The 67306-nt window shown below is 52.1% G+C and overlaps 4 protein-coding genes across 17 annotated transcripts in view; 3 read left to right on the top strand and 1 right to left on the bottom strand.

Annotated features, from left to right (window-relative positions):
* Positions 1-4786, top strand: part of CEP104 (centrosomal protein 104) — a 10075-nt gene extending 5289 nt beyond the window's left edge. For 2 of the 5 annotated variants that reach the window (XM_081341107.1, XM_081341105.1), the window contains exons 12-23: positions 225-392; positions 640-813; positions 1257-1433; positions 1982-2188; positions 2456-2572; positions 2840-2870; positions 3007-3088; positions 3285-3393; positions 3824-3962; positions 4067-4134; positions 4343-4439; positions 4613-4786. In XM_081341107.1, the coding sequence (XP_081197233.1) occupies positions 225-392; positions 640-813; positions 1257-1433; positions 1982-2188; positions 2456-2572; positions 2840-2870; positions 3007-3088; positions 3285-3393; positions 3824-3962; positions 4067-4134; positions 4343-4439; positions 4613-4749 (1506 nt within the window). In that variant the 3' untranslated portion in view covers positions 4750-4786. Of the gene's footprint in view, positions 1-224; positions 393-639; positions 814-1256; positions 1434-1981; positions 2189-2455; positions 2573-2839; positions 2871-3006; positions 3089-3284; positions 3394-3823; positions 3963-4066; positions 4135-4342; positions 4440-4612 lie in introns of those variants that run through there. The other 3 variants (XM_081341106.1, XR_014028174.1, XR_014028175.1) reach the window with 3 other exon arrangements.
* Positions 4787-7963: 3177 nt separating this feature from the next.
* Positions 7964-14110, top strand: LRRC47 (leucine rich repeat containing 47). Of its 2 annotated transcripts, XM_081341569.1 has the most exons (7): positions 7964-8674; positions 9097-9531; positions 10329-10445; positions 10771-10886; positions 11321-11423; positions 11887-11976; positions 12685-14109. In XM_081341569.1, exons 1-7 carry the CDS (start codon positions 7976-7978, stop codon positions 12889-12891), a joined length of 1767 nt encoding a protein of 588 aa, XP_081197695.1. In that variant the 5' UTR covers positions 7964-7975; the 3' UTR covers positions 12892-14109. The 2 variants fall into 2 exon arrangements, with proteins under 2 accessions (XP_081197695.1, XP_081197696.1); XM_081341570.1 differs by lacking the exon at positions 10329-10445 and having other exon boundaries at positions 12685-14110.
* Positions 14111-17275: 3165 nt separating this feature from the next.
* Positions 17276-30272, top strand: ZNF362 (zinc finger protein 362). Of its 4 annotated transcripts, XM_081341545.1 has the most exons (9): positions 21859-21931; positions 23038-23091; positions 23751-23814; positions 24756-25002; positions 25202-25523; positions 25751-25975; positions 26484-26562; positions 26740-26898; positions 27187-30272. In XM_081341545.1, exons 3-9 carry the CDS (start codon positions 23752-23754, stop codon positions 27301-27303), a joined length of 1212 nt encoding a protein of 403 aa, XP_081197671.1. In that variant the 5' UTR covers positions 21859-21931; positions 23038-23091; position 23751; the 3' UTR covers positions 27304-30272. The 4 variants fall into 4 exon arrangements, with proteins under 4 accessions (XP_081197672.1, XP_081197670.1, XP_081197671.1 ...); XM_081341546.1 differs by lacking the exons at positions 21859-21931; positions 23038-23091 and adding an exon at positions 17276-17556; XM_081341544.1 differs by lacking the exon at positions 23038-23091 and having other exon boundaries at positions 21723-21931.
* Positions 29477-53407, bottom strand: PHC2 (polyhomeotic homolog 2). Of its 6 annotated transcripts, none has more exons than XM_081341537.1 (15): positions 53277-53407; positions 51390-51598; positions 48876-49034; positions 48181-48258; positions 47912-48082; positions 47486-47635; positions 46923-47235; positions 46248-46588; positions 45626-45749; positions 35939-36147; positions 35503-35629; positions 34879-34993; positions 33648-33789; positions 32851-33142; positions 29477-32368 (listed from the first exon to the last, which is right to left on the bottom strand). In XM_081341537.1, exons 2-15 carry the CDS (start codon positions 51552-51554, stop codon positions 32214-32216), a joined length of 2541 nt encoding a protein of 846 aa, XP_081197663.1. In that variant the 5' UTR covers positions 51555-51598; positions 53277-53407; the 3' UTR covers positions 29477-32213. The 6 variants fall into 6 exon arrangements, with proteins under 6 accessions (XP_081197663.1, XP_081197664.1, XP_081197665.1 ...); XM_081341538.1 differs by having other exon boundaries at positions 47486-47569; XM_081341539.1 differs by lacking the exon at positions 33648-33789.
* Positions 53408-67306: the final 13899 nt, after the last annotated feature.

The following is a 67306-nucleotide window of genomic DNA, read 5'->3' as shown; positions in this document are numbered from 1 at the left end:
GGACGCTGCAAGTTTTGTAAGTGTGAAATGCGGCCCTAACTCGCTTTTTCCCGGGCCATTGTAACTCTGAGCCGTCACTAAACAAATGGTCGTAAGTGGAGGACTCCCTGTAGAAGCGAGGGAAGGAGCCGTCCTCGGCCAGTGGAAGGGCAGCTATAGACTTTGGCGGAGGTGTCGGTCTCCCGCCAGGCCGCTCTCCTTCCTTCCCGCCTTGCTTTGCCCAGGTGGCCGGCGCCTATTCCAAAACCTGGTCGTATCGCGAGGACTCCTTGCTGGCCATCTACAAGAAAATGAGCGAGGCTCCCACCAGCACCCCCAAGGAGGAGCTCAAGAACATGCTCCGGGGAGCCGTCTTCCTCGTCGTGCGGGCCATCAAAGATATCGTCTCTTCGGTGAGGGAAGGGCGAAAACTGGGAGGCCGAGAGGGTTAGGGTCACCTGGCTAGGGGCTGTTTGTCCCACCCACCCACCCACCCCCGGTTCCCCAAATCTCTGCCCCACCCCCTGGTCTCCTGCCTCCCGCTTCCAGCTGACGCTCAGAAGAAAAGCAGTCAGTTGAGGTTCCTTAAAAACCGAAAACGGCTCACCTGGATGGTTCTGTGTTGCTGCTCTCTTCTCCTCCTCTCTCCAAACGCGGCAGGTTTTCCACGCCTCCTTGAAGCTCCTGAAAATGAGCATCACGCAGTACATCCCCAAGCACAAACTGGGCAGGCAGGAGACCATTTTCTGCCTGGAACGGACCTTCCCCAACCTCCTCTCCCGCACGGGGGACTCCTCGGCCCGCCTTCGGATGGCTGCTGCCAACTTCATCCAGGTAAGTCCACCTGCCGGGAAACTCTGCTGGAGGGCGACTCTGCAGCCGATTAGCTGGCGTTCCATCCGTAATGTGGACAGAGACTGGTCTTTTACTGAAATTTCGATGTGGTTTAAGAATTCACATTTTTTTACTGTCCTTGTCTAGTTTTTTTCTCTGTTAACATTTTTTTCCTTTGGGATTTTGTATTTGGATCTCCTGAATAAAATGAAAAAGTGAAATTAATTCCAATGCAATTTCATACATTTAATTCATATATTTATGGTTTCATTTTAATGTTGTAAGCCGCTTAGAGTCGGCTTGTATGTAATAAACGAAGAAATGAGACCTTTGAGGGTTACCTGCACATCCTAAATAAACCTCCTTATGAGATCAAATCTCTCGTAGTTCAGGAAAACCTGGCTGCCTCCCACCAATCAGTCACCTACCCTGGCTCTTTGCAGGAGATGGCCCTTTGCCATGAGGTGAAGCCTCTGCAGATCATCCCTACCCACCTGGTGCAGCCCCTGAGGCCCAACTGCCCCACACACCTCGCCATGAGCCAGGTGGAGCTGGTGGAACGTTTGTTGAAACACCTGGGCACCGAGAACTCCGGCTTCACGGTCGATAACGTCATGCGAGTAAGAACTCTGGGGTCCTGTAACCTCCTACAGTCTCTTCTCAGATTTGAGCCAGATACAGGATTTTTCCCTGTAAAATGTAACACAGGCTTTCTGTCTTCGTTCTTTGCATCCCACCTCAACCAAGTCTCTCTCTTTTGGGAGACTTACGACCGGTGTTCCTCCACCTTGGCAGCTTGAAGATGTGTGGGCTTCGACTCCCAGAATTCCCCAGCCACCCAGCCAGCATGCTCATTTTTTTTCCTCCCATCCACCGGAGTGGGAAGATCGCAGAGAGAGGGACTACAAGAGAGTAACCGAGCCACAACGAGGATACACATCAAAAGAAATGCGTTAAAATTGGGAGTTGAAGTTGAATATCTTCAAGTTGCCAGGGTTGAGGAACTTTGGTTGCCACGTCACTACGGCATATCTTGAGGTCCTGGGTGCGTGTCTTCCTCCCTCCTCCCCCCCCCCCCCGGCCACCTTTTTCTTGTCGCTCCAGATCCTAAATATGATTGTGCTAGATGCTCGCCTTTGAGCCTGATTGGGAAGCTTTCCGGTCTCAGTTTGCCACAGGAGCTCTGGAGCACCGTGTCTTCGAGGTGCGGGAAACGGCCATCCGGATCATCTTGGACATGTATCGGCAGCACCGAGACAACATCCTGGATTATCTGCCCACCGATGATGCCAACACCCGGAAGAATGTGCTGTACAAGACCCTGTTTGACGGCTTCGCTAAAATTGACGGCCGGCTCAGCGAAGCCGAGCTCAAAGTAAGGGGGGAGCCTCCGTAAGGATTCTGACCTTCATCCCAAGGAGGTTTTGTGCCCATGTGGCTGTTTTGTGGGTCTGCGTGGTCCATTCTGAAAAGCCCCGGGTTGGTGGCTTTCTTGCAGGCGTTTCATGACCCAGCTAGGTGGCCTCATCAGGGCTAGAAGGAAGGGGGGGGGTTGCCGGGAGGAGGGCAGGATCCTCTTTCTCTAGGAGCCTCCCGTGCCGTGCCTGACGCTGGCTCAGGGGCTCCCCGGTTGTCTGAACAGGCCCAGAAGAAGTCGGCGACTGAGGAAGCAGAGAAGGAGAAGAAAGAAGAGCTCAATGCCTTGCAAGGTCAAGTGGCAGCCCTGAAGGAGATGCAGACGGACGCCCAAGCCGACAAGGTATCCAGGGATACCCAAGACAAAGCCCATCATCCCCAGCCAGCATGGGTCTCCCCAGATGTTGCACTCCAGCACATCTGTGGGCTGTCAGCCTGAGGAGGGCAGTTCCTGCTTCCCGCCGTTGCTCAGAGGAGTCCTAAATTGCCAACTGCCTCGCTGGTTTCATGGGTACCCGACGAAACCCCCTTTTCTGCCCTGTTATTTAAGTTGGCTGTCTGCAAAGATCCGGCCTTTCTGTTGCTTTTGACTTTCTTAATTTCTCTTTAGGAAAAAGATTTGCAGAAATCAAAGACTCAAGGTATGGCTTCTTCTTTTTTTAAGGCTTTTGTCCAAAGGACGTTTGTCCTGACTAAATCTGACTCGACTCCAACATAATTCTAATAAAAATAGGGGGACCCTCCTCCCCCCCCTCTCTCTCTCCTTCCTCCTCAAAGCAGAAACATCCAAAAAGGCTGCCCAGCCCGTCCCGGCGGATCCTCTGGATGACCACTCGTCGGTTGCCAACTACCTGGACAAGTAAGTGGCTGGTGGGGCCAGCCCAGCCCTGGGGACGGGATGGCCGGCAGGCAGGCAGGAAGGCCGCCCGTCTCCCTGCCTTTGAGGAGGGCGATTGCTTGGGGGAACGGAAGGATCTTCCCTCCCTCCGGATCCTGACTCCAAAAGGGCCTCAGGGGCTCCTGGGCCTTGATGGGTTGCTCTCCCTCCTCGTCAGCCTCTGCATCTTTTGTGGGGAGAGAGATGAATCCTTCACCGAGGAAGGGCTGGACCTCCATTACTGGAAGCACTGCCCCATGCTGACCAGGTGTGACTTCTGCAAGCAGGTGAGCCCCCCCTGCCCCCCTCCCGGTGCTGTGGGGGGCCCATCGCTGGAGGTGTCCAGGGGAGATTCGGCTGCCCTTTCTCTAGTCCAGCCCCCACTCCTCCAGCAGCGGACCATCCCAGACAAATGGCTGCCCGGCCTCTTCCAAAGAACCTCCAGGGCCGCCGGAGTACCAGCCGCAACTCCCGGAGGGGAAGCCCTTCCGCTCATTCGTTCTTCTGCCGTATTCATTTTGCAAAACAAAAATACTACCAAACCTATTTGCAAAGCGCTCTAGGCCAGTTGCTCACAGAGTCCTGGCTTCTTTGGGGGAGCCGAGGGGTCCTCTTGCCAGCCGAGAGAGAGAGAGAGAGAGAGAGAGAGAGAGAGAGAGAGATTGATCTCGCCATCCTCTCAGGCCAAGGGGCTCTTCTCTCCCCCCCCCGGGGCAGGTGGTGGAGATCGCCAGCCTGACCGAGCACCTGCTGACCGAGTGTGAGAAGAAGGAGAACTTTGCCAAGTGTTCCCGCTGCTGCGAGGCCCTGCCGAAGGAGGAGCTGGCCCGGCACGCCAAGGGGAGAGCCTGCAACCGTCAGTCCTTTTTCCCCCTTCCGTTCTCGTTTGCCCCCTATGGGACCCTTGGGGCCCCTGGGACCCTCCCCCAGCGGCTGACGTCTCCCCTCTCTCCTCTCCAGCGGCCAAGTCCGAGAAAGTGGCCAACCGCTGCCCGTTATGCCACGACAACTTTACCCCGGGCGAGGAGGTGAGAGCCGCGGGCGGGCGTGGAGGGAGGGGTGGCTCCTCAGGATAACGGTGGTGGCGGGAGGACCGGGGAAGGGTCCTGGCACACTGGATCCGCCCTTCTTCCACTCTGGGTTTCCAGCCGGTCCCCCGCTGATCCTGATCCTCCTCCTCTCTTCATCGCGGCTGCCGACCCTCTGAACCGTTTCCTCCCCCCTCTCCCCCCCCAGGCCTGGAAGGTGCACCTGATGGGCCGAGACGGCTGCCGTATGAACCCGAGGCGCACGCATTCCCTGAACAAGAGCTTGCCCACGCAGACCGTCACCGGTAAAAAAACCCTCGGGTTTCTCCCCTCACAAACCGGGATGCCCTCATTTCTCCCCAGAAATCCCCCCCACCCATCGCCGGCAGCAGACTTTGAATGGTGGAGATGGCAGCCCCCCCTCCCCTCCCCATTTCTCCATCTCTTCAAACAGCTTTTTCTTTTCTTTTTTCCCCAGGCCGGGCTGGCGGAACCGTCCTGAACCGGTCAGGGCCCCTGGGAGTGAAGCTGCGGTCGCCCACGGTGGGGAGCAAAATCCCCACCCCTCGAGGAGCATTGAATAAAAACACTGGCAGAACGTATGCAAAGCGATGACGCGGATCTCTCCTTTCCCTTCCCGGCCTGCCTGGGGGCCGCCTGCTCTTTCTTCCGCCGCAGTAGGGCTTGCGGGGGGGGAGCAGTCTGAAAGGGGCTACCCTCTGCCAATCGCACGCCCCCCCCGTCTTATTTAGAACTGCTGCACTCCAGTATCTATATAGGATCACGGGGTTGGGAGGGACCTTAGAGGACTTCTAGACCAACCCCTGCTGAAGCAGGAGACCTTAAACCAACCCAGTCAGATGGTTGTCTAGTCCATTTGTGAAGACACACACACACACGCCCCCAGGGCTGGAGCATCCACAGTGTCTGGGGGCTGGTTCTTCCGTAGGTCTCACAACCAAGAAATTTCTCCCGAGTTCTAGGTTGCGTCTCTCTTTGATAGTCTTCCATCTGATTCAAACGTAGACTCACAAGGGCCCTTGAAGGTCTTCTAGCTCAACCCTCTGTCCATGGCAGGAGACCTTATCGTATCCCAGACAAATGGCTGTCCAGTCTCTTCGTAGAAAACCCCAGTGACGGAGCAGCTACAACTTGGGTGCCCCAAGGTTGCGCCCGTAAGGTGGGCGGCGTATAAATTTAACAAATCAGTAAATATTCCCCGCGTGAGGAATTAAAACCAAGGCAGAAAGTAGATTAGAAGCTACTATCTCTGGCAGGTGGTAGGGTTGTCAGAATTTGTAAGGTCTGTTGTCTAACGGTAGAAACCATTAAAGGGCTTTTCAACACACTCCACACTCTTTCCCGGGAAGGCAGGCCAAAAAAAGTCCTGCAAAGTAAAAATTAAACCTGCGAATGGCCAGTTCCTTTCGGCAATGCCAGCCAACTTCTGACCCTAAGGGTCCAGTTCTCCCCATTGCCCAGACTCGCAAAATCTGAAAACTTTTCCTTGCAGGCTTGATCGCTATGGCTGTGCAGTGAAATCCTCAAAAAAAAGCATGGGTTTTTTTGGCATTATTCTGTCCTTTTATGCCTCAGGGAGCGGAGTTGGGTGGGTTAATTGTGATGTCCCAAAAGTCACCAAAATGGAGTTAACTTTGTTCAGGGGCCCATCCAGAAAAATAATCAGCAGTTCCCTTTTTTAAAGGCAGGAAAGGTTTTATAAACAACTGAGCAAAGGAAGTAGAAATTATGCATAGATTGGTTTGTTTGTTTTACAAAACTTGCACTTTTTTAACAAATTGATTTGTATCTCTTTTTGAGGTGTCTTAACCAAGGGCTTATGCACAGGTTTCTGAAATGCATCAATATATAGAAAAAATATCGTTTTCTGACAGGTATCTAAGTCTCCTTAAACTATCTCCCCATCCTACCTTAATTCGCTCAGCACAGGAAAGAATCTTATTTTAAGAGGGTTATTAAAACAAACCAGGTTGCAGGAAATCAGCATTCCTTTTGTTAAAGGGCAGTTGCACTCCCTGAAGATCAGGGTTTATATGATTTGATTTGGGGGGCTCCGCCGAGCCACTTTCTCTTGGGTTAGGGGTCCACATGTAGGAATTGTTCTGTTACATACGCCGTGAACCCGCTTGCTATTTACTGTCCTCTAAGACAAAGCAGTTGGGGAAGAAAGATTACGGAAAAGTGGAAAATCAAAAACTACCTGCTCCATCATCGGCAGGCCTTGTGTAGAAATCTCTGGCCCCTCTCAAAGTTTGAAAAGCACATTTTTTGGGTGGTGGGGGGAAGAGAATCCTTTTTTTTTTTTGCCAAAGTGGAGTCCTACCTCAAAGGAATCGCTTAAGTCCGTGTGGGATGGGGGCTGTTTTTATTCCGATGGTTTTAAGAGCAAATAAGGAGGTCTGAGTCCAGAATTCTGCTAGCAACCTGCTACGTAGAATCACGTTACGCTCCTGTTTGTATTTAACTGATAATAAAGCTCTGGATTTCAGCTAATGGGTGTCCAGCCTTTTTTATATACGTCTGTTTTCTGCTCGTCCGCTTATTTTTTTATTACTATTTTTGCAGCATCACTCTCGGCTCAAAAGGAAGAGTACAAATTGGGGTCCTTGGTGGTTTGTCTTGCAGGCGTTTCAGGACCCAGCCAGGTAACAGATTCAGTGCTGGTGAAGATGAATCCGTGGAAGCACTGGCAAGGCTCCCCAGTTGGGTCGTGAAACATCTGCAAGAGGACAGCCATGTTCAGAGAGCGCCGAGGACCCTATGGGAGAAGACCCCCTGCAACAAGGCAGGCAGATTCAGTTATAGCAGTGAGGAGGGAGGCGCCATGGGAAGACCTGAAGGACCAGGTTTTAAATTTTTATAAGTTCTAGTTTACGTGAGTGGAAAGCCGATAAGTATGGGAGTAAATATAATGTTCCAAAAATTCTTAAGAGATAACTCCAAAAAATTGGCACAAGTTGACAGCTATAACTGTGTAACCAATTTTTTCTGATGGACATTGCAGCAACGCAGAATTTTGCCAGAGCATGCGTGGTAGAAGGGTTTGAGTCCTGGAGGAAGAAAGCCTACTTAAAAATTGTTTGCCCTCCCTGGCAACCTCTCTCATAGGGGGAGAATATATGCTGACCTGTAGACTCGGTATAACTCGGTATAGCTCACAGTACAATAAAACACGTGAGATATCTTCGTCTTCCTTCGGTCCTTCCACCGTGACCTGAAGACGTGGTTGTTTCAACAAGCGGGTCTGGACTGACTACAATTTTTAATTAGGCTTTTTACTGGGTTAAATTGTAATTTTGTATTTATTGTTTAATTCTTTTAAATTTTTTACTCTATGTTTTTTAATTTTTATTGTTGTGAGCCGCCCTGAGTCCTCAGGGAGGAGGGCGGCATATAAATTTAATAAAATGAATGAAATGACTTCTCCTTTCCCACATACACGTGCCCGTTCTGCTAATGTGAACTCTGGACGGAGGCGCCATGGGGAGACCTAGTTGGGACACGTAACCCAGGAGTAGCTCCGCGGGGGGCTTGGCGCTTCCGGGGTGCCACTAATCCAGGGGTTGCTCCAAACTGGGCAACGTTTAAGACGTGGGGACTTCAACTCCCAGAATTCCCCAGCCAGGAAGACCGCCCATCTTAAAAAACAGCCGCAGTTTGAGAAACGCCGCTCCTAAAATGTCTCGGCGCCTGCGCAAAAGAAGCCGAGCGGTGGGGGGGGGAATCGGCGTGACGTAGCGGGAAAGAGGGCCGGGCCTCTGCGCGTCCCTTAGAGGACGTCATCCCCGCGCGCCGGAAGCGGCCGGCGGAGCGAGCGAAGATGGCGGCGCCCGGGGGAGCCGAGGAGGGCTGGCCCGAGCTGGCGGCGGCAGCGGCGGGCGGGCGGCGGGAGTTGCGGCTGGAGGCCGGCGAGGCGCTGGAGCGGCGGGTCCGCAAGGCCGGCGGTCGCCTCCCGGACGCTCTGGGCGAGCTGGGCGCGGCGCTGCGCTCGCTGGAGATCCGCGGCTGCCCGGAGCTACGCGAGCCCGGTGCGGCGCTGGGCCTCCTCTCGGGCCTGCAGGCGCTGGCGCTGCCCGCCTGCGCGCTGGGGCCGGCGGGGCTCTCCCTAGCCGGGCGGCTGCTCCCGGCCACGCTGCGTTCGCTCGATCTATCGGACAACGGCCTGGAGGCGCTGCCGCCGCAGCTGGGCGGGCTGGACGGTGCCGGGGAGGAGGAGGAGGAGGGGGGCGGGGAGGCGGTGGCGGCCCTGCCCGAGTTGCGGGTGCTGAACCTGCGCCGCAACCGGCTGCGCGGCCTGGGCCCCGGGCTGGCCCGCTCGGCACCCGCGCTGCAGGAGCTGCTGCTGGGCGGGAACTTGCTGCGGGCCCTCCCGGGGACTATGCTGCCCCCGCCGCCCGCCCAGAAGGGTCGCCGTCCTGGCCCGCCGCCCTCGCCCCTGGCGCTTCTGGGCCTGCTGGAGGCGTCCGGAAACGAGCTGGAGGTGCTGGGCGCCGAGGTGGCCCGTTTGGCTGGGCTGAAGGTGAGCCAAGGTGGGAGGGAATGACGGCGCCGGTAGATCCCCATCAAAGCAGAGGCCTGCATATGTGTAGGGTCTCCTGCTCGAGCTGCAGGTTGGACTAGTCTAAAGGAACTTCCAACTCTGTTATACTGTATTCTGAGGTCCATACTCAAAATAACGAGGAATTTCCTGACAGTGGAACAGTTTAACAAACTGTGGATGCTCCATCACTGGAGGCCTTCAAGAAGAGAATAGACAGCCGTTTGTCTGGAATGGCCAGGGGCTGGACTAGAAGACCTCGGAGGTCCCTTCCAACCCAAGGATTCTATGTTCTACCTTAAAAGTCATAAAAGGACCAACTTTGAAGACCCCTGCCCCAGTGATTTACTCTCTTTTGCACTCTTTCCTTTGTTGAAACACTTAGCTCTATTTTCTTTCTCCAGACTTTGGACGTCTCCAATAACAAGCTCTCCGAAATCCCAGCGGAGCTGGCCGACTGCCCCAAACTGAAGGACGTCAACCTGAAAGGCAACGCCCTCAAGGACAAACGGCTGGAGAAGATGGTGAACGGCTGCCAGACCAAATCCATCTTGGAGTATCTGCGCCGAGGGAGAAGCAAACAGGAGGGTGGCCCCGAGAGGGAAGAAAGCCGGAAAAAGAAGCGTGAAAAGAACAAGAAGAAAACGGGCAGCGATGACGAACTGGAAGATGCCCCAAAACTGCTTGTGAAAATTCTTCACATCTCCGACAACCCGGCACCATTGGTGGTGAAAGCTGGCCTCAGTGTGAAAGACGTCCGCCCTTACATTGTGTGCTGTGTGGTGAAAGGCATGGATTTCAGCACTGGCAATGCTCTGAAGAGGTTCCTCTCTGTGCAGGTGGGGCTCCAAAAAGGACACTAAGCTCTTTGGGGCAGGAATAAGCCAGGGAGGGAGGGGCAAAGTTAGGGGGAAAGCCGTACAATTCTGCTTGGTACTCCAAAGCTGATCATATTAGGTAGAACAAAGTTGTGTTATCCCCTTGCTTAACTTAGACTAACGAGGTGGGTGTATTAGTGAATCACCACTTAAGCAAAGATGATTAAAGAGCTGAAGGTTAAACTATGCAAAGAACGGTTGCAGGAATTGGGTACGTCTAGTGAAAAGAAGGATTAGGGGTGACATGACAGCATCTTCCAATATTTGAGGGGCTGGCGTAAAGAAGAGGGGGGTCAACCTATTCTCCAAAGCCCAGAAGGCAAGACAAGAAACCCCAGAGAGAAACTAAACAAGGAGAGAAGCAACCTGGAACTAAATAGAAATTTCCTGACAGAACAATTAACCAGTGGAACAACTTGCCTCCTGGAGTTGTGGATGCTCCAACAGTGGAGATTTTCAAGAAGAGACTGAAATGGTCTAGGTTTTCCTGCTTCAGCACGGGTTAGACTTCAAGACCTCAAGGTCCCTTCCAACCCTCACTTTCTAGGTTCTGTCTCCCCCAGTTTCATCTTTGCTGCTGAGCATTTTTACATTCTGTTCTTCCCATGTAAAAAAACAACAACAACCTGGGGTGTTCTGTTCTGAAGTGGGGGAGTCTGTTTTCCTGATCAGGCAGCAGGATCTAAGCTTGAAATGCGGTAAAGGAATAGTTCAAAATAAATCTAAAGCTGCTGGTTTTTTTTAAATCTCACAAACAGACAAAACTCCACGAGGACATTTGTGAGAAACGAACAGCAGCCACCATTGCGACTCACGACCTGCAGCTGGTGAAAGGTCCGCTTGTTTATGAAGCTCGGGCCCCAGAGGACTTGAAGGTGGGCTGTGCTCCAGCGGAGGGTTTCTGCAGAGAAGGGGGAGCAGGAGGAGGGGTCCTTGGTACTCCCTTAGCATGCTTGCTTTCCTTGCGGACATTTCAGGACCCATTTAGGCAATGTCATCAATGCTCTGCCTTTTAGCCCTGATGACGTTCCCTAGTTGGGTCACGAAAAGAAACAAGCCAGCTCAGAGAGCACCCAGGACCCCACAGTAGTAAGTTGCTTGCCTGTTTCTGCCTCAGTCTTTCTCTCTGGAGCTGCCTGAAATCCTGCCCACTTTGGAACCGATGTGATGAAACCTCTCGCAACGCTTCTTGTTTTTCAGATCGTCCCCTTGGGCCGGAAGGAGACAAAGGCCAACGATCTCCTCCGCCAGTTGCAGGCCGAAGCTGAGGAGCAACGGAAGCAGAAGAAAAGGCAGAATATCTCTGGATTGTACAAGTGCGTCATAGGTTCGAGGCAGAGGAGAAAAAGGAGGGTGGAGCACGGCTTCAAGAGTTACCACGTCTGTAGATTAAACAGGGTTTCCTAAAAGAAACAAAGATTTTGTGCTCAAACTCAAATTCTTCATTAAAATTTAGATTTAAGTTGAATATTTTTACCTATTTAATATGCACCGTTTAATGTCATGTAAAGAAAAAAAATGTTTTCCTTACGTTTTAAAATAAAACCCAGACAGGTGTTGGAAACCCCAAACCCTGTTGCGAAACCTCTTGCGGCTCAAATTCAATTCAGTTCCTAAAGACGTATTTTGACCGGCCCCTCGGCCGGTAATTTCAGAGATGCATTTAAAAAAAATGCCCTTCCAAGTTGTCTTGTTTTTATTTGACCACAATAGTGTCCTAATTGGGCCTTCTTCCTTCCAATTTTGGCAGGTACCTTCAGCTCCTGGACGGGAAAGAAAATTACCCCTGTCTGGTTGATGCGGAAGGTGCCGTGATTTCGTTCCCTCCTATTACGAACAGTGAGAAAACAAAGGTGAGGAAGGGGCTGGACGGAGCAGCGGATGGGGGAGGGGCTGGGATTCCTGCAGTATTGAGACCAGTTCTTCAGTCTGCAAATCACAATCGAGCCAGCCTTGTGTAAATGTATTGTAATCTAGGAGGAAACATAGTACAGGGAGTCCTTACAAGCACAGTTTGGACTTGATTGCACTGATGCTGTCACCCAGTTGGGTCATGAAACGTCTGCAAGGAGACCACCAAGCTCAGAGGGCACCCAGGACCCCACAATCCTCATAAATTCATGCCGTTGGCCAAAGCGCCTGAATTTGGTTGTGTGATTATGAAGCCGAAGCATCGTCAGTGCATGGACTGGTTGAAAATCACTTTTTCCAGGCTGTTGCAAGTTTGAACAATCGCTAAATGAATAGTTGTAAATTTAGGACTTCTTGTAAATGCAGGGTTGGGTTTTGTTCATGTTTCCATTTGGTCTTTTGAAGCTTGGGAAAACCACCACCGATTTGCTTGTCGAAGTGACCAGTGGCACGAACCTCCAGCTGTGCAAAGATGTGATGGACACTCTCATTGTGGTACGTCCTCCTTCCCCTCACCCTTCCCCGCTTCTCACGCCAGCACTGGGAACCATGGGCCTCGGGCTGTCAGGAATTGCGCCTCGACCCTGGACCCAGCCCCCAGCTGGGACCACAAGGCCTGCATCCAGCCTAATAACAGGTTCACGGCCATAATGGAACCTGCCAATTCCAGTCCAAAGTCGTGACAGGACGTAAAGCAGGTTGAGTCACATGACCTGGCCTATTTTATGGCCTTTTTGCAGCAAATGTGGCGATCTGAAAGTAAACTCTGCGGTCATTAAGCGAGTCCGTTGCTCACATGGCCGTTTTGGCCAAAACCCAGGAGGAAACAGTGATTTCAGCAAAACTGTCATAAATCATGGCTAGCTAACAGCAGGGCACTGCAAACAGTCATAAATGCTGGCCAGTTGCCGAGCGCCCAGAATTGACCGGGGGGGGGGGGGGTAATGGAACTCCAGAATCAGGTCTTAAATAGTGTTTTGTTTTTGGTGTTTGTTTGGAGGGGGGCATCCATCATAACTAAATGGCTAGTCCTAAGTGGAGGACTACCTCCATATAAGCTGAGAGCGCGTTCCCCTCGGGATTCTTGCTTTTCGTGGAGCCCAGAACCACCCCTGGTGCTGGGACCACCTTCTGGGGTTCTGTCCTTCTCGGGAAAACAAATGATCTTTATTATGGCAGTTATTCCTTATTTTTGAATTGCAGAAAATGGCCGAGTTGAACAAGTTGACTGCAGTCCACCAAGACAGCGAAGCCGGCTTGGATCACGAAATCCTCGCGCCCGAAGGCAGCCCCCCAAGCCCCCCGGTGGTCTTGGAGCAGGTCCGGGTGGTGGACGCAGAAGGGAACTTAAAAGTCCTTTATCCCTCAAAGACGGATCTCCACAGCTCCCTCCTCGCCGTCCTTCATTAAGCTCGGCTGGTGAAATGCGTCACTCAGCCGTTTTCCCTAGGACTCCACCTTGGACTTTCCATAAAAGGTTTTTTTTTGGGGGGGGGGTGTCCCGCTGCTCGGCTCATTCACCACAGCAGGAAGCACTGAGCTATTTTAAGCTGCATGAATTTGAGAGAGAGAGAGAGAGAGAGAGATTCGGATGTTTAGCTTGCTTTAATCCCCCCTACTCAGATGGGGGGCTGGTCAGTTTTGGTCCCTTGCCAATCACGGCACATCGGGCGAGGTTATTTTCGCCAACCGATTCCTTCCTGCGGATATAATTTTGCTGTGCTGTGTGATTGTGTTCCTTCCATGGGAAAGAGGTGGGTGGGTGAGTGGTCTCCCTGAGTGCAGGTGAAATGGGGGAATCTCCTAGGGGGGGAAGGAACCCCAGTGAAAAATCACCGGAGGGTATCTTTTCCCCTATCACATTCTTTCCTTCCCCTTCTCCGTAATGTGGGTTCTCCGGGAGAATAGGGATGCCGTGTCTTCCCCAGCTTGGCCTTTGCCCCCTCCCAGCTGTGGGGTCCTTGCTGGTGTCTAAGCTTGGTGGTGGTCTTGCAGATGTTTCGTGACCCAGCTAAGTAACATCATCAGTGCTAGCTGAGGGTTGGTTTCTAGTTGGGTCATGAAACATCTGCAAGAAAACCAACAAACTCAGAAAAAAAGCACCTGCTTGCGTTCCAGGTTGTAGGGAAACAACCCTGATTTTTAAAATCTGAATTTCCCCTTAAAAATACACCTCCAAACATAAGGCATTGTGCAAGCAAATTTTACTGGAAATTAAAGCTGTCTCAATTCCCAGCTTTGGGGCACCAATAATTCCTCCCTTAAAATAAAAAAAAAATGTTTGAAATCTCAGTCTTGGTGTCTTGTTCAGCAATGGAAGAACTGCAGTGCCCGAATCTCAGTTGGCAGCCCTAGGGGTGGTGGAGGAGAGCAAGCAGCGCCAGCCCTGCAGAGCAGGCCTCAGCTGGCTTTCCTCACCTCTTGTGTTAATAGCCAGCAGCGAATTTGGGGGTCACACCCAGTAAGTAAAAAAATGAGTCGGAGGACAGTGGCTTTCAATCAGCATGTCCCAGAACACTGACATACTATGGGCTTGTTTCTGGTGTTACCCAAGATTTGGTTCAGAATGGCCTTGTTCATGTTTTAATATTTATATCATAAATGAACTATCTCTTTTAAAACTTTGTTGTGCACCTTGGCTACTTGTAGAGCAATACAGCAGATCGTAATAATAAGCTGACCACAATCATTTTTTAAGGGCCTTTTCAACTGGTCAAAACTGTCCTTTGCTGGGTGCAGTTGCCCCAAAGCACCACCAGAGGGCTGCCCTCGAGCTGCCATAGCACAGAACAACCACAAGAGGGCAGCAATCAAGAGCCTTTGTAATACTGGTAGTTCCTCCACCAGGGAGGGCAGTTCCCAGCCTTTTTGGAACCTGCAATTTTAATTGGAGCATTTTTTTTTAATTTAGGGGCCGGGTGGTGAAGCTGCAAAGGGAAAGGCAGACAATTATGGATGGCAAAAGAGAGCAAGCTGCTAAAGAAGCGAGTGCAAAGTGACCAACAAGCCTTAAAGGAAGAGTCTGGAGCAAACTCCCTGGGTTTCTCCAGTGTTAAAGTATGTTGTGGGAATGCACAATGTTGTGGGAGTTGGGGGTCAGGCAGCTTCCCAGGAGCCTTCCAGACGGAGCTGGGCAGGGGTCTCCATGTTGGGAGAGCTCTGGAATCGGGGCAGAGGCGGAGCCTCTTGAGACCCAGACCCACCTTCAGCCCCCTCCCTTCTCCGTGCTGGAGAAAATGGGAGGGGCGGTCATTTGGCCCCTTATGCCCCCCCCTCCCTGCCCTTCCAGCTCTGCAAACATAGCTTTGCAGCAAAGGCCTCCCCTCCCTGGCTGGGGAGTGGGGGAAGAGGCCGGCCAGCCTGCCATGCAAGAGGGGTGGGCTGCAAAGAGGGCCCCTCCCTTGTTGCTCCTGGCCTGCTGCCAAGCCTCCCCTTCTGTTTGGCTTGGCAGAGGCCCGGCCCTCCCATCAGATTTTGTGCTTGGGGGAGTTTTGTCTTCTCCTCTTCGTGGGTCTTTGCCCACCCGGGAAGCGGAGAGGAAACCAGAGCTGGGAAGTCCTCAGCCACAATTTGCCCTCCAGACTTTTTTTGCTGGGAAGAGGAAATGGGTTCGAATCTTGCAAGAGTTTGCGCTCAGCTGAGCTTCAGAATCTAGAATGGGGCACCCCTTCTTTCTAACAAGAGTTTCCTCCCCTGAGCTCCACCTCCCATCATCCCCAGTGACTGGGTTCCAGCACCCAAGCCTCCCAAAGGACAGAAAATGAGACTCGTCAGAAGGTCGCAAAAGGGGATCACGTGGCCCCAAGACTGCGACCATCGTAAATGCAAGTCAGTTGCCCAGCGTCCCAATGTGGATCCCGTGACCGCGGGGGATGCTGCGGCAGTCATTAAGTGTGAAAAACGGCCCCAAGTCCCTTTTTTCAGTGCCGTTGTAACTTTGAATGGTCGCTAAACGCAGCACTGTAAAATTATTCTGTGAAACTCGTTCCCTCCAGCAAAGTAACAGGAGAATAACAAACTTTAAAATAATTTGATTTTTTAAAACACGGTAACAAAGAAAGTAACAAACTAACCCTGATTGGTGGGGGCTGTTCTCTTAGATTTGGATATCAGAGCTCAGTGCCCCCCTTGTCATTTTTCTCCTTGCAGCCCCCTCCTCAAAAAGAGGCCCATATTTTTTCTAAGCATCCCTCCTAACTTGGGAGGGGGCTGGATTAAAAATGGAGGGGTCAGAAAACATGGTTCCTGGGGGCTAGCAATCCAAAGAGGATTGGTGTGGGGCTAAGACTCTTTATTAAAGACCTCTTTTGGGTCTGGGGGGGGTAACAAAATCCAGCCCAGGAATGCAGACACCCTAGCAGGCCTGTGGCAAGAGAACCCCCCCCCCTCAGCCTCTTATTAGATACTCTGAAAAATCTGGATGTGCAAAGGCGGAGGGGGGGGAGACACTGCTCCCCCTTCCTGGCCCCTCCCACCCAGAATTCACCCCCTCCCCCTGTGTTTTCTTGGCTGCAACCTCCTGCCCTTTTCTCCTTCTGTAAAGTTGGAAACTTCAAAAGTGTTTTGAAAAGGGGGGGGGGGCAGAGAGGAAAGGACACCCTGCCAAGTTGGGGGAAAGGGGGAGAGAGCAAAAAGAAAAGGGGGAGAGCAAAGGAGGGAAAGAGAATGAGAAAAAAAGAACGAGTGTAAGAGGGAAGAGGCTGAAAGAGTAAGAGAATGAAAGAGAGCAAAAGAAAAAAAGAATGAAAGAAAAAAGGGTGGAAGGGCAAAAGAGAAAGGGGAAAAGAGAGTAAAAGAATGACAGAAAGAGAACTGTTGAGACAAAGGGAAAAAGGGAGTGAGCAAACAGAAGTGAGAAAGGAAGGACCTTCCACTCTTTTAAGATTTTGCAAACTTCCCTCTTACTTTTTTTTTCCTGCAAAGATTTCCTCTGTTCCCCCCTTTTTATATATATATGTGTGTGTGTGTATATATATGTTCAAAAGACTTGACAAATATTTATTATATATATATATATATGTATGTATGTGTGTGTGTGTGTGTGTGTGTGTTATATATAGTGTTACATACATATAGTGTTATATACATATATATAGCGTTATACACACACACACACACACACACCCCACACACCCTCTTTTAAGGAATCTACCCAGATCTCCGAGCCTTGGGGAGGACCCAGAAGTGAACTGTCCACCAACCCGGAAGATTTGAACTAGCCACCCAGCAAAAGGGAGGGGGGGAACGCTAGATGTACCATCCCACCTTCAGGCGGGGGGGGCGGGGGGGAAAAACCCACCACCCGCTCTTCCCCTCCCCCCCCAGAAAACCCCTGAACGGATGAATTTTTGAGAAATAATAACGCCCAGCCCTTCCCTCTCCGCAGAGCCCCCTCCTCCGTCTCAGGTACCCGGCCAGAGCGCTTCTTTCTTCTCTGACTTCTTGAACTCCAGAAGGCGGCGGGGGGGGGGGCGTGGGGAGGGAGGGGTCGGAAGGAGGAATAGAGTTTGGAAAAATGTGTCCGTCTGGGGCAAACTTGCCGGCGCCCCCTCTTCTGGCTCTGCAGGTCAGTGGCCGGAGGAAGCGGGGGGGGGAGGCGAGGGGGTCTCTCTCTCTCTCTGTGTGGGTGGGGGGCTCTACTGGAAGGAGGGGTCTCTGTCTCCTGCAAGGGGGGGGGCGTTTGCAAAAGGGGAGGCGGCTGCGCGCTTTGGCGGGGCCACCCAGCCTGGCTCGGGTGGGGGTCTCCTCTCGGCCCCCTCCCCAGAGGAAGGAGGAGGAGGAGGAGGAGGAGGGAAAGAGGAAGGCTGGAGGGGGCGCCCCCTTTTCCCTTTGCAGACGGCTGGCGGCGGAGGGGCAATTTGCAAGTCGAGCATGTCTGTTCGCATAGGAAGTCTCGCTTTTTTTTTTAAATAAATAAAAAGCCGGGCTATTCAAAAACCGCGATCGGGGGATCGAGAGAGAAAGCGGATCCTGAAAAGAAAGAGAACCATGCTGATCCAGGAGCCCCTTTGGGGCGCAGCCTTCCGGCCGGGAACCCTCCCCGAGCAATGAGAGACGATGGCTGAGAGGAGAGAGGTGGACTTCTTCCTGATTTCGATTCTTCTTCTTCCCCCCCCCCCCGCCGGTCTCTTCCCTGGGGGGGGCTGCCTGGCGCGGTGGGGAGGAGCCCCCCCCAAACCCCCCCCCGGCGGGCTCCCCTTCCCCCCCCCCTCCCCAGATCTGCAGAAGATGGCGTCCCCGGCCTGTTTTAAAAATAACACTGGCTGCCATTTTTTTTTCCTGCCCTCTTTTGTCTGCGATTTTCCAGCAAAAGCGGCCGGGCGGGGGGGGGAGGCGAGGGGGGGAGGCGAGGGGGGGAGGGGGGCGCCTTTGGGGGGCTTTTTTCCCACCCCCATCCCCAAAGAGGGAAAAAAAATCTGATTTTTTTCTTTCTCCCCCCCCCAATTTGCGGCGATGCGGCGGAGTTCGGCTCTGCGTCCTGCTCCGCTGGGGTGTCCGGGTGGCCTGGCCTGGGACCCGACCTCGGGGAAGGGTCGCCGGGGGAGTCTGGCCCGAGCCCCCCCCGCCTCCGTCCCCCTCCTCTTTCCTTCCACGCGTGTCGGGGAGGGCGCGTGGGACCCGGAGGAAAAGGCAGACTGGAAGCGGGGGGGGGGGAAAGCCACGGGAAATGCAAAATGTTTCTTTTCGTGTAGTTGGCTGGCTGGGGGTTGGTTTATTTATTTTTTTTATTTCCCTTTCTTGCTCCAAAATGGTGGGAATCCGTGTGCGTTGTTCTTTCCTTCCTTGTCTTCCTGCAAAATATATATATATATATATATATTGAACGATGCCACGTTTGCTGAGAAATAACCGAGGAAGTTTTCTGCACGGTTAATGTGTGGGGTTATTTTACAGGGTGGGCGAGTTTAACAAACGGGGAGATTTGCCTCCCAGGTGTGTTTGTGTGTTGTTTTTCCTGTGCTTTTCAGGGATTCGGGGCTTGTAAGAAGGGGTTCGGCTTTGTGTGAAATAAATACATATGCGTTTATGCGGAGGCTTCGTCTTTTCCCTACTTGTGCGATCCTGGTGTATAAATGTATCCTGGTTAACGTCGGAGTTTGTTTTCCTGGGATGGCAGAAAAGGGGAGAGGGGTCCAGCAGGAATTTCTTGGGGGGGGGGAGACGGCTAAGATGATCTGTGTGTGTGTGTGCACGCGAGTGTGTGCGGTGGCTATTTGGGAAAAAATGGTGCAAATTCTCTTTCCCCCCCCCCCCACTGGCTGCATTTAATCTTCAGGAGGTGTGTTTGTGTTTTGGTGTGTATTTCCTTTTGTTCGTGTTATTTTGCAGCAGTTTAGGGGCGGCCTGTGTGGGTGGGGGTCTCCGTCCATAATCTGAAATATTCCTTCTTTTTCATAGCTGCCAAATCCAGTTAAAACTCAGGTTTTTCATTCCTGCCACTCCAGGTGTGGAGGGAGGGAGGGAGGGAGATTTTTGGGGTGCAGGAGTTTGGGGCTGTGGGGCAGAGGGGGGATGTTGGGGGTCCCTTCTCTGTTTATTTTTCCCTGCATAAAAAGAGGTCATTTTAGGCTGTGAATGGAACCCCCCCCACATGGCTGATCTATCTGGAATGCTACACAATGCAGCCAGTCCTCAATTTTCAACTGTTCATTTAGTGACGGTTGGAAGTTACAATGGCACTGGGGGAAAAGTGCCTTAAGGCCGTTTTTCATAGTTATGACCGTTGCTTGGCAACTGTCTCACATTTATGATGGTTGCAGTGTCCCGTGATCACTTTTGCGAACTTCTGACAAGCAAAGGTCAATGGGGCAATCGGATTCACTTAACACCCAGGTCGCTAACTGAACAATGGCAGTGATTCACTTAACAACTGTGGCAAGAAAGGTCGTAAACTGGGGTAAAGCTGTGGTCGTAAATTGCGAATACCAATAATTGCAATTTTTTTTTCTTTTAAGCAGGAGCGGGGTTTGGTGAACTGTGACTGATGCAATTTGGGGGGGCTTCAGCATAAGTTTGGAGGTGTTGGGTGCCGAGAGGGACCCCTCGCTTGCCCTAACCGTGTTTGTTTAGCTGTTAAGCTGCGTTTAGGGGTTAAAAATGGGGCTTTACTTCTGGAGTCTGGCCTGTGTTTTGGAGAAGTTGGGTTTAAGCCGACCCACCTTCAAAGCTGGTCCTTCAAGAAAAGATTGGATGGCCATTTGTCTGGGGTGGTATAAGGGCTCCTGCCTTGGACAGGGGGCTGGACTAGATGGCCCCTCATGGTCCCTTCCAGCTCTAGCATTTTTTTTATTCAGTTCTGAAGAGGCTCAGGGTCTTGAACGAGGACCCCAGCAGGCTGAAATTAGGGCACCAGGAAGGTCAATTGACTGGGAAATTGGAAGCTTGGGAAGGAGGCCGGAGAGGAAATGTCCATTCTGTCTCTGGTGCGAGTCTTGTTTTTCCGACCAGCTTGTGTTCCACATTCCCTAGTAAAGGATGACTAATTGCGCTAAACGTGAAACCAAGTGAATTTTCCACCTCTTAAATCAGGGGTCTCCAAACTTGGCAACTGCAAGCCTTGTGGACTTCAATTCCCAACACCCCCTAGCCATCCATGCCTGTTTCTTTTCTCCCACTCCCTAGAGCGGAGAGATTGCAGAGGAAAGGACCACAAGAGAGTAAGCAGGGCATACAGTGGGGATACATATCAAAAGGAATGCGTTATTGCCAAGGAAGTCTGGAAGTTGAAGTTCATCCATCTTAAAGTTGCCCAGTTTGGAGACCCCTGTCTTAAAGCTTTCCAGGTATTTCGTTCCGTTTTATTCAGTTATATATTGTTTGATGGAACATATCCCAGATTTAGAGAAAGGCAAATCTATCTGCCTTGTACCTGACAAAATAAGTCAAGGGCTGCCTGTAAGATGGGAGGGGGAAAAACTGGAGAAATGTCTAAACGTATGTATGTATTCTAACGTGCATTTGAAAAAAGAGTTTCCCTTCAGATATACATACCGGTGTCTCTGATTTACATTTGGAGAACTGCAAATATCAAACAATTGCAGTCTTGAGGGATTTTTGAGTTTTTTCCCCCTAGCCCCAATCTGTTTGAGTCTTCCCCCCCCCCCCTACTATCTACTAAGGTGAAAAACCTTTCAGCAAAGTTGCAAATGTGAATTTTAGGGGATTTTTTTCCCTTCTGTGGTCTTAAAGGAGGTGTGTTTAATTTGCTCATTTACTTAATTTCTTTAATGAAGCAAAGCAAACAAATTAAAAAGAGCATGTCTGCTGTACTCGCATCTGAAATGTTTTGAAAATCCAAGTTAGACTGAAACTTTTGAACAGGGAAAAATGTAAATAATAGGAGTTCCCTGCTGGATGTGTTACACTGTTTCCGTTACAGTTTTATTTCTATTTGAAAACATGGTTTGTTTATGGCTTAGTGTATTTGTGGTTAAAGGAAATATCTCCTTAGTCTATCGGTTCAACCACCGAGATGTATAAAACAGAATTTATGGTGTAGTGTAATATATGAATCCAAGGTAAAGTCGCAAAATGGGCAAAACTCACAACAAAATGTCTTGCTTAGCAATGGAAATGTTAGGCTCTGTTGTGATTATAAGTTGAGGACTTTCTGTACTGTACAGCAAGCAAGGTGCTTTTTCCAGAATTGTATTTTTCCTCCCTCATAGCCGGGTTTTGCGGCTATGTTTCTAGTCCTCTGTGAGCAGCGCTGTCTTCCCATCTCTTTGTCTTCCCCTGTCTGTCTTCCAAGCTCTTCTTCTTAGCTTTTCATTGCCCTCAAATTTCTGCAGCCCCCATAAGCTGATGCCTCCCCGATTCGCCGCCATAACAAAGGAGGTTTTACTTATTTATTTCCCCTGGGTAGGAAGGGGGTCTAGCCCAGCATCACAGCTTGGAGGGAAAAAAATACATACACAAACATAGCCGAGTTCACACCAGGGGTTGGCCTGAATCTGCTATTCGAGTAGAAGGTTTGGCAAAACAGAGACTTCCTGTTAACCTGGTTTGATGGGGCATTGCTGGTGGGTTTCTTAACCTGGTTTAGGTTTAGCATGTTGAGGAATCAGCCTTCACACACCTGGCTAGGCTTCCCTAGGCTAGGGCATTCGCACTTCCCAGATGCCCTTTGACTCTTCTGAGGTAGACTGCCCCGCCACAGGAGGCTCCATGCCCTGCCCGGGCCCAGGCTCAGCGCTTGGCTGCCGTTTCTGTGTGAACAACCTGTTATTTCTCTCTATTTCAGCCAGGTGAGAGGCCGGGCGGCCTCCGAGGCAGAGCCTTCCCATGCCAGGGGCCGTAGCTTGTATTAACGGCAATTGGGTAGGATCTGGCGGAGGCCGGGGACCCCTCCCGGCCTGATCCCGGCGGCCGGTGCTTGTCCCTGCCTGTACCAGAAGGGACGGTCTGGAGTGCACAGCAACGCCCTGCTCGCCAGGGTTCAAGACGCCCCGTGAGTACCGAGTGCGGTTAACGTCTTCCCTTCTTGCAGGGCTGCAGCAGGACCCTGCGGTGGCCAGACCCGTCTCTCCGTCCCAGCCGCTCTTCCTTCCCCAGCTGAGGGCTGGGGCTTCGTGTGCAGCTGAGGTGGTCCTGTCCCCCGTTTCTTGAGTTTCAGCTATGGAGAAAGCAGGGCTGTGAAAATCAGCCTGCAGACGGTCCTTTCCAGGGGAATTCTGTAGGCCCTGCTGTTCTGGGGGGGGGGGGGAAACAAACCCCAGGCCCCCGGGGGTAGCTTCCTCCCCCTTCGGAAGGTCAATGCAGAAGCTCGGATGGATTGAAAAGTCAGCGTCCGCTAACCAGGGTTGATTCAGCAAGGGGTCTTTGTTGCTCTCTGAGCATGGTGGCTTCTTTGCAGACGTTTCCTGACCCAACTAGGGAACATCCTCAGTGTGTTCGCTTTCTTTTAAAACTCCAGCCTTCCTTTTCTCTCTGCCCACCTCAAATTATTCTTAACCCCAACCATCCTAGATAAGTTAGGCCATTAAAAAAGTGACCAGGATATTTCTGTGTGCCTTGGATGCTGCGATAGTTTGAACAGTCGGGATTGCTGAACAATTTGCTGAAAGACTCGGGTGGCCCAAACTGTAGCTGCGTTCACAATGTGGATAAATGGGTTATAAAAGGAGACAGATCTGGTCTTTTTTTTGGGGGGGGGGAGCAGGATCAAGAAAAGATGGCACAGAAAGAGGAAAGCGGGAGAAAAGACCCTTTGAAATCTGGGTGCATTTGGGCTTAGATGGGTACAAGACAAAGTGGTGAGATTCTGGCGGGTTTTCAGCTTTTCCCACCATGATAAAAACTGGCATAAATGATTGTACAAATCCCTTTGGCCTTGACCTGCATTTGCAACTGGTCCGGTGAACGTCAGTGTTGTCATTTCCAACCCCAAACAATCAATTTCTTTGCCGTCATTTGAGGGGTGGTTTCTAACCGGCGGTTGGCGCTGATTTTGAAGTGTGTTTTCTCAGTTGCGATTATTTAATTGCGTCGTTTAATCCATGAGCGCTGCAGTTAATTCGTCTCCTTGATTGTCTATTGTTGTTGTCATTGCTGGAGATTGCTTGGGAGTTTGGATGGACGTTGCAGTTTTATCAGGAACTCCAAAACAGGGTAAACCTTCTAAGTTTGTGTCTCTTGCAAAAAAAAAATCATTTCTTTGACAGCGTTGCGATTTCGTTTTCCAATTTCTCCCTGCCTTGAATTCTCCACTTGCAAAGCAAAGTGGGAAGAGTTTAAAAGTGGGCCCAAGAGCAGACACCCCTTTGTTTTGTGTGAGTATTTTTTATATATTTTATATATATTAGGTTACCTGCCAGAGTTAGAGTTTGGTGGAATTGGAAGATCTGAGTCTGTTTATTTTTCACAGGGGATTTTTTTTTCTAATCCTTCCCAACTGCACCAGTAAAGAAAAGCAGCCTTTTTTTTCCTTTCAGGAGGCCTGTATTTGGGGTGCCCCTAATTTGGGGGCGCTGCCAACCCTTCACTCAATAGTTTTGCTGGTCTTCATCCCGTCGCCAGGTTTTGGATGTGAAGGTTCCCGTACAATGTTCCTCTCTTGCTTTTTACCTGAAACTAGGTTTAAAAGTGGCTTGTGGTGTTAACCGGTCTTTTAAAAATATAATTTAACGGCTTCTCTTTGACCTTGGACCAAAAACAGCCAGTCCTCAACTTACGAACAAAATGGAGCCCAAAATTTATGATGCTAAGCAAGACTGTTAAGTGAACTGACCCCTGACCTCCTTCTTCCCCCCTCTATTTTTTCTCTCCAGAATGGCAGAACCGCGCTTTAACAACACCTACTTTTGGCCACCGCCTCCCACCATGCCCAGTCAGGTAAGAACCGCTTCCAGTTACCAGTTATTTTTTTTTATTAAGTTTCTAGTCCTCAAGAACCAACGCTCACCCTGCTGATTGGCTGGAGGCATGAAAGCGTCAATTTTTCCTACCCTCTTTGGAAATGCTAGGCCTGATCAGAACGATGAACGCAAGTCAAGGGGGCTTTGGGGATTAAACCTGATCCCACTGTGGGAGTCTGGGGGGTGGTATTTGCTGTGGGAGAACAGCAGCCGTTCCCCATTGGAGAACATAAAAGAAAATGAGCTTTTTATATGCCTATAATCACCAAGTAAGAGATAAATGTCATGTATTTATTTTTTCCTTCCTTCCTCCTTTTCTCCTTCCTTTCTCTCCTTCCTCTTTCCCTTCCTTCCTTCTCGCATTTTTATTAGTTTGTGTTTTTTTATTTTCTTCTAAAAATTTGAATAACATGTATTTTTAGAAAAGAGAATAGCATCCCTTGAATTGTTTTACTTTCAGCTATTTTTCTGTACGTCAGAAAAATGGGATATTAAATCTTCTTCCAAATTCCCATTATAATGGGAGGGAGATAAGAGCAACCACGTAGGTTCACAGACCTGGTGCTGTCCTCTTCCTTCTGGGAAGCTTTCTCCAACTATGCCATCCAAGATCTCCTAGTGGCACCCACACCAAAATGAACTGGTCTGACTCTACTTACCTTTGAAGTCCAGGCAAAGATTAGCAGAAACTCCTCAGTTGCGTTGAATCAGGGCTAGACAACCTTTTCTCACTGTCAAATTGTTGTTGGTCCTTAAATTTGCCTTGGCTGGTTCTCCACCACCTCTAGGGCTCCCTCTGTCAAACGCATGAATTGCGGGGTTCTTTGAAAGCTCATCTTGGCCTGCTGACATTTTTAAGCCACGATTGTCGGCTGTTCTGGGTTAGTCATTCTGTTCTCTCTTCTCTTTTGCGTCCAGCTGGACAATTTAGTCCTGATCAACAAAATCAAGGAGCAGCTTATGGCGGAGAAGATCCGCCCCCCTCATTTGCCCCCTACCTCAGTGTCTTCCCAGCAGCCCCTGCTGGTGCCCCCCTCGCCGGCGGAGAGCAGCCCGTCCATCATGTCCATTCCGAAGCTCCAGCAGGTCCCGGGGCTTCACCCCCAGGCGGTTCCCCAGCCGGACGTTGCTCTTCACGCGCGCCCGGCCACCAGCACAGTCACAGGTATGGAGACAAAAGGATGGGCGTTAGTCCTCATGGTTTTGATGATTGGGTGTCTTTTGACAAGCGTTGCGTTTATAATTTGTGGTTTATTTGAAAAAAATTAAGATCGGAGAATCGGGCTGAATCGAGGTGCCTCCTTTTCTCCAGCGCAGGATTTTGCTTAGCCTTTTTTCTTTCCCCCCCCCCCCCCGACTTTCAGGTCTAGGGCTCGGGTCCCGCACTCCCGCCGTCAGCACTTCCGAATCCAGTACAGGGACGGGCACCAGCACCCCTTCCACACCCACCTCCTCCAGTCAAAGCCATCTCATTGCCTCCTCCCCCACCCTCATCTCGGGGATCACCAGCCCCCCACTGTTGGACTCCATCAAGACAATCCAGGGCCACAGCCTGCTGGGGGCCCCCAAGAGTGAACGAGGCCGTAAGAAGATCAAGGCCGAGAACCCGTCGGGACCGCCGGTCCTCGTGGTCCCCTATCCCATTTTAGCTTCAGGAGACATCGGCAAAGAAGGGAAGACATACAGGTGGGTCTAAGGAAAAGGCTTCCGGTCACTGGGGCACCTCAAAACAAACGTGCTGTTTATTCTGCCATGTTTAGTTTCAAAGGGGGAAGTGGTTGTGTTTACATCCTCCAACTGTTGTAATTTCAGCCTCCATTTTTGCCAGCCAAGGACAGCATTTTCTCCTTGTGACCCCCCCCCCCAAGCTTGGGGTTCGGCGGTGTTCCTAACCCCTCTTCCTCGGTCCTCAGGTGTAAAGTCTGCCCGCTTACCTTCTTCACCAAGTCAGAGATGCAGATCCACTCTAAGTCGCACACCGAGGCCAAGCCACACAAGTGCCCGCATTGCTCCAAGTCCTTTGCCAACGCCTCCTACCTGGCGCAGCACCTGCGCATCCACCTGGGCGTCAAGCCCTACCACTGTTCCTACTGCGAGAAGTCCTTCCGCCAGCTCTCCCACCTCCAGCAGCACACCAGGTATGGCTCGCCCAGCACAGAGGACTTGGTACATTGACAGCGGGGCACCCTCCGGCCAGGCAATGGGGCAGCAGGGCAGCTCGAGCCATTTGGAGGGGAGCCAAGGGGTGGAGTTAAATGGAAGAGATGGGGTTACAAGGGAGGGACAGAGCTGCAAGGACAGGATAATGCAGCAATGTGCAATCAGACCTGTACTATACACAGCCTGTACTACACAGTTTGTGAATCTAGCTGGCAACTGCCCGAGAGCCCACTGCAATCTCTTGCATCCTTCTCAGCCTTTGAAAATTGTGCAAGGATGGAGCATGCTTTCAAGAAGAGTTTTTGGGTGTTGGTGAACGCTGGCGTGTCACCCCAAATCATTGCATGTCATCTTTGACATGTGTGTCTTAGGTTCACCATCATCTAAATTTTTGTTCCTCAAGATCACAGCACAGAATACGAGTCTCAGGGTGGAGAAGGTGCGGTGGCTTTGTGAAACTGATTCCTCTGTTTTGATGCATTTCAGAATTCATACTGGAGACAGACCGTACAAGTGCCCGCACGCCGGTTGTGAAAAGGCTTTTACACAGCTCTCTAATCTCCAGGTGAGTGGAAAAATTGGGGAAGCCAACAGGGGACGGTGAGAGACATACATGGGAAGTTGAGGCCACAGCTTGGATGCTGTTGCAGGGTGGGTGGCCTGCAAAACTGCCTACAGAGGCAGATGGGACTGTGCTTTACCTGTTTCTTATTCTCTCTCCTCCCATTTTCACCATCTGCAGTCACACCAACGGCAGCATAACAAAGACAAACCCTACAAATGTCCAAACTGCTACCGGGCATATTCAGATTCAGCTTCGCTCCAGATCCACCTCTCGGCGCATGCAATCAAGCACGCAAAGGCCTACTGCTGCAGCATGTGTGGACGAGCGTATACTTCAGTAAGTAAGCCCCTCTGAGCCGGGCCGCAGGTGTCATAGCAAAGTAAGGGTTTGCGCAAGGATTGAGGCGGCTGGTAAACGCCAAGCCCCAAAGCAGAGGTGAAAAGTCATGGCTGCCCAAAGCACCACCCTTAAATTTGGGGATGACGGCCCCTTTGATGGTACACCTTTAGTGGGAAGCTGCATTTGAAAGGACTTTCCGGGAGCTGAAGGTAGAAATTGTCCCACTCAGTCACAGTTAACCATGGTTTACTTATATTTATTTCTATCTGCTCTCTCCTTTCCCAGGAGACCTATCTGATGAAGCACATGTCAAAACACACAGTGGTGGAACACCTCGTGAACCAGCACTCTCCTCAGAGGACGGAGTCCCCCGGCATCCCCGTTCGGATATCCCTCATCTGAAACGCAGGGGAGGAGGCCCCCCCCTTGCGTAACGGACCTTCGCAAATGCCCGAAATGAGAAACGGAGCAAGACGGAGATCTTCGGATTATGCAAAACAGCCGCAGTGCTCTTCCTGTGCTGTTTCCTCAGATTTCTTGACAGTCTACAGCACTGTGCTCAGGAGGACCAAGAGACCCCCCCCAAAAAAAAATCTGTCCCCCACCCCTCATTCACCCCTGAGCAACCTTGGGCCTTGACTACGTTTGTGGAGGGGACATGCTCTCTTTGATGTTGGGGACAACCAAAGACAGTTCCACAGCACTTTCACCCTCCCTCCCTCGCTCACTTCTCCAGGAGCGCCGTTTTCTGAGATCGCGGCGCTCTAATTTTTCCCCGTATTCCCTTTTCTCAATTCAGATAATTTTTCCCTCTCCTGTCCCCTCCCTCCCCAAAAAAACATTGGTACAGCGATTTCTAACAACCTTCTGACACGGAGCAGGCAATCGCTCTGGACTCCTCCTCCCGGAAGCCAGCCTGGGTCTCCTTGGACAAGGGACAGTACCGTGAAGTATGTATTTTGGTGCTAAATGGGAAGGAGACCTGACGCCCCGGAAGCATCAAGAGAAGAGAGGCAGACTCTGGCGGGCACAATGCCACACGCTGTAAGCCCGTACCCCACGCACTGCTGGCACAACGTCAGGGAGGATTATGGGACCGTCTTGTGCAAAAAGCAGAATCAACCTCTGGTCTTTTTCAAGAGGAAGCTTGGGAAAATTTGCAAAACTCAAGTGGGGAAATCCCGTACCTATCGGAGCGGGGGGGGGGGGGGGGGAAACGGGAGAACGAGAGCACTTGTAGCAATGCGTCAGGAATGTCCGCTGCATTAGACAAAGGTTTGACACCCTGGTGGCCTGTTGGGACGAGACAAACCATTGGACGAAATCCGTCATGTAGAGAAGACGAGGTTGGCGCTTGTCCTGGCAGCAAAAGGGCACGGCTCTAGGGAACATGAACTGGGGAGGGGGCTGTTGCTTCCGTGCACATATTTTAGCCGTGTCCAAGCTGCAACTAGGCAGTTGGGATGTCCTATTCCCACTGCGTTGGAGAACCACTGTGTTTGGCTGGTGGGAGCGCAACCTGGCCAAGTGAGTCTTCGAGGGGGAGGGCGGCCATTTCTTTTTCCTCCCAATCAAGTCCGTCCCTCCAACTTTGTGGTCACCCCAGTTCATCTCTAGATGACTGGAAGATGCATCAACAGAAGCTCCTACACCTCCTGGTTGGCGCATAAGGGACGGAACATGACCATCCATGGTGAGAAGGAACAACTTGCAGGGAACTCCTTTATCTTACAGAAGGGGGGGGAGTCTAAGAGCCTTAGAAGTGGTCTTCCCCAGACAAAGAGCAATTATGCAGCTTTTCAATCTTAGGCGATGGTCCGGCTTGCAACTGTAATGGAGCCTGCACATTGCAGTTGTAACGGTTGTAAAATGGGTACCTCACAAGACTGGCCCAATTTTACCTTTTTCACTGCAGTTGTTGAGCATCCACAGCAGTTGAAAACGAACAACGTAGACACTAAGTGTACGCTGCTGCTGTTATAGCAAACCCATTGCTCACCATAACAGTAATTAGTCGTAAGTCAAGGGCTACCTATATAGTTGGAAGGGGTCCCCCTGGGCTTGATCACCCCATAGCAATGCAGGCCGTCCTTTCTTCCACACACAAGTGGGCTCTGGCACAACCACATTAGTTTCTAAGAGGCATCTTGCATCTGACCAAAAAAAAAACCCATCAGTTTTCCGGCAGGACTTTGACATCATCCCCAACCAGCCAGCCTCCGGATCCTATCCAAAGCAAGTATTTCTCGACCTCAGCCAAGATGTGTGGACTTCAACTCCCAGAATTCCCCAGCCAGCCCTGTCTGGTTTTTCTTCTCCCACCTACTATAGCTGAGAGATTGCAGAGGAAGGGATTATAAGAGAGTAAGCAGGCTTCAATACACATGAAAAAGAATGTATTATTGACAGAATTCTGGGAGTTGAAAGTCCACATGACTTCAAGTGGCCACAGTTGAGAAACTGAGCATTCCATTCTTGGTTGTCTCCTCTCCTTGTTCCTGGCTTAGTTTTTGCCTTGGGGGAGCCAGAGGAAAGACCCCATTCCAAGAAAAATAGCCAGAGGCTGCTTTTCAAAAAAAAAAATGCTATTACTGATCCTTGGCTGAGTTTTGCTTCCATCCTTCTGAAACCAAAACTACAGGATACCGACTCTGCGCCCCCCCCCCCTTTTGCAGGCAAACCCAAATTCAACTCTGCCCTCTTGCCTGGTTTTTAAAGTCACACCTCGATTTTTGTCTAACTAGGGTAAGGGGAGGAAGACTCCCACCCCCTCCCCACCAACACAACTGAAAATCCACCTCTAACATCCCTTTGCGTTGTTTTTTTTAAAGATATGAATTCTTTTTTTAAAAAAAGGAAAACATTTTTACGCCTTAAAAATCACTGTTTTTTAAGCAATTTGTTTCTTTCTTGCTGTTTATACTGATTTGGTCCTTCCCCCCCTTTTAAAAATACTTTTCTTTCTTGGTTTTGAATTGATGTTGTATGATATTCAATACTGTATCCTCTCCTTTTTTTGGCATGTTAATAACTCTGTAAATAAGACTCTTATACATATTAACATCCTTTTTTTTCTATATAAAAGCCCAGGAAGCATCTAGTTAGTGCCCTAATTATTACCTTGTTAATGAAAAAAAAAGGAATTTTTTTAAAAAATATATAAAGAGGGACACATCCTTCCTCCCACTTTCTAAAACTCTCGTGTTATGGAAACAGCAGAGACTGTCCCTTGTTCTGGGCCACCGTTTGCATTGTTCAGAAAAATTAAAAATAATATTACCCATATATGAGAAACGGATCACTTTTTAAAAGTTGCTTTGTATTTCTTCTCTGTTGTGGAAAGCAAATAATAAAATGTCTTTTCAATCTTGGGCTGGACCTGGCCTAGGGTCTTCTCCTCGTGGGCAAAGCTGGGGGGCTCTTGGGCCTGCAATTCGGGGACCCTCCCCGCAAAGGCCGATGTCTACATTCACACACAAAACGTTAAGCTGCAAAAACCTTGAAGCGCCTTGCTTTGCCAAGAGCACCTGTGTGCCACCCAGATACCCACGGAGCCTCCCCATTGCAGGTATGTCATGATGGTCCTGAAGAAAGTCACCCATGTGACCGGCCTGATTCTTGCAACCTATTTTTGTGGCAGTCGCAAGTCAAAGACTATCCTTACTAGTGTTCCTAATTTTGTAAAGCTGCACAGCATTATCCAGAAAAGGATGGGCTGCAGGCCCAATCAGTAATTTCAAAAACCATCAACAGGGCGGTTAATTCCTGTTGTGATTCCTCTGGAGGACCAAGAGGTTGGTACAGCAAGTGATGTCGGGTGGAGGAATCTGACACCTGCTAGATGGTGGATTCAGTTCCCATCATCCACAAACACCCAGAGCTGCTGACTAGGGTCAGTCGCAGGAGCAGCCAATGGTACGTCCAGGTACCCACATCCTCCGTGCCTCCACAGGAATCGAGTCATTTAAAATTCTGTAACAGAACTAAGAATGAGAAGGGCCTCCAAAGATACTACGCCCAAATCTTCCCATGCAAAACACTGAAATAACGACAAACCATCCAGCAGCCTCGGGGATTTCCATTTCCCCTTTTCCAAAAAGACATTTCTGAAGGGCTGAATATTTTCAGCCTTTGAGGTGCAGCAGCAGACCATTTTTTAATTTTTTTTTCCCAAAGATGTTTATTAAAAACCAGGAGATGGAAGAAACAATAAAAAGTCCTTTTCTGGCAGCCCAGAAGGCTTTGGCGAGTGTCCAGCACACGGGAAAATGAGGCGGCAAATGAGGCGGCGGCGTTGCAAACTGGCCACCACAGAGGGACACAGCTCAGCTGCACTCCCGCTTGCCTCCCTCCCTTTCCGTCCCTGATTGCCCAAGGCGAACCCACCCACTCCTGACACCCCTGAGGCCTGCCCCATCTTCCAGAGAGAAAACCAGCCCCTCCTGCCCTCCCTTGGTGGACTGAAGCTTTCCCAAATGGGGGTGTGTGTGTGTGTGAACTGATGCTTGCAACAAACTCAAAACCTTCCTTAAGGCAGCCGGGGAACTGGTCTCGGGTCTGTGGAGTCACCTCCCAAACAGACTTTTGGAAGGGGAAGGGGAGAGCCCAGGACAGCCGATGGTTGTGGCTCCAACCTGGCCACTCCCAATTCCAAACATTGGGGGGGGGGGCAAAAAAAGGATGGACAGCGGAAAGGAAGGATGCATACCAACAAGGAGGGGAGCTTTGTCCGGATTGCTGCCGAGGTGCTGTTTTTGAGCGGGCCCCAATGAGCCCGAAAGAGCTGCAAGAGGGCTGGGTGGAGCCAGAGATGGGGAAGTGCACTAGGTGGCACCAATATATCTCTCTCTCTCTCTCACACACACACACACACCCCTACTCAAAAGTTTAAGGCAACGGTCCTGTTTCGCTTTGAGGTTTCAAAGAGGCTTTTTTCCAATGCAAAGGGGGTGGGCGGCTGGGGCTGTGGAGGGCCTAGTGGCACTCCCCCTTCTCCTCTGCCCAAAGGGTACCACTTCCCTCCCCTCCTGTAGCAGGGAGAGGAGCAGGTGGGGCTGTCCAAAGGGAAGCTACGGGCTACTATGTCATCATATGTACACGGCCCCACAGGCCTGCCCTCAGGGCATCGGACCACTAAGAGGGGGGGGGGTCTGTCTCTTCTCCCCATCCCCTCCGTCAGCGGGGGCTCTTTGTGCTCGAGTTACCTGGTGAGAAGAGGGAGTGTTGGCCCAAGGGCCTAATCCACCTGAGCTCTCCCCTCCCTTCCCCAGGCTGATCGTCCATCCATCACGGCCCGGCACCAGCCCCGGCTCCTAAGAGTCCTTCAACATGCAGATACGGGCATAGATCTTCAGGGCAGGGCCCAATTTGATGTTCATGGCGCTCATGAGGTGGTCCTCCTTCAGCAGCAGCAGCGCCTGGCCATCGATCTCCTGGGCACGGAATTCATCGGCGATCTCCTGACAGCCTGCAAGGGGGGTAAACATATCCCATCAGCTCAAGAGACTCACTCCTCCTCCAGCAATTCCACAATCCCCTGGAAGCCCAGCGGCCCAGCTGGGAGGACAGGCAGCTTTCTTGATGTAAAAGAGGCGACCAGGGCACGAAAGATTGACGCCCAGGCTTTGAGGGAGGCTAAATCACCGTACAGACCTCAGGAAAGTTACTCCATTTCTATGGAGTAGGGTAACAAAATTTTGCAAGCCCGCCAGGATTTCTCTCCACTTCATCTTATACCCAACAAAACTTGGAAGACAACCAGAGTTTCTACTTCATCTTAAACCTAACAAAATTGAGACAGGGTTAGTTTGAGTTTGGGGCACTTGTTTAACTTCTGTTGTTCTCTAAAAGTCCTTGAGCCACCCTTTCCCTTAGGGGAGGGGGCTTCTAACAGGCAATGGTACAAGGAGATGGGGGCTGTTCTGGGACTTTGCTGAGGCAGACACCCACCCGGCAGGGAGTGGATGAATTCGTAGACGTCCTCCACGTTCCACTTAGTGGGCTCACTGCGCAGAAAGTGGCGTTCCATGCCCACCAGGTCCCGCAGGTGGACATCCGGCAGCTCCGCGTCTCGCTCGCCCTGGCGCCGGCGGGAGGCGGAGGAGCTGGCCGAGAGAGGGGAAAGAGGTTCCTCGTAGCTGGAGTTGTCTGAGCAGCGGCTGGAGTCCTCTTGTCCGCGACCGAGCTGGAGAGAGCTGGGTATCGCCATGGGTGCCGAACTGGGTGGCAGGGAGGCCGGTGCCTACGGGTCCAAAGAGGATACAAACCAGATTGACAAGAGTTGTCTTCCTACCCATTCTAGGTCAGAACTACAGATAGCTCTCAACGTCCCACCACAATTGAGCCCCAAATTTATGTTGTTAAGTGAGAAATTTGTTAAGTGAGTTTTGCTCCATTTTATGACTCTTCTTGCCACATTTGTTAAAGTTGAATCCCTGAAGTTGTTAAATCAGTAACATCGTTCTTAAGCGAATTAGTTGCCAGGTGTCCAAAGTTTGCTCATGTGACCATGCAATGGTTATAAGTATGAAAAATGGTCATAAGTCACTTTTTTCAGTGCTGTTGTAAGTTTGAACGGTCGCTAAATGAACTTTTGTAAGTCGAGGACTACCTATAAGACTGAAAAGAACCATAATCTTTTCAATTTCTCTACTTCAGAATATACGCTGAATTTCTTTCTTCAGAAAATAACCCGAAGCCTTGAATTTCCTGCCTTGAATTTCCTGCCCATCCCCCACCAAGCTCACCGTCTTTTTGCTTTCTTTAGTGAGTGGGGGAAGGGATCCCTTGCAGGGTCGGCGTCGACAGTGAGAAGGCGTGTTCGGTTTCTGATGCTTGCTGCGGTCCGGATGGAAGAGCCCCACTCGCTTGGTGCAACCCACGTTATACCTAGGGGAGGGGACAGAGAAATTAATAGGTTCTGCAAAGAAGGAAGACCAAGTCTCCCATCCGAATCTAAGCCAGGCTCGACCCTGTTTAGCTTGGCAAGTTGGGTGTCCTCAGGCTGGCCAGGAAAATCCAATTTCGCTCCCTACGGATGTCCAAACATTCTTAGCGACGTGTCCAAGAGAGGAATACAGAATCAACTCAAACTACAAGACGGGTAGGAAATAAATTTGACAATTACAGGTTGTCCTTGACTTACCACAAATTGTTTAGTGACCGTTCAAAGTTACAACGGCATTGAAAAATGACATATGACCATTGCAGCATCCCCATGGTGACGTGATTAAAGAATGCTTCGCAAATGACTCATATTTACAACGGTCGTAGTGCCCTGGGGTCACGCGATCCCCTTTTGTGACCTTCTGACAAGCAAAGTCAATGGGGAAGCCAGATTCACTTAACAAATGTGACTAACAACTGCTGTGATTCATTTAAGAACAGTGGCAAAGAAGGTCGTAGAATGGGACAAAGCTCACTTAAATATCGCACTTAGCAACAGAAATGTTGGGCTCAATTGTGCTTGTAAATCAAGGACTACCTGTAATCATAGGTGCCTTGGGTGCAATCCCAAAACATCTGGAGCACCCCTTGAACACCATCAGCACAGAAAAATCCCCATCAGTCAATTGCAGAAGGCAGCTTTCCCCCAGACAGCTTCCATCCTGCAATGAGACCTTTAACACCATCACACAACCACATCTGCCTATCCAAGGTCCTTGAGAAGGACTCGATAGGTAGAAAAACTTGCTAAATACAGTCTAAACAGCTGGCTGACTGGGCTGATGAACACAACAGTAATAACTGGGCACCACTTGCACACCATCGCAATTGACAAATTCACCCTCGGTCAATTGTAGAAGGCAACTTGGCTTGGAAGAACTGAAATCCTGCGATAATATTTTCAACCCCATCACACACCTCTGGAGATAATAAGGCTGTCCTCCTCAGCGTTAAACCTGGTTTAGGGTTTAGTGACAATCAAAGGGAGCTCCGGAGCCCGATCTCCCTTTGGTTTTTAGGGTTCAGAGGTACCTCTTTGCACAGGCCATGGAACAGAAGCGCTTTGAACGCTTGAATTTGTACGCAAAATCGAGGCGGCCGCAGAGCTCGCATTTCAACTTCGGGGGGGATGGCTCGTCTTTGGATTCTGAGGAAGAAGAGCAAAATGTTTCAGTCAAGGCCAGAGGAAGTAAACCCACCCCCATGGAGCAGTGGTGGGATTCAAATAGGTGAACAACCGGTTGTTGGTGTGGATGCTGCTTCCGGAAGTCCGTTCTGGGCTTGGGCAACAAAAAATTAGACAACGGTTCTGCCAAAGCGGAGCGAACCGGCTGAATCCCACCGCTGGGCTGGAGGCTGCACAAAGGGGCCGGTTTGCTACAGGTCACTCAAGAGGAAAGGAACAGAGGGGCCCCAATGCTGGAACATCCCCGTCCCCCAAATTTTAAAAGGCTCAAGGAAAATGACTGTCAACTCCCGAATTTATGCACAATTGAAACCTCTGCAGAAATTAACAAACTTGGGGAAAATGTAGGTGGGTGCAGAAACTTTGCAAAAAAATGTTTTTCTTCCCCTGCAAAGATATCAGCCCATGTCCAGCCGAGAGGCATTCTGCACATGCTCAGAGTCCCTACGCCTGTCCTTTCCCAGGCCCACCTTGCAAGTAAGGGTCTTCCATCTCGGAATCGGTGGTGGTGGTCTCTTGCAGCTGGGGCTTCTCCGCCAGAACCGCCTGCGCATACTTCTTCTTCAAGTTCCCCACCAGCAAGGAGGAGCGGCCCACCTGCCCGGGGAAGAGCAAGATACTTAGACAGCCCAGTCGCCGAAAAGGATTTGGGGCCCCGCAAGAGTTGGGAGCCAAGGAAGAGGCTGAACACTTTGCATTCCACACCCAAGGAAGGTACGGAGCACCAGGCGGCCCTTCCACCCTCAAAATGCAGCCCTCCCACAAACCCCCAGGCGCTCCCCACTTTCTTCCCACCCCTCCGAGGTTCATTCTGCATCCCATCTAATTTTCCCTAGCTCCCCCCCACCCCAAATCTCAGCTGGGGCAGAGAAAGTGAGAGAGAGAGAGAGAGAGAGAGACACCTACCGGGAACGGTTCGGCCCCTTCCTGGATCACAAACCCCTCGATCAGATGAGTCAAGATTTGGGGCTTCACGACTGCTTGGGGGGGCAGCTTGTTCTCCCCGTTTTGGGGCACGGCGCTGGGAACGGTGGAGGAGGCAGCACTGCCGTTTCCTGATGTCATGCCGGGGCTGCTGGGGTCTGGGGGCGTGCAAATGCGGCCGGGGGTCGCCTCTGCCGGGGGAGAGCGAGGAGGGGCCGGCGTGATGCAGGGTTCGGAGACAAAGGCAGAGGCCCCTGGCGCAAGAGCTGCCCGGCCCCTCCCGCCCTGCCCTGATTACCATACAGCTGACTACACCCCCCACACACACCCTCCCCAGAGACCCAGGCTGGACAGCCCCTCGCTCCAGAGGCCAGAGGAGCTCCGATACACAAGCAGCACAACCTGGAGGGTGAGAGTCCTTGGCGCTCCCTGAGCTAATAGCTCAGGGCTAATAGCTACTAGCGTTAGCTAGCTGGTAAACTAGCTAGCCCTGATGACGCTACCTAGTTTGGGTCATGAAATGTCTGTAAGAAAAGCACACAGCTCAGAGAGCACCAAAGGACCCCAGAATTATTACAGGATTTTTGGACATTATGGGGATGGTTATTTCTGGATAAGGAGGGGCTTTGTGACAAACAAACCAGTGAGGATTAGAAATGTCAGGAGGCTGTGGAAAGGACACAAAAGCACAGAAAAATATGTTTGTTGCTTCCCCCCTGAATGGCTAGAGTCTGAGTATGCCCTCTTCTGATTGCTGACTTACATTAAGTAAATGCTTTTTATAAAAGCAAACAAACAGAAAACCAGGGAATCTGCTCAATCATAGGTAAATAATAAATGAAATCAACTCATCAAACAAACGAAAGACATTCAGGGGGACCAGAGAGCTTTGGAAGATCTGTATGCAGCTTCTGTGTGTTCCTTGTATTTTTGGGGGGGAGGGCAATGTTTACAAATACTTGTCTTTTATCTCTTATCTCTTCCTCTCTTTCTCTCCCAAAAACAATGATAATAACCCAAATTATCCAGCACTAATTCCAGGCCAATTGGCAAAGAACAAAGAATTCTTGGGCTTGCAAAGCATGATAAAAATAATGAAACCACCCAGGTTTCTGGACCTCATGATGTCTGAAGCAGGGTGTATATACAGGCAGAAAGTGCTATTTGTAAACAAGACAAATTCAGGCCAAGTCCTGGAAAAAAAAGGCTTTTTGCTGAAGGAATCCACAAGGACTTGTGTAAAAATGAGGAACTGGCTACGGTGCTCTGCATGCACAAAATTTTCTGCTCAAAAGTACCCAAATTTGCGAACGAGAAAAAGAAGCAATTTTCTTCTTTCTTTTTATGTTGCAAAAAGCAGGGCCGAGACCCGTTCCAAGCTGTTTAACAGGAAAAAAAATTGTCTTGATGTGACACGCGCAACTCTTTGCACGCCAAGTCGCCTGGCGACACACACGCATGAGAGGGCCAGTTGCTGGCACGCACGCACGCACGCCTTTGCAATGCCCCAGAGACGCAGCACTCCCACCTCGCCCGCCTCCCCATCGCAGCAACGCACGCAACCCTCACAAACAGAAGCCAGCAGGCACACTTTGCAAGGCATGCTGGGAGCAGCTTTGATCAACAAAGGACACCCAGCTGCCCACCCTGCCGGGGGGGGGGGGGGGAACCACAAAGGAGCTTCCCCAGTTGGCCTGCTTAGATTTCCAAAAGAAGACCGAGGCAGGATCGCCAAGGAGGGAGCCCGGTGCATCTCTGGACGAGTCTCTGTTCTTCTTGCCTCGTGGCAACCTGGAGGACACCCCAAAGTCCACCTCAGACAAAACCCAATTATTATCTGTGTTGTACTCCCAAAGTTTGTAAACGTCCCTGGTGGGATCAGTTCGTACCGTGCTTGAGCAGGGGGCTGGACTAGAAGACCTCTAGGGTCCCTTCCAACTTGCTTATTCTGTTTTTTTCTGTTTATTATATTTATTTCATTCGTTTTCTGCCTTTATTATTTTTATAAACACGAGTAGTCCTCGACTTACAAAAGTTCATTTTCACAGCACTGGGAAAAAAGGGACCTAGGACCGTTTTTCACACTTACGACCGCCGCAGCATCCTGATCAAAATTCAGACGCTTGGCAACCGATTCGCATTTCTGACGGTCGCAGTGTTCTGGAGTCATGGGGTCAATGGGGAAGAAGTCAGATTCATTGAACAACCGTGTTATTAACAATGGCAGTGATCCACTTAACAGCTATGGGAAAAGGTCGTAAATGGGGCAAAACTCACAGTCTCACGTAGCAGCAGAAATTTTGGGCTGCCTGTAAGTCAAGGCGCTGAACGTATTTGCTTAATGACATGATTCACAGAACTAACAACCAGCTTGCTTAGGAACAAGGTATTAGCTCTGCATCTCTGCTGCGAATAAACTCAGGAGAAAGTGCTTTCTGAACAAGAGTTTATGCACGGGTGTGTGAATGCTGAATACCCTACCAAGGCTAGTTGATTAGACAGGTTCAAAATTCCCCACTTAAATCCCTACTGAATATCTCTAAGCAAATAAAATAGTTGCAGGGATTGGGACTCTTGCAAGTCCCCCTGAAATGCACAGGATCATTTGAAAACTGATCCTTAAAAGCCAGTTTTAAACAGACAGAAGTTGTTCCAAGAATTCAGACTCATGCAAAACTCACATAAATCTTAGCCAAGGTTGTCAGCGAAGGAACAAGGCTGGTTTCCAACTCAGAGGAATCCAGGAAAAAAAACCCAAACATTCTGATTTACACTTGGGGAAGCCGCCACCAGCTGGCGGATAATTTCCCACACCAGGCTAAACTGGCTGAGCCGTGGTTTGTTCCTCAAACCACAGTCACGAAGCCCCCCCCTCCCCCTTGCAAACCACAAGGGCAGAGTTCAGGCAATTCCACTTAGCTCCTAAAGTTACTTGAAGTCCGGCTGGTGAGTGGGAGGCTGTGTCTGCAAAACCAGAATCAGGGTTTTGGATCAGGGCTGGATCAACTGTGGTTCCATAAAGGCAGTTCAGTCTAGCAGGATTGGGTGGGGTTTGGACTAGAGGACCCCCAAGGTCCCTTCCAACTTTGTTCTTCCGTTCTTGTTTCTGTTCTCCAAAAAACGGAAGCGTCACCAGGGCACATGCGCGGGGAAGGAAGCTGTGGCAGGGAAGCCCTGGCAGGGAGGGTGGGCCACCGAATCAAACACAAAGAGAACAAACCCCACCCACCCAGCCCTGAGTCCGGAATTATTGTGGTTTTCTGTTCTCACGCTCAGGATTTGGGGAGTTGGCTTTGCTACCCCACTTGCACACTCCTGCTGCTTTCTCAGTGCAAACCCCCAGCCTTTCAGATGAGGGTGGACACACACACACACACACACACAGAGCCATAATCCAATTAGACCCAGCCTGCCTCCTTTGAGATGCCATCTGGACTCACAATGAAAATTCAAGCGAGCTTGCAAAGCAACGGAAACCCATCACCCATCATCCCCACCCCCACTGGGAATTTCTAGGCATGTGGTGCTCCCACCGGAAGGACGGGCAAGCCAGCCCCTCCTCAGAGAAGCGGAGAGGGTCCATGCTGCATCTCCGCAGGAGTCACCGTTCTCCCACTGCATTCATTTATTTACTATTTGTTCGTTTGCCGCCTCTCGCCTCTCTCGTATCAAAATGAATCTGGGCGGCTAGTTGAAGGCCTATCAGAGGCTACAGCTGCCAAAACAAAGTGGGGGAGGGGGTCCTCTTATGAGAGGAGAGGAATTCATCCCCCCCCCTTAACATTATTAGGGACATTTAACCAATTCTCTCATTGTAATCTCTTAGAAGATAAAAGGCAGGGGTGGAAAGGATAGAATAGAATAGAGCTGGGAGGGACCTCGGAGGTCTTCTAGTCCAGCCCCCTGCTCAAGTGGGAGACCCCCTACCATTTGTGACAAACGGCTCTCCAGTCTCTTCTTAAAATCCTCCCGCGATGGAGCTCCTGGCACTCCTGGAGGCTGGTAAATTGTCCTCACTGTTAGGAAGCCTCTCCTTAATTCCAGGTTGCTGGAACCGATTTCAAAATTGATTTCAAGATGAAGGAAGAGAGGGAAGGGGAACCGCTATGACATTTGCTAAGCGACGGAAGAAAGGGCTTGTTTACAGTCATAAAAAGCAGCCTTTGTGTCCTTCCCACCCTCTGCCACACGCCACTTCCTGGAAACAAGAGTCCTTCCGTCCGACACACACACACACGCACGGAGCTCTCTGAAAAAAACAATCTGAAAATATTTCATGAACCCCACGCGGAAGAGCCCTGACAACATTCATCCAGGAAGGCCAGGGGGAGAGCAGGATGATCCAGCTGCCCCTCCCTCTCGGCCCAGTTAGCTTCTTAATAGGTGACACAAAAGCCACTTTATCTTCACATTCTTTCAGAGATAAGTTGTTGAGGGCAGCACAACGAGGAAGGGGGGGGAATACACTCCATTTGTCACCAGAAAAAAAAATCTGTTTCCTTTCACTTCTCCCAGGAACCATAGTTTACGGGAAAAGTTTGGAAACCAAAGGGGGATGGGGTGCTCCACAGCTGGGGAGGGGGCTCACTTGAGCGGGAAGGGAGAGAAAGGAAATCAGTGGGGCACTGAATCATCCCCCTCCCCCCCCCAAGCCTGTGGGGTGGACCGTGATAGAGTGCCCCCAACCCAGGAGCTCTGTGGTTCTCAACTGTAGCCACCTTAAAGGGAGTGGACTTCAACTCCCCCAGCCAGGATATGCAGACTTGCAACTCCCAGAATTCCCCAGAGGGCACGTGTGACTTCAACTCCCGGAATCCCCTGCCCAGCATGAGACTCAAAAAAAAAACAAAACCACCGGAAAAGTTTGCAAAAGAAACTCAAAACAATCCCACCGGGTGTAAGAGAAAAACAAACTTGCAAATTTCTGTAATCTACAATAAAGGACATTTCTGAAATCCCGAATCTGTGAAGTTACTCAACGTGGCCTACCTCAAAGGGCTGGCAGAGAAGTTGTGTTAAAATGAGACCGTTCAGGTCAGCGATCCAGTTACAGTCAACAAACCAACAAGGACACCATCTGTTAGGTTGGTTTGCAAATCTCGGCTAATGTCAACACCGGGGTGTTTTGATAACCCAGGTTAGGCCTCGGGGGCTGCGCGAAGGGTTAGGCAAACCAGCTGGGGAGGAGGACCCCAACTGGCTACCACCCAAACTATCCGTCCCCAAGGCACTCCCGGCCCGAGAAAAGCACGATGGGAGTTGCAATCCCAAAACCTTATAGAAGGATTCCAGGGCCGAGTTGCTGCCCATCTAAAAGGGGGTCCCGAGCGCAGAAGCCATTTTAAACCAGGTCACACTCCTCGCCCCCTTCTCGCCACCCTGACAAGGTAACGCAAACCGCAGCGGTAGTCCAAATCCCAGCCCGAGAAGCGCCGTTTCGCAACCGGGACCCCGGAGCCAGAAGAGGGCCGGCCGGCTGGCAAGCACGGGCGCCGTAGTCCCCACGGAGCTAGGTTAAGCGGCCCGGCTCCTCCGCCGACCCAGGGCCCGATCGGGACCCCTCCCGTCCCCCCCCCCGGGGCAGAAGGCGCGGCGAGGAGGAGAAGAGGGGGGTCCGCGGGGGGCTCCCCAAAGAGGCGAGGCGGAGCCCGCCCGGGCCCAAGATCGGCTCTCCCTGGACGGGGGGGGCGCCCCTCCCTCCCCGAGGACGAAGCCCCCCGCCCCGCCCCGCCCGGGAGCCGCTTTCCCGCCTCACCTGCTGGGCTCACCTGCCGGAGCCCCTCCGCGCTCCGATCGGGGCCGGGCGGCGGGGCGAGGCGAGGCGAGGCGGCGGGGCCGAACAATGCCGCCCGCCGCGCCGAGGGAGGCGAAGCCGGACTGGGAGGCGCCGGGCAGAGTCCCCCCCTTCCCCCCCGCCCCGACGGCGCTCATTGGCCGCGCCCGGGCCCGCCGCGCCTCCCCCCCCACGGCCGCCCCCCCCGCCGCCCAGAGGGTCGCCCCGGGACCCCCCCTCGCCCCCCCCCGCCGGTCCCGGTGGCAGCCTGAGGTGGCGGGGGCTGGGAGAGAAAGAGGCTCCGCCGACGGAGCAGGAAGCCTACGGATCTCCTGCCGGAGAATTGGGGCGGGGGGGAAAGGGCTCCTAGGGGCCATGGGGGGGGGTCCCAGTTAGAGGAAGAGGGCTGGACGGGAAGCGGAGGTCTTCCAGGGAGGGGCTCTCTTGCAGACCTTTCCTGACCCGAGCGGGAGATGCGCTGACGGCGTTGCCCAGTTGGGTGGTGAAACGTCTGCAAGGAAACCACCCGGGACCCCACGGAAGAAAAATAGAGGAAAATCCCCTCGGAGGCCCCGTCACCCTCCTCCCTCCCTCGCTTATGGGGTCTCGATTCGAACACAGAACGAGAGGGTCGGAAGGAACCTCAGAGGTCTGCTAGTCCAGCCCCCTGCTCCAGCAGGAGACCCCAGACCGCTGGCTTTTGTGCAGAAAAAAGAAAAGGGAAATTCTCACCTATCTGAAAAACCTCCTCCTCTGATCACCTGGGATCCTGGCGGCGAGGTGGGCTGCCCCCCAAAGAAGGCAAGACCCCTCCCCAAGCGCCAGGGCTGGACTCCCGGCATAGGGCGGGCTGGCGGGCGGCTCCCGACCAGACAAAAAGGGGATTTTATATTTTAGGTATTTTGGGGAAGGCTGGCAGAAGGAACGGCCGGCCCTTACGTTCCCCTTTGTCCCCTTCCCTGGGCTTAATCTTATTAAGCCTGCCACTCACTCTCTGCATTGCACGACCGCCATTAGGCAGATGCTGGGCTTTTTATCTGCACGCCCAACAGTGCACACAAACACACACACACACACACACACACACACAAACACACAGAGACATTTGGGTGGCTTTTTCTTTTCTCCCTGAACTGCAACAAAAGCCAAGAAAAATTCTGGAGGGTCTGTAACCCACCCACACATTTGAACCAGGTGGAATCGGAGTGGGGGGGGCAGGGCTTTTTTTCAGACCTCCCCCAAAGAAGCCCTGATTTTCAGACCCCTCCCAAAAAACTTTCCAAATTGTAGTCCCTGCCCTCCTCCTCCTCCAAATGACACCCATCCCACATCAGGACTACGAATCCCAACATTCCCAGCTAACCCAGCAAGAGGGGGCTGGAATCTCCTTTGTTTTAGACTCATTGGGGGGGATCAAAGGTCACTCTCTGTCTTCAAACAACGGGAGGGGGGCTGCTCAAATACGTTCCCCCCCCCCCAGTGGTCCAGGACAAAAGGCTGGGCTGGGAAAGCAAACAAAACAGGAGAACCCTAAATAATACTTACATTTATTCTAGTTCCTGGTTTTATTTTCCTTCCCCCCCCCAGTTGGAAAGTGGGTTTATTTGACTTTTTCTTTCTCTCTGTATGTTTGGTTAAATCTTTGCAAAAGGCTATTGCTAAGCACGTTGATTTGTGCTTTAGATTGTAAGCCGCCCTGAGTCTTCGGAGAAGGGCGGGATATAAATGGGATTAAAAAAAAATATCGGAGAAGACGGGGAAACAAAACTAAATTTAAATTAAACTAAATTTAAGTTTTAACTAAAGTACAGAAGGGACAAATTTTAAGTGTCACTTGCAGGTTGCTTAAGGGGACCAGAAGCTGGGTCCTCCCCACGCTGTGGCCAGCTCTTGCCACAGAAAGGAGCTTCTGAGCTTGCAAATAACAGAATGACAGAAGAAGGAAGGGACCCTGGAGGTCTTCTAGCCCAACCCCCTGCTCGAGCAGCATCCCGGAGTCATGCAATCACCATTGGCCACCTTCTGACAAACAACGTCCATGGGAGGAACTAGATTTGCTTAACAACCGCAGTGATTCGCTTAACCACCGTGGCAAAAGTCGTAAAGTGAGGCGAAACTCAAAACTTAGCAACTGCCTTGCTCAGCAATGGAAACTTGGGGCTCCGGATCGTGATCGTAAGCCGAGGACTGCTGTAAGGGAAGAAATCGCACTCAAGGCCCAATGGGGGGCTGTTTTTTTGTCTGGTGGCCTCCAAACCTGGTGGCCACGGGTGCAAATTCAGCCATCTGTTTCCAAGCAAGTGTGTTTCATGAAAAACCCCTAACTTGATTTGTTGCAAATGCGACCGGCTGGGGGGGGCTGAGGGGGGGGGGGAGAAACACTTTTTCCAGATGTCTTTTCGTGTTTCCACACAAACAAGCAGCTAGAGGGGAGGGAGGGCGGGATGAAATGGGAGTTTGCAGGAGAGAAAGACAGCTGCTGGGAGGGGGGGGCAGGTGCACCTCTGTGTGGCCCGCCCATCCCCCAATCCCCCCCCCACTTCTCAGCAGTAACACACACACACACACACACACCCGTGCATTTTGCACAAAGGCCTGTGGCTGGCAAGTGGCATTGTCCAGCCTGGTAAGGGGGGGGATGCAGATTATCTAGCCCCCCCAAGAGAATGCAGATGTGATGTCACCCCTCCCGAGGAGGGGGCAACGCTGAGGTTCCACTCCATTTAACTTGAGTGAAGGGCGGCTGGAAGCCAGGTCAGAGATCCAGCTGTGGGGTGACCCAGATAGGGCAGCCCTATTGTCTCTGGGACAGCCGCCCTCCCCCAAAAGGCAGCCGCTTCCACCCTTCCCGGCCCCCTCCACACCCACAGACCTGGGGAGAAAGGGGGGGGTCTGGAGCATCTCAAGGAGCCCCGTTCTGCTGTTTTCACGGTCACGAGGGCCCCTTCCTCCCTGGCAAATGGCCCCTTTATTTCACCCCTTTGAATGGTCACTAAACAAATGGCTGTAAGTCAAGGACCACCCCCGCAGACAGTCCTCGGCTTAACGACCACCGTTGAGTCCAAAATAGAGAAATTTATAAGTTCCTCCCCCACCATAATCTTTGCCTCTAGGCAGCGCATATTAAAAAATAAAGAACCCAAAAAGAAAGAAAGAAAGAAAAAAAGAGAAAGAAAGAAAGAAAGAAAGAAAGAAAGAAAGAAAGAAAGAAAGAAAGAAAGAAAGAAAGAAAGAAAGAAAGAAAGAGGAGGGAGGGAGGAAGGAAGGAAAGAAAGAAATTACAGGCAGGCCTTGACATACGACACCTCATTTAGTGACCGTTCAAAGTGACAACAGCGCTGGAAAAAGTGACATGACCATTTTTCACACTTAATGACCATTGCAGCATCCCCTGGTCACGTGACCAAAATTCACTTGCAACTGGCATGTACTTATGACTGTCCCCAGGTCACGTGATCCCCTTCTGTGACCTTCTGACCAGAAAATTCAGGGGGAAGACTTAACGAACACCTGATTCGCTTAACAACCGTAGCAAGAAAGGTCATAAAATGGGGCAAACTCATTTAACAGCTGGCTTGCTTGGAATGGAAATTTTGGCCTCGATTGTGGGCGTACATTGTGGACTGCCTGGAGAGAACCACAATGACACACAAGCATGGAATCCAGCGAGGTGTGTCTCAGTTCCAACGCACAGACACACCGTGTGTTGGGCTAATCAAGTCCTCCCCATTTAGCCCAGGCCGTTAGAGCCCATAATCCTTGTCCAAGTCTCCTCAGAGCCAAGGGTGCTGGCTTCTGCAGGTAGACTGCCCTTAATGGTGAGGTTCCTCTGATCCACAATTAAGTAACTTTTCCCAGACTCCCGTTAAAGGAGGGGGTGCCTGGGCATTTCCTACCGTGTGGTGGGGGTCCGGTGCCCTCGGAAGCTGGTGGTTTGGGAGGGGCTGACGGAGACATGCAGGCAGCCTCGGGGGAGAGAAGAGCCGGGACGGGGTCTTTCCGGGGACCCTCCAGGGGCAGCTGCAGACCGAGGAAGGAAGCGGAGAAAAGCATCAGGAGAGAGTCTGAAAACACAAGGAAATCTTCCTGGACTGACAGAAGAGAATCTTTTTAGATGGGGGTTGAACCAGGGGTCCGAGGAGGAGGGGGACTGTGGGCTGAGCTGGCTGGTTTCCTTGAAGACGTCTCCTGACCCAGCCGGGTGGCATCACCAGGTTAGCTGGCGCTGATGTTACCTAGATTGACAACGAAATGTCTCCAAGGAAACCACCCAGCCCAAACAGCACCCAGGACCCCCCAGTTCAACCCTCAGCTACAAACACCAATGACCCAGAGCAGGTTAGGTTTCCCTGGCCGGAGGAGCACGGGGCAGCCACCCACCCATCTGGAGCAGGGTTGGATTGGATGACCTTAAAGGGCCCTTCTATCTCTAGATTCCAAGCAAAAAGCTCCCTGGAAGCCGAGGGCAGACACACACACACCCTAGAAGCTACGCCCCTCCGCCCTGCCCACACCCACCGTCCCCGCAGGCGGCTGCAGCTGGAGAATGACCGCGGAGGCGTGCTGGAGCTTGTGCTGAGCCGTGTGGTTCGGACACCCGGCGGGACGTCCGTCTGTCCGCTGCAACCCCAGGGCGGGGGGGGCGGGAGGGCGTGGCGACGTCTGGCTGGAGTTGGGCTTGTGCTGGGTGGGAGACCGGCAGGCTGGCAGGTGGGCCGGGGGGGCGCTGGAGCCGGGGGTGCTGAAGGCCGGCTGGTGGGTGGGTTTGGGCTGGAGCTGCTGCTGGATCACAAACTGGTGCGGGAGGGTCTTGGTCGGAGTCTGCGGCTGTTGCGACTGAGTCTGGGCTGGGGGGTAGGCTGGGGAAAAATCAGAAAAAAAGCGGGGGGGGGGGAAGACCATCACTCCCTGTCAGGAGAGAAGCAAAGCTGCTACCGGCACCCCTTCTGGCGCATTCTTTTAAGCAGAAGCCTTTTCTTGTTTACTTAGCTCAAAAGAGAAGGAAAATGAAAAAAGAGAAAGAAAAAGAAGGGGGAGAGAGAGGGAGAGGAGAGGGAGGGAGGGAGGAAGAGAGGGAGGGAAGAAGGGAAGGAGAGGGAGGGAGAGAGGGCCTTGAACCCCAAGGAGACCCCTCCCCTGGTCCTTTCACCGCCCGGCCTTTCCTGTGGCCCTGCCACTTCCGGGCGCCCTCACCTGGGGCAATCGGGGGGTGGGTGGGGGCGGGAGGGCCCGTCCGGTGGGGGCCGCTGCCTCGTCCGTCCAAGGGGGCCGCTGTCCCGCCGCTGCTGCCTGCCCCGCCCCCTTCGCCCTTCCTCAGGGGCTCGGCAAAGGGCTCCGGCCCGCCTTCCTTGGCGCCCTTTGGCTGGGCAGCGGGGCTGGCCAAGCAGGAATGGCTGCCGTGGCTATTCAGGGCGGGCTTGAGGGCCAAGGGGGGCGGCTGCTGGCCGACAGAGGAGCTGAGCGCCTGGCTGACCGCTTGCTGCGTCCGGAGGGCCGAATTCTGCACCTGAACACAAAGAGGCCCTCAGGGTCAGGAGGAACTTACCGGCTTTTGCTCAGTGGCTGTTTCAAGTTACGACGGAGGCACTGAAAAAGTGGCATGTTTCACACAACAGTCGCAGCCTCCCCAGGGTCAGCTGATGAAAATTCGGACGCTTGGCAACCGGTTCATATTTACGACGGTCACAGCATCCCGGGGTCACATGATCCCCATATGCGACCTGCTGACCAATAAAATCAATGGGGGAAGCCCTTACCTGGGTCGCAGAGGTGGTGGGGGGCTGCATGCCGTTGCTGGTCCCCTCGGGCTGGACGGTGGCGACGGTGGGGGTGAAGATGAGCTGGGGGGACAAAGGAACAGCACGGCCTAGGCTCCTAGCTACTTGCATTAAACTTGTCTGCTGGGCCTGAAAATCACAGCAAATGCATCCCCCGTTGCTGATCCCGGCCAGCCAAGCCCAGCAAAACACAGGACACAGAACCACAGCATCGGAAGGGACCTCGGAGGTCTTCTAGTCCAACCCCCACCTCAAGTAGGAGACCCTGTACCAGTCTGGACAAACGGATGCCCAGTCTCTTCCGGGAAACCTCCAGGGATGGGGCAGCCACAACTTCTGGAGGGAAGCTGTTCCATTGATTGATCTGGGATTATAAATAAATGAATAACAGAGTTTACCGCTTACCATCTGCGCCCGGAGGTACATTTGCGCCTGGCTCGCACTCAAGCCCGGATTGCTGGTGTTGCCCAAAAGGACGGCTTGCTGGGCAATGCCCGAGGCGGTGGCGGCCGCAGAATTCGCACTCTGCGCCCGATTGATGAGCTGGGCCGCCGCAGGGGAGGTGGCCAAGTTGATCTGGAGCGAGAGATCACCGTGTCAGCGAGCGCAGCCGCGTCTAAGGAAAGGGGAGGGGTCCTCCTACTGGAGAGAAACTGAGGCAGGCTCTGTCTTACCGTGGGCTGCTGAGGGGGGGTCTGTGTGGCCCCATTGGAAGCGGAGGAAACGCCCTGCCGATTGGCTGCCAAGCTTGCCTGCAAAACGGGGGGGGGGGAGGCGGAACCACGACTACGTTAAAAGTGGCATTCCTGCAAGCCTAAAATCTTATTAAAATTTAGTAAGTAAATAATGAAAACAAAGCTCAATAAATTTGGCTGAGCCGACACAGTTAGTCCTTGGCTCGCAACTGTTTCACTTACTGACCGTTCAGAGTTACGGTATTGAAAAAAGCTACTTATGACTGTTGTTCACACTTAATGACCGCTGCAGCATTTCTGGGGACGGTCACGTCATCAAAATTCGGACGCTTGGCAACTGACTCGTATTTATGACGGTCGCAGCGTCCCGGGAGGAGAGGGGTTTGTCCCGTGATCCCCTTTGCCGACGTTCTGACAAGTCTGCAGGGGATTCACTTAGCAAGCTCGTTAAATGAGGCAAAACTCTAACGGCCCGCTTAGCGACGGAGATTTTGGGTTCCGCTGTGGTTGTAAAAGTCAAGGACTACCCGCAGTATTGAACTACCTGTCCTCCTCTCGCCATCTTGGGTTGGTGCCCAAAGAGGACGGCAAACCTCCCCGCCCGCCCCACAGATTTAGTCCCTGCCTTTTGGGGGGTCTCTCCCCCGCCCTGCCCCCCCCCCGGAGCGACAGACCTGTTGGATGGCAGCCAGGCTCTGCAGCTGGCTGCTCCCCAGGTGCTGCTGCTGGAGGGCTGCTGTTTGCAGCATCAGGTGCTGTTGCTGGGCGGCGTACATCTGCTGCAGGTATTGTGCGGCTGTGTTCGGTTGCCGGTGGAAAGCCTGCTGGATCACCTGAGCGGGAAGGAAAAAAAATAAGTTAGCAACACAGGAAGAGGCCACAGACGCCCCCCACCCCAGGCACGGAAAGGGGCGTGCAAGGGCTTGTTCAACCCTCCGAAATTCTCACTGGTGTTCCAAAAAGTAAGGAAGCGACACGCATGTTCTCCGCCATTTCACACGCCCTTTGCACGCCTGACCTACAACCTCTTGTGATTCTCCCATGCTGACTTGCAACTTAACACTCCATTCGAAGTCACAACGGCGCTGAAAAAGGGACTTGGGACTAAACTGTGTAACCACGGTTTGCAAATCACAGCAGTGGTAGCTTTCTCCTTCTCCAGTACCCCAAACTAATAATAGAATCACAGGGTTGGAAGGGGACCTCAGAGGTCTTCTAGTCCAACTCCCTGCTCAAGCAGGGGACCCTATACCAGCGGTCCCCAACCTTTCAGGCACCAGGGACCTGGAGAGAGGTTTTTCCACGGACCGGAGAGTGCGTGGTTTTGTGTGCTGCCTGCATCCCACGGATGGGGCTTTGCTTGTTTGTGCGGACCGGTTGCTGGCGTGCCACGGCCCACTCTGCCCTAGGTCAAAAAGTTGTCCATTTATTTTCTAAGAAAACCAGTGATGCAGCACCCACAACATCTGGAGGCAAGCAGTTCCACTGATGGATTGTTCTTACTATCAAGAAATTCCTCCTTCATTCGAGGTTGCTTCTCTCCTCCATCAGTTTCCACCCGTTGCTTCTCGTCCTGCCCTCTGGTCGAGGCATGAAAAAACCCCAGGCATTGACCCAAATTCCACTCTCTCAGTTGTGTGTGTTCAACTACACAACTCTTTGGAAACCTTGTGCGTTTTGCAAAGATGCTTACAAAGAAACTCAGAGAAAAGTCCAGGTGTGCTCAACTGTACAACTCTTTGGAAACCTTTTGCACTTTGTAAATAGGTTTGCAAAAATAAGCCAAAGTCCTGGGAAATTGTAAGAGAAAAGTGGATTCAATGAAAGGGTTGCTACCTAAATATCTTACCCATCTCTCGACCCGCTCTGTAAATGGGGGGGAGGGAGCGGAGGGGGTCAGATCAAAGGTTAACCTGCCTCAATGAGGGTCTTAATGCTTTGACCTTGTAGGGGATTTGCAAGGGGTCCTGGGGGGCTATCAAAAGGGGTCATCAATCACCTCCCTGACATGCTCACATGCGCCAGGGAATCAATAACGAATCCTTGATACTTGGTGGGCAACGCTACTCAACGTTTGTGTGTTTTGTTTCCACAGTGCCCCTCAGATTTTTTGAAGGGACACAATACCGATTGAACTCTCTGCCTTCTCTTCAGCGGCAGGAAACCCTCCTGTTTTAAATTTGATTCCTCCCCCCCGAAACCAATAAGGCTTAAATGATTTGGGGAAGGAACAACCCACAGGATATAGAACATACAGTGATCAAAGTTACAACGGCACTGAAAATTTTTACGACCGAACACAAACCCAAATTGAACCGAAACCCTGCCCAGCATTTGCAAACTCTGGGGATCACCCCGATGGACCAGCTGAAACCACCCCCCAGGATGAAAAGCATCCCCCAAAAGAGGTTCACAAACACCGCAACCCAACAACGCCGATCCCACGCTGCAGATAGAAACCGAGATTGTGGGTTTTCTTGGCTTAAAGAAGCTTCAGGATAAAAAGTGCCCACGCCTGCCGGTCTCTTTCTAACTGGGAAGCGTGTTCGGAATGGGAACTCATGCAGAGCAGAGAGGCAGACTCCACCCCAAGGTCGGCATGGAGGCCATAAGTTCATCCGGGCAGCTTCTTAATTAATTAATGTTATTTAATTACTTCTGCATGGTTCATTAGCCCCTGTGTTTGTCAGATGGATGCACACCAGGCCACGGACGGCCACTAGAGGGCGATATTTACCAAGGAACTCCAGATCAGACTTGGTCTCACAGCGCCCTGGAAGGGACTGTAGAGATCCTCTAGTCTAGCCCCACCAGAGAGTAACAATCTAACTTTGATTCAAATGCCTCCAAGGTCAGGAAACGCTTCCCAGCAAAACCACCCACTTTCAGCCCTTTCCTTCTTCTCTTTCCCATTGGTCGCTCCAGAAAAACAAATCTAGGTTACTTTGGGGAGGGGGTGATGAGAAATGCCCCCCTCCACCCACTTTTACCATGGGAAGGCACAAATGAAGGACCTGGTAGAGGGAATTCCCCCCTCCCCAATATCATGTCAGAAGGCTGAGGAGTATGCAAGAACTTCATTTTAGGAAGTTGCCAAGTTGGACCTCAAAGGTCATCTAGTCTAATCCGTGGTGAAGGCAATTGGTTTCTGGGGCCCCTAGTCACAGGCCTGGCTGCTCTCCCCTCACCTGGACGGTCTGGCGGTCGGGGATCCCGCTGTACACGGAGATGGGGGGCCCCGCCTGGCGCCCAACGGTGCTGCTGCTGGGGGCTGTGGTGCTGGTGGTGGTGGTGATATTCGTGGCCCCCGGGCTGCTGAGCGGCGGTGGAGTCTGGATCTGCTCATTCTCCATGATGGACCACGCAGGGTCCCCGGGGAATGATGGCTAAGCAGATCCTGCAGAAAAGGAAAAAAGGCTTCGCTCCAGAGTTCAAATCTTGCTCTGCCTGACATACAACAGCCATCTTATGGATGCTGCCTGGAAAGGAAGCCCCACTGCATTTGCAGGTTTAAATCCTTCCCAGCTAGGCGATGCTTGGCCGACAATGAACACATACACACAAAAGTGCCTTGATTTGGAAAATCACAACCTGACAATCTCCACAGTGGTGAGACTGTTCCTTTCACAGAAACCTTGAAGACTAGAAACTTGCCCAGTCTAATTAGATCAATAATTTTAGATAAGCCAAAAAAGCAAGTCCATCCCCCATCCAGAAAATGCCAAAGTATAACACAGACCCCCATCCCCTTTGCTATAGGGACAATTATAGAAAAGAGGGTGGGGGGGTTCTCACCCCCTGCTCCCAACCCTCCCAGTACTTGTTTGCCCCTTACCTTCAGGACCCCGCCATTTTCAGGGATTTTGGCATTTGCAGAAGACGGGTGTAGCAGGGGGGAAAGACCCCCATTCATCCCCCCTGGCAGTGCCCCTCAACCTTGCAGGCCCCAAAGCGGGCTCTAGGGCATCCTGCACCCCCCATTGGACCCCGTCCCTCCAGGCAGATTCCAGCAGCCACACACAGGCACCCCCCCACTCAGGGATGCTTGTGAGGCAATGCTGCAAAGGCTCTGCACAGCCAGTTTTGGGGAGGGGGGTCTGTCTCAGGGGCTTGTCCCCCCCCACCCCCAAGCCTTTGTTCCGTTCAGTCCCAGCCGGCATTAGATACTGGGAAGAAAGACGGGCGACGGGTGGGAACTAATTTCCTGATGATTATGGCATTTCCTAGCAACAGCCAATCAGGGCCGGCCCCTTTTTGCCTGCTGTATTTCATGCAAATAAGTTTTGGAGGGGTCTTCTCTCCCCCACCCACTCCCCCTTTTTTAATCACACCGGTCAGCCAAGTGGCATCGCCAGCATTATTCCAAGACGGGGATTTGCATGCCAGGGAATTCACGCAAGGGGGGGAGCATGGATGGGGGATGCGGCAAAGGGGGCAGCAAGACCCCGACCCACCCAAACCCCTTGGCAGACAGGGCACCCCCTTTAAAAGCCCACCCCAAAGCAAAAATGGGCACCTTTGCAGATCAATTAACAGAATAACAACAGAATATAATAACAACAGCAGAAGAGCAGAACAACAGTACAAAAGAATGATAGAATAACGGAATGATAGAACGACAGAATAAGAGAATATCAGAACAGCAGAATAGCAGAATGTCATAAGGACAGAACAGCAGAACGACAGAATGTTAGAATAGCAGGATAGAAGAACAATAGAATAAAATAGCACAATAACAGAAAGACATAACAAAATAGCAGAACGACAGAATAACAGAATAATAAAAAGACATAATAACCAAATAGCAGAATAACAGAAAGACAAGAGAGAATAACAGAATAGCAGAACAATAGGATGGCAGAGGAACAGAATTAAATGATAACAGAGTAATAGAATAGCAGAACAACAGAATGAGACAATAACGTAATAGCAGAATGACAGAACAACAGAGTTGGAAGGGACCTTGGAGGTCCAATAGTCCAACCCCCTGCCCCGGCAAGAGACCCCAGACCATTTCAGACCAATTCCCAGCCACGGCACCCACCCACCCCCGTTTTGCAGAAATAAACACCCACCTAGCAAGGCCTCTGGAGCAGCCTGGAGATGCCTCTAAGTTTTGGGGACCGGTCGGGCAACCCTGAGACTGAATTCATCCCCCCTTCAGCCCCCCCCTCACAGCCGGACACGTAGAGAGGAAGCCCACCTGGGTAAAAGCAAGGGGGGTGTCCTGCATTAATTCAGACCGCTGGAATAAGGAAACATTAACACGCACGCCCCCACCGCCCCACAACAGCCCATTTATCTCCCCTAATTGTTTCCTTTTTATGGCTGGCGTTGCCTGGAAAGAGGTTCCATTAGCTGCCCACTCGGCCTGCGCCAAATCTTCCCGTATTGATTGTCCTTGGTTTCCAACGGGTTCATTAGCATACCAATTAGCCATTTCAGGGAAGATAAAAAGGAGGGGGACACACACCCCAGACATAAACGGAGGTGGGTTCAGGAGAGCTTTTCATCTTAGCACCATCATCCCATCCTAAGATTTTTCTGCAAAAGGCTCCTTCAAACAGGGCACCCCGACTCTCACCTGGTTGGAGAATTGAGGCTGGGGGCAGGGGGAGAAGCATAGGACTCCCCCCCACAAACACACACACAGAGAAGCGCCCCCCCGCTTTAAAATGAAAAAGGACAGGTACAAACAGGAGGAAATTGTACCTGCCGGCTGAAATATGGCTAGTCCTAAATCCTGTTCCTAAGCGAGGCGGGCGTTAAGTGGGTCACCCCTGAGCTTGATTTGATGACATTTTTGTCCACGGTTGTTAAGAGAGACATTAAGGTCGCCAGTGGCCATCAGGTGAGCCTGGGACGCTGCAACTTCTGATATGGGCCCCTGGCTGTAAATTTTGCAAAAAAAAAAAACGTTTAATCTCAGCCGGGCAGCCTCTTCTCCAGGCAGGCTTTGCCAGCTGCTACAGCAATTTAATGATGATTAAACATTGGGGGAAATTGATCGTAGTTCCCTGATCCAAGCCAGATGCTGCGTCTCTGCCTTTGTTTACATCATGAGAACATGGAGGGAGATGCTGAATAAAAACACCCCTGGACATAAATGTATATGTATTTATATGTTTTATATACGACGTATTTATACCCCGAAGCCTTCCTCTTCAGCCACGAAGAGGTTGGACTGACTGTAAGATCTCCAGTCACAAAGTCGTTAGCCTCAGATTGCATAAGGAAAATTAAAAGCAGTCCAAGGAAGCTTACAGTTGGAAAGGGCACGACAGGAAAGGAAGCAGGGAGGGTAGATGAAAAGTCAACGCACCAGTTCCTAAGTTGCCTTGCAAAGGGGACAGGCCGGCCGAACCAAAACCCCCAACAAGGAAATCACCAGAGGTTTTTCAGACGGGACTGGACGGTCACTGGTCTGGAATGGGCTAGGCAGGGTGTCCGGCTTGGGCTTGAGGACTTCCGAGGTCCCTTCAGCTCTATTCTGATTGATTGATTGAAATGGTCTAGGGTCTCTGGCTTGGGAGGGGGGGTTGGACTAGAGGACCCTTTTGCATTTGCAACTCCAGGGGCAAAGAACCCCCCCCCCAAAGAGACCCAAATATTTATAAAGGCCTTGCTAATTCACAGCCATGTTTTTCCCGCAGTCCCCAAAGTGGGTGCGGGAACGTCCGCACACCGGTCTTCTAGGCGCCACGGCATTCTTCATTGTGGTCCCTCGGTGCACAGCAATTAGCTTTCCATAAAGGGGGGGGAAGCATTTGGAAAAAATTAAAAATTCCCCCCCAGGTTCTAAATCTCATCTGTTTCATTTAATCCCGCATGTCACTGCCAGTTCAGTCCAGTCTTCTGTTAAGGAGGAGAATTGAGCCAAAATTTCTGCTGCTAAGCAAATGAGTTTGGCCCCATTTTACAACCTCACTTGCCATCGTTGTTAAGCTGCAGCGGTCGTAAGCGTGAAAAAACGGTCCCAAGTCAGTTTTTCCAGTGCCGTTGTAACTTTGAATGGTCACTGAATGAGTGATTTTAAGTCGGAGACTCACACGGCTGCAGGAGGCTGCAACTGCACACCGTTCACCTAACAACCACAAGTGGGACTCTCGCCACTACCGTCCTAGGGATTGTGCTTTGTAATCACCCACTTAATGATGGAATAGCCCTTCCCTGTCGTTAAGCAAGGACAACCTGTATTATGCCCTTTCTCCTGAGCTCCTCTTCTGTAGAAGCAAACAAAGAGACACGCAATTGTTGTTGGTTTTTTGGCCCAGAAATGTCTTTGAATCTATTGCACTCATGTAAATTTTGGTTTTGCTATTTGTTTGTTTTTATTTTATTTTTCTTGTGGTTTCCTTGTTTTCTGATCTTTGGTTCAAAGCCAGTCTTTCTAGCACAGAGGTGTCCAATTTTGTCAGCTTTAAGACTTGTGCACTTCAGCTCCCAGAATTCCCTGGCAATAATAACACATTCCTTTTGGTCTGTATCCCCACTGTATGCCTGCTTACTCTCTTGTGGTCCTTTCCTCTGCAATCTCTCCGCTTCTGGGAGCCGAAGTCCACAAGTTCTAAAGCTGCCAAGGTTGGACACCCCGGTCTAATATTTCATGACGACAGCAGTCTATGAATCCCACAATCCCCCAACTGGATAAGAACCCTGGGATATGTAGTCCCAACCCCTCCAGAGGGCCCTGACAATCAAGGGGGACTTGGATGCAGTTGGGGATGGTGAGGCTAAGAGCGAGCAACTGGCCAAACACACACACACACACACACACACACACACACACATGCGAGAGAGAGAGAGAGAGAGAGAGAGAGAGAGAGAGAGAGAGAGAGAGAGAGAGAGAGAGAGAGAGAGAGAGAGAGAGAGAGAGAGAGAGAACTTTGAAAGAGGGGCTTTCCAATCGGTTGGCCTGTGCCTCATTTTGAAACAAATACACAACACACAAGCAAGGGCAAATTCTCAGTTTCCGGTTACCCACGAAATCTGCACACACACATATGGGTTTCAGGAGGTGGCATGGGGAGGGGAGCTTTCTGGTAAAGAAAAACCAGGGCAGGAAAGGGATCCCCATCCATTGCATATTCATCAGTGGAATTCCTTGCCACAAGACATGTTAGGCAGGAAAGAAAAATGCAGAATTGAGAGAGTGACACCTTTCTGACACCCTCCAGGGACTTTGAGACAACACCCCCCCTCATTCCCTGCATCTGGGAACCCTGGGTATTATATTTGGTCACATTTGAAGACGTCTTAAAAAAGGGTTCAAGATTCTCCCCTGTTTTTGCAGAGCTGTAGGGACTCCTGGTCTTAGGAAGGCAGGATGAATCCTCCAGGGTCAGTCAGTTTCTACCCCCAAATGCCAGTGGCCAGGTGGCAAAAGTCAGTGGGCATCTATTAACCTGCAGCTCCTTGGATCTCCAAAGCAGCCTCTTTTTGGGGTGGGGGTCAGTCCCCCTTCCAGACTCTCCCACCGCACAAGGCCACAAAATCTGGGGCTGGAGATTTGAGGCCCTCCCCAGGGGCCACTCACCCCCTCCCCAAATAACCCCATCCATCGATTGCTAAGACTTTTTATGGAGAGCCTCCCAGTTCAAGAGCAGTCTTCCTTTGCAGAGGGGAAACTCCTATCCCTTCCCCCCAGTTGCCGCTCATCGGCTGCTCTGGGCAGCCTCCACCTTTTGGATCTCAACTCCCATCATCCTCCCCCCACTAGGGAGCCAATCGGGGAGGGGGTCGCGCCGCGTTCTGCTCGGGCGAACCCCCCCGCCCCTCGGCGGAGCGCTGGCAAAACCGGCTCGTCGAACGAGGGGGGGGGTTACTCGCCCAGGGCAGAGATGGGGACCCCCTCTCCCATCATCCCTTCCAGCAGTCAGGGAAGAAGAAGCGGGAATCTACGCCAAGAGCCCGAGGAGCGGATGATGGAGCTGGCGGTCCCGTCCGGACGTCTCGGGGGGGGAGGGGCCCCTCTGGCTAATGCCCCCCTCCCCGCCGCGCCAGGCCCGGAGCAGCAGCCCGGCAGAGCTCGCAGACCCCGCCGGGCCGCCCCAGCCCAGGCGATCGCGGCCGTCCCCGCTCCCCGGGCGCCCCGCCGGGGCTTACCTGCCCTCCCGGTGCCCGCGCAGCGGCCAGCCAGCCCGGCCAGCCGGAGGCGCCGCAGCCCGACCCCCGCCGCAAAGCGGAGCAATGCCCGGGCTCATTCCAGCGGCCGTCACGTGCGCGCCCCTTCCAATGGCAGCCGCCCGCCTCCCCCCCCTCCGCCTGGGACCCACCGGGGGGGGGAGGAGGAGGAGGAGGGGAGAAAACGCCAGGCCTGACCCGGGCGGTCGCCATGGCAACCAAGGAAGGAGGGGGGTCCCGGCCTGCATCGCCGTTCTCCTGGGTGGAGAGTCCGGGGCCAAATCGAAAATGAAAGCGGGGGGCGGCAGATCGGGGCGCAAACGCGGGGGGGGGAACCTGCAGAAATGCGGAAGGGGGCGCGGTTGGGGGGAGACGGGGCCGAGCGGGCGCCCGATGTGGGGGTGCAGCTGGACGGCGAGGCAGGTGTGAGGGGTGGGCAGGGGGTTGGAGATCCCTGGGAAAGGCAGCCCTCGTTGTTACCCAACGACGACCCTGCGGAGTAGGCGGGGCGGGGAGGCAGTGGGCATGCCTACTGATTCGTTCCTATGACCGCCTGCACAGGTAGTCCTCACTTGCGACCGTGGTGGGTTCAGGGACCGTTCAGCACCGCAAGAGAGGGGACTTAGGACCGTCGCTTCGATGGGTGACCCCGTTTCCGACCATGATGAGCGATCTCCGCGACGGTCGTAACCTGAGGACAACAGGTAATCCTCGACTTAAGACATTCGAGGCCGGTGTGTCGTGCAATACCTCACACGGCGTAACAAGATGGTGGGTTTGTCGTCACTGAGTTGTGGGGGCCCACGAAGGGTGGCTCAACCAATCTCACTGTACACGTGTTGTACTTTGATAATTATGAATTTCCAACAGCACTGGAAAAAGTGACTTAGGGCCGTGTTTCACACATAATGACCGTCACAGTATCCCTCGTGGTCATGGGATCAAAATTCAGAGGCTTGGCAACTGACTCATATTTATTTATTTATTTATTTATTTAATTTCGATTTATATACCGCCCTTTCCCGAAGGACTCAGGGCGGTTTACAGGGCATTTAAAAAACTGTCAATACAAACGTTAAAACAAATTAAAAGAGATTAAATAGAACCCTGAGAAAATTAAAACCCAGTTAAAATTAAAATTAAAAATATTCTCAGCCTGGGCCAGAGAGCTCGAAGAGCCAGGTCTTCAGGTCCCGGCGGAATGAACGGAGGTTGGGGGCAGTCCTAAGCTCCGCAGGCAGCTGGTTCCACAAGGCAGGCGCACCCACTGAGAAGGCCCTACCCCTGGGTGTTACCCGCTGGCAGTCTTTAACCGGCGGCACCCTGAGGAGACCCTCCCTGTGGGAGCGCACTGGACGAAGGGAACTTGATGCTGGCAGCAGGTGTTCCCTCAAATATCCCGGACCCTCGCCATTTAGGGCTTTACAGGTCATCACCAGCACCTTGATGATCGCATTTATGATGATCGCAGCGTCCCCCGGGTCATGTGATCCCCTTTTTGCGAACTTCCGACCAGCCAAATCAATAGATTGTCTGTCTGTCTATCTGTCTGTCTGTCTGTCTATCTATCTATCTATCTATCTATCTATCTATCTATCTATCATCTATCTATCTATCTATCCATCCATCCATCCTGCCAAGACTGACTACCAGGTGGCGCCAGAGTACTTTCATAGCCAGTTAAAGGCTGGGTTGTTTTTTCCTAGCCTTTGAGCTCACCTGCCTTTCAAAAAAAAATCGCCTTTCCCCCCCTTTATTTTTCTTTTTTTGCAAAGGGTTGAAAATCAGCCCCCCTCCCAGCAGAGAGCTCTTCCCGGCTGCAGACCCCTGTTGGGGAGTTTCTCCAGGTCCCATACCAGGTCTTGGACCCTTATCCTTATCTGCGTCTCCCGTTGTCTTTGGGCCTGGCTGGCGACCATCGCACAGATGGGCATCCTTCCCCCATCTCGGAGCCTGGCGCTGCTTGGCTGCTCAAGGTCGACCCGATAAGCCAGGATGGCAACTGGACGCAGCTGCCACCGGCCTCTCCCACGTTTGGGAAAAGAAATAGATAGCAAAGGAACACGAGAAGCAGAAGATAGCAAACGCCTGTCTTCAAGGATGCAGAGGCTGAAATCCAGCTTAGATTTTGACCTGGGTATCTCTGGCCTGCATGACGGGGGCCGAAGAGGTGGGGGGCACAAATTGCTCAGCCTCAGGGTCCCCTCTGGTGGCATCAGGCAATGCCACCCATCATGGTCCTTGAGTAATTTCCCATGAAATCCGTCCATCTCAGCAGATTTTGGCAGCCAGACAGTGCCCCAAAGCCGCCTTCCGCCCTCCGTGGATGGGGGGGGCGGGAGAGGCTCTGAAGGCAGCGGGGCATAATAGGCTCGGGGGGGAGGGGCTCCCCATTCATAAGCCGACCCAGACGGGGCCTCACGTTAATCAGAGTTAATGAGGATGATGGTTGCAGAACTGCAAAGTTGAAGGGTTTGTGGGTTGTTGGGTTTTTTTTTGCAATTTGGCAAAGGGTCAGAGAGGATTGCCAGCTTTTTTTGTCTGTGTGCAGGCATGCAAGTGTATGCGTATTTGTGCATGTGTGCACATGCAAATGTGTGTAGCGCTCAGAGTCAGCTGACCAGCCTGGCAAAGCTGCAAATGAATGGTCAGTATTGGTTGGTTAGCAGGTAATTCAACAGGTGAAGCTTCAGCAACCTGACTCTTTCCAGAGAGTTCTTTGGGGCTTTGGTAGTCACCTGCTGCCCACCGAAAGGGACAAGAGCTGTGGGGTGGGGCTTCCTCCTCCGTCCACAAGTGTCTGCCTGTCTGTGTGTGTTTCTGTAATTGCAGGATTAGTGAATTAGTGCCAAGAATCTGTTAATTCTCAAGTAATTAAGGGGCAAGGAATAAAAGAAAGGCCAGAAGGAAGGAAGAAAGAAAGAAAAAAGAGAGAGGGGAGGGGAAAAAGATGAAGAAATGAATGGGTGGAAGGAAGGAAGGAAGGAAGGAAGGAAGGAAGGGAGGGAGGGAGGGAGGGAGGAAGGGAGCCGAGCACACTTTCCCAATGTTCAGCTGCTTTCCTAAGTGGGTTTTCCATTGTGGGGCAAGCCAGCCAGAAGGAGAGGGTGTTTTCAGAGCCCCCCCCACCCAGGGCTTTCAGCCGTAGAGTCCCCTTTGTGTGGGCACATTCCTCCGTGCGCTTCGCAAAGCCACCCACAATGGAAACTGCCAGGCTGAGCATTTCCGCTTGACTCTTCCCAGCCAGCCAGCCTGGCTGCCCTGCCAGCCCCCCCACCCCCCACCCCCGGGCGACTCCGGTTTGCACCGTCAGTGGATTCCCAAACAGCTTTCGGAGCCCTTTGGGGGGACCCAGTTCCTCTCCTGCTCCATCGGTCGTAAGTGTGAAAAACAGTCCTAAGTCCCGTTCTTCAGTGCCGTCATTAAACAGGTCATCGTAAGCCGAGGACTGCCTGTGAAGGATTTGGCCCTTGCCAGCAGCTAAAACTGTATAGTGAACAGGAAACACATGGACTTAAAATATTGAGAGACGCCCCTTAAGAATGCCACTTCAGGCTGGGGGGAGTTTTTGCAGGAAAAAGAGGAGGAAAAAAAACACCCCCTTTCTCTCCGGCTGAAGAATTCGGAGTAAGGGCCGCTTTGTTCAGACGATGCGGTTCTCTCTCCTGGGTGAGCAGGAATTTTCACCTGGGCTCGGCAGGCTCCACCCTGGCCAAAGGGTGGGTTGTGGACCTTGAGTAATATTTACTCACTGAGTAACAGATCAGTCATCCTGTAGTAGAGACAGAACGTGCCACATTGAGTGAATTTTCCCAAAGGGATTCATATAGTGACCATTCAAAGTTACAGCGGCGCTGAAAAAAGGCCCTGGTGACTTGTGACAGTTGCAGCATCCCCAGGGCCAGGGGGTCAGAATTCAGAGGCTTGGCTACTGACTTGTATGTACATGGTTGCAGCATCCCTGGCGCCTGGTGATCCCCCTTGGCGACCTTCCAACAAGCAAAGGCAGTGGGGAGGAAGCCAGATTCCCTTAGCTGTGTTATTAACACTGGCAGTGATTCACTTAATAACGGTGACAAGAAAGGTTGTAAGACGGGGCAAAAATTAACTGCATGCGTCTCGCTTGGCGAGGGAAATTCGGGGTGCCAAAGTCAGGGGTACTCCCTGTGCTATCCCAGGTGGGGGCCTGTAAGAGAATATCTTCCTGCGTTTTGCAAAGGGGAATCAAGAACAGCCTGCCACATCCTGGCGCTCAGAGGCCTCCGATTATTTTTCTACCTTCATCTTCCGGTTCAGAAGCAGCCGTGGGAAAATTCTGGCCGTCTAGTCATTGTTCGTTCAAATCCCTCCCCAAATCCCAGGAATAACTTTCAGCCCCCACCCCTAACTCTTGCCAGGGTCGCCAGCCCTGGAGATTGCGGGGGGGGGAAGGCTGGCAAGGAGAAGGAAGAGAAGGGGGAGGGAAAAGGGGGTCTTCTCCCACCCACCCCCTGGATCAAGGTAGCCAAGGAAGAATTACAGAATTACGGAGTTGGAAGGGCCCTCTGAGGTCCTCTAGTCCAACCCCCTGCTCAAGCAGAAACCCTCCGAGACCATATCAGACAAATGTTTTTTTTTGGTTGAAATAAATAAATTATGTTAAAAAGATATCTAAAACAATAAATGAAATAAAACATTTAGCTCACTCTGGGCCAGCAGGATTTTCGACCCAAGAAGCTATTCTGCTTTACGGACAGCTGAAGTCAGTTCCAAGGCGAACTTAATCCATTCAAAAAGAAAATAAAATAAAAATCAGTCAGGCCTATTTTAGGGCATAAACCTAAAATAGGCAAGAGGTAGAAGCCCAGGCATCACCAGGGCGAGTCCGCAAGCCTGCCTGAACGCAGGGCAAACGGGAGGGGGGGGTGAGGGGGGAGAATGACGAAGCCCGTTTGCAATGTGTGGCTGGCAGAAAAACCACGAGGTTCTTTGTTTCCCCTCCAGCCTTTTTTCCACTCAGTTTGATGAAAAGGAGGTTTGTAATTCTACGATTTTGTGAACGGTGTAGGGAACTCACTGAATAACAGAAAAAGAGTGCTGGACGGGACCTCAGAGGTCCTCTAGTCCAACGCCCTGCCCAAGCAGGAGACCTTACTCCATTTCAGACACATGGCTGCCCAGTCTTTTCTTGAAAACTGTGATGGAGCACCCACAAGCCGCTCCACTGATTGACTGATCTGGGATTATAGAATAGCTGGAAGGGACCTTGGAGGTCTTCTAGTCCAACCTCCCCTTATCCCCTCCTGGACAAATGGGTCCAAGAGCCGCTCCGAACTCCTCCAGCTTCTCCTCCCTTGGGAAAACCTGGGGGGGGGAATGCCACCCACCGGATTTCTTGAATGGCCCATTTCAAAAGGCCATTGAAATCCTGCCTCTGTTTAGATTGCTGGAGACATGACATCCCTCCATCAAAGGCAGGTTGTGGCGTTGTTTTGTCTTCCCCTCCCTAGGCGGGGTGGCCGTGGGGGTCCTGGAATTTCGCCCCAGAATTTCCTGCAACCAGGCGAGTTTATTTTGAAAAAGCTCGGTGGCTGGATTCATGCCGGGAATCCAGTCTCTGCCCAAAGGTGGCGGGGTGGGGGGTGGGGGGGTGGAGGAACCGCCTGCTGGCCTCCACTGCATCCAGGTTTCCCTTCAGATTTTGGGGGGGGGCAGAAAAATGAGCAAGCAGGGGGACTTGCGAACATCCGGTCAGCCTTTGGAGAAAGTGGGGTGTGCAGCCAGGCGGGGAACAAAGGTTTCCAGCCCTTTGTGGGCACAAAAGAGGCCCGGCCCCATGCAGGGCCCCAGCTAAGCCGCGGAGGGCATGCCGGTTGGGCCCCCCCCGACCTCTCGGAGGCTTTGTTTTTCTGCCCCCCTCCCCGGGAAGAGTCTCCTCCTCTTCGGCTCCCTCCCCCTGGGCTGCGAGAGGCTTTGCAGGGCCTGCCCGGGGACAGGTCCGGGGGGGGGACCCCGTCGAGGGGCATAGCACGGGGCAGTAAGAGGGCGAAGCAGCTTTGGGGCTGGGGTGTGGAGGAAGAGGAGGGGGACTTAGTTCTTTTCTCCAGGTGTTTCGTGACCCAGCTAGGTAACATCATCAGTGCCAGAAAGGATTGTGGTTTTTAGAGGTGGGGGGGAGGAGGAGGAGGAGGAATAAAGAAGGACAAAGAGGGGGAGAAGGAAGAAAAAGGAGGAGGAGGGCAAAACTCGCTGAACAACTGTCTCGCTTAGCAGTGGAAACTTTGGGCTCAGTTGTGGTCCTAAGTCAAGGACCCCCTGCAAACCAGGGCCCTCCCAGGGGAATCTGTCCCCGCAACAGACCAGCAAAACGTGGCACCCAAAGCGTAGAAGCCCAGAAGGCTGGAGAGGTTGGGGGGGGTGTTGACAGCCAGGAAGGAGGGACAATTTCCCAGAATGGGGGTGGTGGTGTCTCCTGTCGTCCCCCCACCAATGTCCTCCCCCCTCCCTGCCCCCCAGGCAGGGCATTGTCCTGCTTCCTCTGGGCAGGAAGTCTCTTTGAAGCCCCGCTCCGGCCCAGCCTCCCGTCTCAAGAGGCCCCCGCAGCCTCTGAAGTGCCCTCCTGGCCGCAGATGTGTCTGGGGAGCTGTTCCTGGAGGCCGGGGGTCCCATTTGGGGGAGAGAGACCACCACTGTGGAATTAGGATGGCCTGGGAAGGGTTTTTCCGGAAGGGGGAAAGGAGGAGCAGGAGAAGTTTTGGTGGCTTGTGATGGTGTCGTGTTGTGGGGACACAGCCCTGGTCTTGACAAGTGACCCTACAGAGGCCCAGGGGAGCTTCCTTCCGCCAAGAAAGAGGGACACGGGACCATCTCTTTACCCCACGAAGGATCAGAGTCCTGCCCAGATATTATTGTTTGGGATATTATTACCCAAAACAGTAATATCCAAAAGAAAAAACGGAAGCACTTGGCCCAATCCCCACAGCACGTGGCTGATCTACCTAACTGTCAACGCTTGACTTTGAAGGCCTGAGAGGAGAAGAGCCCTTGGGGGTGGGGGGGCGGGGGGGGCTGATTTGAAGCCTCAGAGAGCGCAGCAGGGACCGAGGGAGGGAAATGACTTTGACCCAGCCACTCAGAGGAGTTGACACCCAAGTGAAGGTCACCTTATCTCAACAGGCTTCGTGCAGCCCGGAGGTGGTGAGACGGGCCTTATCTCCAACCGGCAGCAGCTATTCTGGGTCCCAGGCTGGGATGTAATCAACTTGCCGGGGAAGGATCCTCCTTGGGGGTGGGGGTGTGCTTGCTACTTGTGGGCTACCTCGGAAAGGCAGGCGGAGAAGCACAGATTCCATCCGTGCTGCCAGGGCGGGTAGCGTTCAGGTGACACCCCCCCTCCCTCGGTCCTTGACTCTCTCTTGCATTTATTCAGGATTACTGAGAATTCTTTTTGTAGAGTAAAAGACAAATCGGAAGAGAAAAAGGGAAGAGGGGGGGGGAACAAAGAGGAAGAGAAAAAGGAAGGAGGGAATGAAGGAAGGAGGAATGAAAGAACCAAGGAAGGAGGAAAAAGGAAGGAAGGAAGGAAGGAAGTTATTGTGTTATCATTAAAAAGTAAAACAAAGTCCACAGTGGAAGCCAGACTCCTTAAATCCTCGGTGATTCGCTTAATGACCGTGGGTCTTAAAATCAAACATGCTCACACGATGACTCCCTTAACAACCACATTGCTTAGTGATGCAATTGTGCTCGTAAACCGAGGTCTGCTTATAGAACCTGCTCTGGTCCCCATCCCTGCTGGGGAGGCTTTGGTCTGCTCCCAGTTGCCCCTCCCTCCTACCTGTCTGCAAGGAATTCTGGGAGTGGTAGTTCTTGAGAAAGGACACGCTTTGGGAAGATTGGCCTGGGAGGGAGAAACTTCTCTGCTAATATTTAGTGATTTTGCGCCCGGTGCAGATGCTGTAACGTCTGGCATGGCCGGGGCACACCTGCAGCCGTTGCAGCACCCAGAGCGAAGGCCCCTCCTAGGAGCCCACAACCCCACCCCACCCCCCACCCCCCACCCCGGGCGTTGGCCCCGGCTGGGCGATGCTTCTCCAGATGCCAAAGGGATTTTCTGGTGTAAGGAAGAAAACCGCAAATTAGGAAAACTTTCCCGCTCTCTCTCGGCTGAGAAGATGAGAGTGGCTCTTCCTTTGAAGTTTCTTTCAAAGGGTTAGGGAATTTCAGGGAAGGTGGGGGCGAGGAGGAGGAGGGTGATGTTTTCACACAGATTGGGTGAGCAGGTGGCTCAAAGATGGTTGAGAATACCTCCCTCCCTCCCTCCCTCCCTTCGCATTCCTGTCCTTCCCTTGGTCTTGTGGCCCCCCAGGGGTGAAAAGCTGGGCCCCAGAGCAAGGGAAAACTCTGGCAAATCCTGCTTTGGTTTTGGTACGTAAAGTTTTCAGCTCAAGGAGCCCTTGCCGAAGGCAAAGCCTTCCCCAAATTTGGCTGAAGTTCCCCTAAAATGGGGCGAAGGAACTCGGTGTCCCCCTCCCCTTTGCCAGAGCTTGCAACAAACCCTGCCCCCCCAAACTCCCACCCCACAAGCCGCTTGGCTGCCTGCCTGGGTGTCATGCGGGATTGTGCGCGTGAAGGCTGACCTTTCCCGGATTGGCACGCTGAGGCTGCTGCAGCCGGAGGGGAGAATCCAATCAGGCTACAAATGTGTGTGTGAGGTTTTTTCCTCTCCCCTTGTGCGTGCACTGTCTTCCTTCTTTGGTGCTGCAGTTTAAGCCATCCTCGCTTGAGGTTGCAATCCCTTTTTTCTTTTTAAGTCGGAAAGTCCTACGATTCTCCTGGTCTTCCGGCTTGGACTTCGTGGCCCCTTTTCCTGATCATGGTTCACCTCGAATCCTGGCTGTGGATTGTGGGGATTGTGTGACCTCTGTAGATATCTTACACTAAATACATAAATAATTGTGGCAAAGAAAGCAAAGCCTTTGGCTCCCGGCTGGGCCTTCTGCAGAGAGGCTGGGGTCACAAAGAAGAGGGGGTGGGGGGGGGGGGGTCAGCCTATTCTACAGGAGAAAAGAAACATGGAATTAAGGAGAAACAATTAACCAGTGGACCTTGGAGGTCTTCTAGTCCAGTCCCCTGTCTTATTCAAAGTTTCTCAACCTTGTCCACTTTAAGATGTGTGGACTTTAACTCCCAGAATTCCCTAGCCATTTTTTTTGTTGCCATCATTGTTAAGTGGTACGTGCAGCCATTAAGAGAATCCCCCTTCCCTTCGTTGACCTTGTTTGTGGGAAGCTGGCCGGAAGATGACAAATGTTGATCCCTTGAGCCTGGGATGCTGCAGCCGTCACACAGACATGCCTGAATTTCCAAGCGCCTGGATTTTGACCGGCTGACCCCGGGGATGCTGTGACAGTCATAGGTGGAAGGAGATGTCATGAGGCTTTTTTTTCAGGGCTGTCGTAACCAGTGGTCGTATGAAGAGGACTGCCTGTTTTGTACTTATTTATGGTTTAAATTTAAAACGGAAAGCCGTGCCTTGCTTTGCAAGAATCTGGCATGATTCGTTCCAATGACCCCGACAGGAGGGACCTTTCGAGTATCAAGAGTATTTCTGACACGGGGAGGTGCCCACCATGCCAGCAACGGAGCCCCGTGCCAAGGGGACCTGGAGCGAGGAGGGGGTGCTAAAATTAGCCAGCACAGGGCAAGTGTCCCGTGCCTGCTCCTGACGCCTTAATCCCGGTCAGATTCCCTTCCCCAACAGCATCCTTTCAGCAGAGTGGGTTGCAAAGAGGAGGCAGCTTTCTGGATCGGCTAGGAGCACCTTTGCCCTGTTTTTAAGCCAGGTGCCAGGCCAGCTAAAGGAGGGAAAAAAATATCAGATTTTGCTGATCCCTGATGCAAGAACAGGAAGGGACATGCTAGTCTGCCACCGATGCCGGGAACCGGTCGAGCAAGAAATGAATGTTAGCCCCTGAATTCACCAGTGTCCTTTGCTTCGTAG

The sequence above is a fragment of the Vipera berus genome (assembly GCF_964194415.1).
Source record: "Vipera berus genome assembly, chromosome: 17".
Taxonomy (NCBI): Eukaryota; Metazoa; Chordata; class Lepidosauria; order Squamata; family Viperidae; genus Vipera; species Vipera berus.
Note: the sequence above shows the minus strand (reverse complement) of the source record. Positions and strands in the feature narration are given on the sequence as shown.

Excerpts from the sequence above, each read along its gene's own strand:
- LRRC47 (XM_081341569.1), top strand. The coding sequence starts at position 7,976 with ATGGCGGCGCCCGGGGGAGCCGAGGAGGGCTGGCCCGAGCTGGCGGCG. Across the intron at positions 8,675-9,096 it reads CCCGTTTGGCTGGGCTGAAG|ACTTTGGACGTCTCCAATAA; the intron begins GTGAGCCAAGGT and ends TTCTTTCTCCAG. Across the intron at positions 11,977-12,684 it reads TGATGGACACTCTCATTGTG|AAAATGGCCGAGTTGAACAA; the intron begins GTACGTCCTCCT and ends TTTGAATTGCAG.
- ZNF362 (XM_081341546.1), top strand. The coding sequence starts at position 23,752 with ATGGCAGAACCGCGCTTTAACAACACCTACTTTTGGCCACCGCCTCCC. Across the intron at positions 25,976-26,483 it reads CACCTCCAGCAGCACACCAG|AATTCATACTGGAGACAGAC; the intron begins GTATGGCTCGCC and ends GATGCATTTCAG. Across the intron at positions 26,563-26,739 it reads CACAGCTCTCTAATCTCCAG|TCACACCAACGGCAGCATAA; the intron begins GTGAGTGGAAAA and ends CACCATCTGCAG.
- PHC2 (XM_081341537.1), bottom strand. The coding sequence starts at position 51,554 with ATGGAGAATGAGCAGATCCAGACTCCACCGCCGCTCAGCAGCCCGGGG. Across the intron at positions 49,035-51,389 it reads CCGACCGCCAGACCGTCCAG|GTGATCCAGCAGGCTTTCCA; the intron begins GTGAGGGGAGAG and ends CTTCCCGCTCAG. Across the intron at positions 36,148-45,625 it reads CACCGGACCCCCACCACACG|AGGCGACCCCCGGCCGCATT; the intron begins GTAGGAAATGCC and ends CTCCCCCGGCAG.